A 72,089-nucleotide genomic window follows, 5' to 3' on the forward strand; every position below is an offset into this window, starting at 1 on the left:
AGAATGATTTTGGCTCCAAGATATTAATTGAGAAGCAACAGATGCAATTTCATGAAAATATTTGTTCGATGTAACATGCAAAGATGAGAAACTTAAAGTTATCTCATAGAATATTCTCAAAAAGTCAAATAAATAATCTAGCATGTTGCCAATCAAGTGGTGTTGGTGGACCAACTTTCTTTTTTCCCCCATTGTCCTCTCCAAACCATCTAAGAAAATCAGGTTCTTGATCATAAAGTCTATCAAAAGCTTTTTCAAATTTCTCGGCATGTTCCAACATTAGATAGGTAGAATTCCACCTAGTTGGAACATTCAAACACACAAGACCTTTAGATTCAATTAACTCATCCTCAATGCAATCTTTAAATTTTTTAGTCCTTTGAGGAGAAAATCTAACATACCTGACAGCATTTCTAATGCTTTCAATTGAAGTTTGTTACTCTTTAATTCCTTCGTTCACTATCAAATTAAGAACATAAGCACAGCATCTCACTTGCATATACTTTCCTACACACCAACCCACCTCTTGCACCTAATTTCCTTTGAAGATAAGTAATAGCTCCATCATTCGAACTTGCATTATCTACTATGATTGTGAAAACTTTTTCAATTCCCCACTCTCTCAAGCATTTCTCGATTTCTCTTCCTACCGTATCACCTTTGTGGTTCTCAATTTGACAGAAATTTATAATCCTCTTTTGTAACTTCCATTCGTCATCAACAAAATGTACAATCAAGCTCATATAATTATAATGTTGAGTTGATATCCAGCAATCAGTTGTCAAACAAACCCGAGCACATGACTTTGCCAACCATTCTTTTAGTTTTTTCTTCTCATCTAAATACAGTTGAAAGCAATCTCTTGAGACTGTCCACCTATATGGTACCGTAAATCTTGGTTCAAAACAATTTAACATCTTGTGAAACCCAATCCCCTCAACAACTTTAAATGGCATTTCATCTAGTACAACAAACTCAGCTACAGACTTCTTACAATCTTCTAAGTTATAACCCTTAAAGGCTTTGCATAAATCCTCTTCTTCCTCAATTTTGGGCATATAGCCATGAAGTGTCCCCTTCTTCCCCGCTTTAGTAAATATCCACTTATGAGCACTCTTTAAGTGCTTATTTAGAGAATTTGTTCCATGTTTAGTAGGATGACAACCGTATTTTTTCTGACAATGATTACATTTGGCCTGGTGCTGTCCCTTTTGTCTCAGTCAACAGAAGTTCAGTAAAATGCTGCCAAACATACAATTTCTTTCCCCTACAAGAAGCTTCTGGATTCTCAATGTTTGTATCCTTATCTTCTTCATTAACTTGTGGTTCAGCAGGAGTCGTGGCGGCATCAATAGCAGAAGCAGCAGGATTTTCAGCAGAAGCAGTAGGATTTTCAGCAGAAGCAACAGAATTTTGAGCTTCAATTTCCATTCTTGTATTCTCCTCAATCATAAAGATAGAAACCTTATAATAATTCATGAAGAACAAAACAATAATCAACTAAACAGTACACTGAACAAAACAATAATCAACTAAACAAATTAGCAAAAAAATCAGTAAACACCAAACGCATCAACATTTTAACATCTCTAAATTCACAATAATCAAAGTTCACAATAATAAAGAATCAACACCCACAACCTTAATCAGAATTCTAATAATCAAAATCAACACAACCACATCCCTAAATTCACAAATTTTTATAATCAAATTATCAAAATTCCTAATCCCTAATCAGAATATTAATTACATAACAAAATTAATTGTTTACCTGAGAAGAAGACCGGAGAAGAGAGCGGAGCAGAAGGAGAAGGACTAGCAGAGAAGCAGGAAAGAAGACGACCGGGCCAAGCACAGATGCGACATGTCACGAGAAGCAGGGCAGCACCGTCGTCAGTCGAGCGAACGGCTTCGCCAGAGACTCAAGACTGGGGTAGTGGGGTGAGACTGCCTGGTGCGTGCTTGCTGGGAAGACGAGGACGGAGTAGCAGGCGACTGCGTGATGCGTGCTTGCTGCTGCTGGGAGTGCGTCGTCCGTGGCTGCTTGCTGGGAGACTGAGAGTGGGCCGTGCCGCCGTGGGGAGAGAAGATGAGGTCAGGGGTCACTGGGTCAGCGTTGGCCGTGGAAAGTAGCGGAGTGGAGACTGCCAAATTGGGGAGTGGGGAGTAGGGACTGAGGACTGGGCGAGTGAGGTTGAATGGCTAAGGGAGTGAGGTTGAATTTCTCAGATCTGAATACGTTAATGCCCTAGCCCCTTTTCCCCCTGATTCAAATTGTATAAGGCTATAAGCGCATAATTGAGTTACCGGGCCGCCGGGCCGGGTCCGTTGACCCGAGCCATGGCCCGGTCCCAATTTCACTAAGTTCCAAGGTTTCATTTTTTTTCTCGGGTCATCCCCGGGTCTCTTCGGGTCCGGGTCTTCATGACCCAAATTTCATTGGTCCGGGCCGGACCGGGCCGTGCTCACCCCTAGTCTGTCCTTAGTATTGACCCTCCCCACCAACACAAACCAAGAGAATAACTCGATCCTTGGTGGAATGAACCCCTTCCAAATTGCACTTGTGAAGCTATTGCTTATTATTTCCTCCGGGAGAACCACTTCCTGCAACACCTGCACAAATGAGTTAGTCGAATAAATACTAGATCTATCAAATTTCCAGACCACTCTGTCCTCCCTCTCAGATGTTAGCTGAACAGACTGTAAAACCTGATGGAGTTGGTTTACTAGTGCCAACTCCCACTGAAAAAGCTCTCTCCTCCATTGAAAATTTCATATCCACTCTAGCCCATTCCAAAACCCGCAATCTCCAATAACAGAACCTTTGAGGTTTGAGACCGAGAAAAGCCTTGAAAACAACTCTTTAAGAACACCGTGAGGTAACCAGATATCCTCCCAGAACCGTACTGTTCTGCCATTCCCTACATCCATATACAAACCCCTGATCATTTTTTCTCTCACATGTGGCTCACTGATTTGTAACTGGCAAATATCCTTCCAAGGACCCCCTTGTAGGTACAGGCTGACCACACAGCATCTCATTCGGATTTAAGTTATTACAGGAGCAGACGACTTTCTTTCATAGGGGACAATCCTCTTTCGAGAACCTCCACCACCACTTAAAGAGCAAAGTTGTATTCCGAATTACTGCGTCTCCAATTCCCAGACCACCTGCCTTTTTTGGAGCCATCACCACTTCCCATTTTACTAGTGGTATCCCATTTCTCCCATTCTCTTTACTTCACAAGAAGCGCCTTTGGAGTGAGATCAACTTCTCCGCTACCACCTTCGACATCTTGTATAGGCTAAGATAGTAGATAGGCAAACTATTCAGAACAGACTTAATAAGAACCAGCTTACCCGCTTTATTTAGGGTATTTTCTTTCCACAGACCTAACTTGTCTTCCACTTTATCAATTACCAGTTTCCAAGTCTTCACAAGCCTCGGGTTTGCTCCAAGAAAAATGCCAAGATATCGGACTGGTAAAGACTCCGGCTTGCAACCCAGCAATTGACACATCTTACGCGCCCAATGCCGATTACTGTTAACTGGAATGAAGCTAGACTTCTCAAAATTGATACTCAACCCCGACATCAGCTCGAAGCAACGTAACAATCACTTGTAGTTCCTGATAGTCTCTTCCTCAGTAGGACAGAATAGAATGGTATCATCTGCAAACTGTAAGTGCGACAGCTCAATGTTATCCCTTCCAACCAAAAGTGGATAGATATGGCCATTCCTCACTGCCTCCCTGATCATCCTATGTAGCACATCAACAACTAGCACAAACAGAAACGGAGATAAAGGGTCTCCTTGTCGTAGTTTCCTTTCCATCTTGCTATAATTTCTTCAAAAAATTTACCATTTTTTTGTATTTCTATTGCTGTCTCTCTTCTCCTTTCTTCAACACCCTCAGTTAAATTGCCTCCATCCTCTCTACTGCGGTTATAAATTGTCTTTTTCTTCGATTTACTTATTCTATCTATATTTTCAGTCGTTCCTCTATTTTTTTAATTTATTTCTAATTTTTCAAATAGAAAAATAGCACTATGTCTTTTTCTCTTGTCAATTTGATTTAGCAAAAAAAAAAAACAATTTCTTTATATCTATATGTATTTTTAATTTATTTTTTAGCATGTTTGTATTTAACTATCTATCAATGATAGAATGAAAAAGTTTCATAAATATTTTTTTAAACTGCTTTGTATGGGATTTTTTTAATTTTTAAAATTATTGATTATATAGAGTATTGTATTTAAAATTTGAGTAAATAAATACTTACTTTTAAATTAAACTAAAATAAATAAATCATATTACAAAAAGGTTTATTAATTTTGTCTTTTATAATATTATTTGTTTAGCATATTAACTAATTTAATTGGCATATAAAGCATGTAAAAAAATTCACACCTATCAAATGTTCCTTAAAAATATTAGTATGCTAATTTTCTAAACTATTAATTGTTTACTTATTTAGAATACTAAATTTGATATTTAATTATTTAGAGCACTAGATTTGTCATTTATAATTTTTTAAAGTATATTGCAAAAATTTAAAAATAAATTAATTTAATATTATTCATTTGGCACATAGTAATCTATCTATAATCTATAATCTATAATCTATAAATAATATATAATGTCAATATATGAGTTTGGTGTCCAAAATTCTTTTCCAATTTTGTCCTTCCTACTACTCTATCCCATTATATGTCAGTTATTCCATATTAAAAAACTTTCACTACCTCATCTACTTATCTCTTATCACATACATTCACGTTCTCTCTTACCTCATTAATTCACAATTACGAAACTTTTATAATTATCTATTTCCTCTCTTCTTCTCTATCATCTCAGATTACTGTTACTGCATAATAGAATTTTTTTCTTTTCTTATTCATCTTCTCTTATATCCTTCTCACTTCATTTAAATATAACATAAAATCTAATATAAGGATAATTGGTATCTAAATTTAAGTTTCAATATTGCTCCTAAAAAAAGATTTATTATTAAAAGATTCTTTCATCAGTTAGATTAAATAAAAAATTTTCTATCCATTTTTTCACAGTAATTTCATTAAGATTTTTGTATTAGATGTAAATTATTATTGAAAATTTCTGTTTAGCCGCTTTTCTATTGGATTAAAATAATATTTTTATATTTTTATTTCTAAAATTATAAATTTAATATCAATAATTAAAAAATAAATTATAAAAAAATAAAATATTTTATGTTATTTAATATATATATATATATATTAAAAGTATAAAATAAATAAATTTAAATTAAAAAAAATTATCTATAACAATATATAATGCGAGTATATAGAGTTAATGTTCAATTTTCTTTTCTATTTTAATCCTAACAACATAATATAAAATTAACTTTGCAGATATGAATTTTACTAACTGTTACAAAAAAATTTCACCCATAACTTTTGGTAGAGTCCTTCACTCAAATAATTTTTTTATATTTTTTCTCTATTTCTCTAATTTTATTTATTTCTCTTATTCGATTCTAATGTTTTCAGCCTTTGAATAACTTCTTAAATAGCTTTTTAAAATAGAAGATGACTATGCCAAATGTTGGTTTTCGAGTCATATACAAAAAAAAAAAAATAATTATGATAAAAAGAAGTGTTCAATCATCGTGAGTAGTGATAAATAATTTTTGGTAGATCTTATTATATTTTAAGATATTCATTTGTTTAGTTTTATGTTAATTTTAGTTTGTACTGTTTTGTTATGAGTACATTGCACTCTGATCAGCAATTTGGTTTCATTTTAATTATTCCATTAGAGTTTTTGTTATAATTTTTTTTAAAAATTTATCATTTTTGTATTTCTATTGCTGTCTCTCTTCTCCTTTCTTTAACACCCTCAGTTAAATTGCCTCCATCCTCTCCTGTGTTACAAATTTACTTACTCGATCTATATTTTTAGTGGTTTCTCTATTTTTTTAATTTATTTCCAATTTTTCACTTAGAAAAATAGCACTATGTCTTTTTCTTTGGACAATTTGATTTAGCAAAAAAAATAATTTCTTTATATCTGATATGTATTTTTAATTTTTTTGACATATCTGTATTTAACTATCCATCAATAATGGGATGAAGAAGTTTCATACAAAATAGTTAAAACTATTTTGTATAGATAATTTTTATCTATACAAAACAATTTAAACTGTTTTGTATAGATAATTTTTTTTATTTTTTAAATTATTGATTATGTAGAGTATTGTATTTGAAATTTGAGTACATAAATACTTACTTTTAAATTAAACTAAAATAAATAAATCATATTACAAAAAGGTTTATTAATTTTGTCTTTTACAATATTATTTGTTTAGCATATTGACTAATTTAATTGGCATATAAAGCATGCAAGAAAATTCATACCTATCAAATGTTCCTCAGAATATTAGTATGCTAATTTTCTAAACTATTAATTATTTACTTATTTAGAATACTGAATTTGATATTTAATTATATAGAGCACTAAATTTGTCATTTATAATTTTCTAAAGTATATTGCAAAAATTTAAAAATAAATTAATTTAATATTATTTATTTGACACATAGTAAAAGATTATTTGATTGACATACAAAGGACACAAAAAATATGCACAGATAGAGTGAACAAACTCCATATAACATTAAAATGTGACTAGATAAAAATTTTGTTAATAAATTTTAATTTTTTAAATAATCTGATTCTAAAAGTTAAATAATTTAAAAAAATATTTTTGTTTCTAAATGTTTTATTCTTAATGTTTATATTATTTTATTAAAATTATAATTTTAAAAATAAAAATAAAAAATTAATCTCTTAACAATAATAAAAAAGCGGCTAAACAGGCACGATAATTTCTGTTGAGTAGTTGATAATAAATATACATGTGAAAAGCATATTTTCGTGAGTAAACTTAAAAATAATAAAATAAAATAAAATAAAATAAAATCTATAGTCATTTTGTTTTATATTCATTTGGTGTGGTTTAAAATAATATAATTTTATATTTTTAATTAAAAATACTAAACAATATTATATATATGGTTAAGATTTTACATTTTACATGAGTAAATTTGTTCATATAAAGATAAATTTGTAATTTCTTTTTTCATATTTTCTCTCTCTATAACTACTTAAGAGAGATACAGGGCCTTCTTAAAGATCAGAAATAAATTAATTTAAAAAATAAATAACTTTTGGTTTTAATAATAAAATTTAATTTTAATGTATTGAGAATGTAAAACGTTTTACACAATCGTTCAATTATATTCGTCCATATGAATAACTATTCCTGCAGTCAATGTAAATAGTTGTTATTTTTTCTAACATAGTACTATATAATTAGATGGTGAAGTCTCTGGTACCTTGGTTAGTGGTGGCTAAGGATGGCTAGGTATTGACCTGCCAATAATAAAATGACACTTGTCATATTCTAAAGATAGTTAGATTTGTAATTATAAAGTTAATCATCATCATTAATGCAAGATAGGTAACTAAAATATTTTTACCAGAAATAATTTTAAATATTTATTAATGACCAAAGGTTAAAAAGGTAATTGTAGTTGTCCCTTTATCACCTTTCATAGCCAATCCTCCCGTGGCCATTGCCACCAATTTGCATCGTCGCCTTCATCTTGGATAGCCTTTTTGTTTTCTTTTGGGCAAGTCCAACCCCAAGCCAAAGAAGCAATGCACCAAATTTAGCTGTTATAGAGTACTAGAAATTTAATCTAACTTAAGTTAACAAGGGGTCTTTTCATAAAGTCTTCATCCTTCTCTAACAAACCAACAAACTCTATGTCTTCGAACTTCACTTTGAATGAGGTTGAGACTCTGATCTCTGGACCTGAGAAATGAAAAGGACATGATAGTTATAGTTTGAGAGTCTACGCTGAACAGTGCCCTGAAGGGATTAAACGATATGGTTCTGTCTTCAGCTAAGACTTGAGGAGGAGGATGCGAGCACTTCGGCAATGATCCACTCCTTAGTTGGGAGGAAGAGATTGAAGAAGATAATAGGTTGGGTTTGTCTGGACTTTAATTTTTTGAGTTCAGTGTGGATTTTAAACCTTCTAACAGATTAGTTTATTCCGAAAATATATAATATTAAAACAACGGGTATGCCCCGAAACTAGCACTGGCCGGCCATAGAAGGACCACAACGGGTGAGAAACGTGTGCCAATTCATACGATCTTGTAGCAGCACAGCAACAGTCAGGGACAGGCGGCGTCGTAGAAGAGCTTCGTGCAAGGACAGGCGGCAGCGCAGAACTCCATGCAGGACCGCAATGTGATGGAACCTTGAGGAGGAAGATGAAGAACGTTGAAGACGAAGAGAGTTGCCAATCTGGACTTGGGTGGGGAACAAGTTATAGATCCAAGTCCGGCTCGGATTGGGCTGCCCAGTCTAAACATTGTCCAAGAAAAAAATCATCGGCTAGTAATTAACTCCTCCTAACTAATTCACCGTGCTTTATTAGAAAATTTACCGTGTCTTTAACCATGTCAAATCCTTAGTCAGCTGCAATTCTATCTTTTACCTGTCACGTTTTGATTGGTCTCTGGCTTTTAGCCAGCATAGCCACTGAACATAAAGGGCCACCAGAGATGGCACCTAATTAGATACACCTATAAAATTGCTTGACACAAACAATACATTAAAATTAAAAATCTTAAAAATAATACTTCTTTTATCCTGAAAAATAAAAATACAAACAATGGCCATAGGTATTTTTTTGGTGATATGACGGGCCTTAGCCCAAATAATGGCTATAGTTAATTCAATAAAAACATTATTTTAATTTGGGCTTCTTAATTTGGGCCCAACTCCTGACCCACTTTTGCACTCCGTATTTTCCTTTCTCTCTCTCTCTCTTCCCGTTTTCATTTTTAACTCCGTTTTTGGTTTTTATGCTTAGGAGAAAAAGAGTGAGCCCCCTGCTTCTTCCACGCACCTATTTCTCTCTGCTCTGTTCTACACGCTAACAAGTAAGCTTTTGCGTTAACCTCCTTTCCTCCAACCTTGTTTTTTTCATGTTAAATTATGGAAAAACAGAACTTTATGGAAAATCCAATTTTGCGGAGGAAAAATATTTGACTAAATTCTGAGGATAGTTTGATTATTCTCGCTTTGTCATGCCTGGTCTTTTGTGTTTTCGTAATTTGGGTTTAGAACAGTGTCTATTTGTTAAGGATTTTTGGACTTTGTAATGAATGGGTTATGTCTTCTTGTGGTTTCATGTTACAGATAGGTCCAATTTAGTTAGGATTATTAGAAAATTTAGGATTTTATTGGGCTCTTGTTGTGGTTTCACCATGAACTTTCGACGGTAAAGTGAGAATTTTTAATCATTAATGAGAAAATCAGTGATTTGAATATCAGATGTTTATGCTTTGTCATGCTAGTATTTATATGCTGTTGAAGTCTTGAACCATTGATTTTCTCATTATTGATGTTGCAATTGTGTGAATTACTTTCAAGTTGGCTCCATATAGTAGTTAGAGGAAAAATATATATATTTTTATATGCAAGATTTTTGTGTTGATAAGTTCAAGAGGGAATATGTTATTTGAATAACGAATTGCTTATTGTTATCTGGTTAGTGGAGTTGGAAGCTGAACTGGTAACTGCTAACGAAAGTTCTGCTGAAAAAACAGTAGGACCATGTGTGGGAGCTTCAATTTTGGAACCATATATTGGTATGGAATTTGATTCTGAAGCTGATGCCAAGAACTTTTATGATGAATATGCAAGACAGGAAGGGTTTATTGTGCGCATTGATAAATGTCATCGTTCTGAAATTGACAACAGAATTATTTCTCGTCGTCTTACTTGCAATAAGGAAGGTTTTCATGTGAGAGGGAAAAATGATAAAGTCAACCCTTATCGGAAACCACGGGTTAGCATAAGAGAAGGCTGCGAGGCAATGATGATGGTCAAAGTTAATAAATGTGGGAAGTGGGTTGTTACTAAATTCGTAAAAGAACATAGTCATCCACTGATGGGTTCTGGTGTTCGTTCTTATCGTACAACAGTAAGTTTCCCTTTCTTCAATTCCTCACATTGAGTAGATTATTCTCTATCTGTTGATTATATTTATAATGTTAGAAATTGAATGCCATTGAGTCATATTTTTTCTTAAATCCGTTGTAAATCATGATTGCAGGTATTACTTCAGGGAGATATTCTTGTCGTTGTTAAAAATTAAAATTGTGTTTCAACTCGGGGTTGTACAGTTTTACTAGTTTTGGGTGCTAGAACAATTCACATGTCAGCTTTTGGAATACTTAGCGTGATGCTGACACTATACCAGTATACTTAGTGTGTTTTTACCCCAGTCAATGTCACCTTCATGTGAAATTATGTTCCCTAACCAGTGGTATAATATACTTCTATGAGCACCAGGAGATAAAACTGTTTTGTGACAACCCATAGGTGTGTATCTGAATTTCGAAATATTGCTGAATGAGTGTTGTGACCTGGTCTATAGCTGCTGCAATTTGCTACTTCTTTTTTATCCTTTAACCCTTTTGCTTTCCTTTTATTTTGTCTTATTTTTCTAGGGTAAAGTATTATTTTGGTTTCCAACGTTTGGACCAAATTCTAATTTGGTCCTAACTCCTGACGGAATTTGGTCCTAACTCCTGACGTTTCAAATGTCCTATTTCTGTTTCAAAAAGTTTCAAATGAGTTCAATGTTAGTTAAATGTACACGAATAGTTAACGGAATGAGTGACGTGAGCGTTAACACCACTATTGTTAAGTTATATCTTCTTTTTTGTGTTAGAGAAATATAACCAAAACCTTTTTGTAACACTTCCTCTTTTCAATCTCCTTGTAAAAAAAAAATCCCAAATCCTATCAATCATCAATGCTCCAGAATCAAAGGAAAAGCTTTTACGTTGGTAGGTCGATTTTACTAAAACGTTATTAGCTCTTAAATATGCTAATTGTTTGTGTCAAATTTAACAATAGGACAATATTAAATCTGTTTGAAACTTTTTGGGACTTAAATAGGACGTTTGAAATGTTAGGGATTGAATTAGAACTTGGCCCAAACGTTGGGTACCAAAATAATATCCAAACCAAGCAGAAGTGTGTTCAGTTGCCCTTGTTGAAGATTGTCAGTTGTTTGATAGCTTAGTCTATATCAACTGGGTTGAATATCTCTGCTTCATTCTATATGATACAATAAAAATTGGCATGTTCTATCACCGAGTCTTGGTACGCATGTAGAAGCCTGAAACAGCCCTAGTGAAAAGAGTTGATCTAGTCTGGATTTCGTTGCATCTTATGCATATTGTTATAAATTATAATTATTCTTCCTGTCCTACTTTGTTACATTTATCCATTGTCTGATGCTATACTTTTGATAGATATTCTAGGATTTCTCCTGCAATCTTGAGGTGCATTTTGAAATTGATGACTGATATGGAACTTATCTTTCTTAGGAAACAAGCTTGAGTTGTTGTGGAAATATAATTTCTGAGAGCGCACCATAGGCATGAATCTAAATTGATATTTGCATGATTTTGTGTTGCCATCTTTTGTCCTACTGCTTCCTTACACATTTTGAATTTGTGAGCTTATGAAATCTAAAAATAATATGTTTTGCTTTACTATTAGGAATCGAAGGATAAGAGAATTCGACAACTCACAAAGGAACTCGAGCGTCGAGATCAGCAATGTCAGCAATATCGCAAGCTGATACTTTCCCTTCTGGAAACTGTTGAGGAGCAAAATAAATTCTTATCAACGAAAGTTGAACAGGTTGTCAAGTGTGTGAAACAACTTGAGAATGATGTGCAAAAACCTTTGGACACTAGCTAGCACTCATCATGGTTTCATTAGATTTTGATTTCTTGGTTGACTTAGTTCAAGTGTAAAGAATTCAATAACCAATATAGAGGAGGTTGGGGGGTGCTTTGCCAAAAAAATTGGGCTTCACCCAAATTCATGAGTAGTTAAAAGTTATTGGTAAATCAGCTATAAAGTAAATGTGCTTTTGTTGATAGCACTTGACTTTTTGGTGATTTTGTTTTTAATATAAATTAGAACAAAAATTGTAAATAACTTCTTTGAACTTTGACACGAGTAATTTTGATCCTATTCTGTCAGTACTGTGATTTAACCCCTTAAAGTTGTCAAAGGTACAAAAGAAACACTTTTGTTAAACAAGTTTCCTAAAATAAAATTACCTTTCTTCCCTTAAGAGATGATTTGTAAATAAAATAAAGTTTAATTATACTGTTGATATTTAGCTAGGTCTATACAAGTTAAGAGGTTTATTATTAAGTCCTTATATTTGATAAAATAATGTTAATAGGTCATTGTTAATTTTCTTGTGTTAAAAAATGTGAAATGTTTTTGAAATATTCGATTGTGTTTGATATAGGAAGAATTGGGAAATATTGTAGTCATCTTATGACATATTTCTTCGCACGAAAGTTCATCACATTGGCCTAACAGCTGAAAAGTTCGTCATGCCCTCACCCTGCATTGCGTCTTCTCCTCGCCATTGCATTCATTTGTTTTGAATTGAATAGTTTTTTGGAATTTAGGGATATTAACATTTTGAGTTGTAGTTGTTAAGAGGGATGAAGATAGAGATGTAACGAGGGAGAAGGGCGAGTGTTTCTTGTTTTGGTGATGGTGGTGGGTGTTGATAGAGGTTGTTGGGATTGAGTGGGGATGGTTTGATTTTCATGAAGATGCAAGGAAGAAGGAAGAAAGAAAGAGAAAGGGGAGAAGGGCCTCTTTGTTGATCATGATTGTTGGGATTGTGTAGGTGTGGTGATGGCAATGTGATGGTGGTGGTGATGGGAAGTAGAAGGCTGTAATATAATGTGAAGAATGGAAGGGCCTATTTTAGTCTCAAAAAAGCAAACTATTTTGTTTTAATGTGTATTTCAGTTTCTAACCATTTTGTTAACATGCCACGTCAACTATTAAACGGGTTCCATGGACTAAATTGTCTAACATATTTGATGATTAAGACCCAATTTGGCATTTTTGGATCGCTGAGGAATATTTAATTGAATAAAGGACAAATATGTCTGATCTTTTTTTCGGACATTTTCGTCTCCGAAAAATGGAAAATATATTCATGTTCTTGACATCTTGGAGATGTGGACATATTTATCCATCCGCTAAAATTACTTCGTTGGGTCTGACGGAAAATGCTGACGTGGCTCCCGTGGTGCTGACCTGGCCGTTACGGGCTGACACGTGGAATGGGCTTTTGAAAAGAGGACGGATTAATCTCTAGGAACCAAAACGTCGCTGTTTCTCCCCCACCCCTCGAAACACACCTTAATTCACATAAGCAATACCCATAACACCCATGTATGAGTTTCTGAATTACTGAAAACACTAAGAAGGCAAACGTTTAGACTCCTTCCTCCCTGTTTCTCCCTCCAAAAATTGCACTACGTAGAACGGTAGAAGAGCAATCGGTGTGGGGTGAAGTTGTGGTTGGAGGCAAGAAAGAAGGTTATTGTTGAGGTCATCGCTGCCGTCTTCGTGAGAAAGTAAGATCGCCTTGCTTAGCGATGAAGTTTCTGTTATTGATGTATGTACTAAGGGTGAAGTTATCATGTGTGCATGTTGACAGTGTGTGTAACAGTGGTGCAATGTGGTGTAAAAATTATTTTTAGAACGTCGTGTGTAGGACTAGTAGGAGGGATTGTGTTAGGGCAGCGGGGTTTCATTCATAAATTTTAAATCTATCCTAATAATGACACATAGTTGTTCGTTGGTCAATTTCAGATGGTTGATATTTTTGTGGTGCCGGTTTTTCACCATAGAGGCAACTTCGTGAGAGGAAGTGATGGTGCACTGGTTTATCAAAATGGTAAGGAAGAGGGATTCCCTGAGATAGACCTAGACTTTGTGAACTTCGGAGACCTTGTAACGTTATTTAAGAGTTTGGGATACCAGTCATACAAGGCAATATACTAGTATGATCAATGCAGTCTAGAGAACTTATTGAAGAAACAACAGTTTCTTGAGTTCCACATATACTTTAATCACCCCGGTGATGCTCTAGAGGTTGTAGATGATGCTGGCAAGAGTGGTGATGGCGAAGTGGATGTGGATGAAATTTCAGAGGAACTAAAGACTTCCTCTTCATCGGATGACGAGTACGAGAGCACAGAAGATGTCTTATATAAACCTCCCCCAAGAAGCCGATTGCAAAGAGGCAAGGGTTGAAGGAAAAATCTAAGATGCGAAAAAAGAAGCTGCAATATGGTGCGAAGGGGAATGCAAGAGGAGAAAATAGTGAGCACGCTAAAACAGGGGCAGGTGGTGATGGTAGGTTGCAAGGGGCTGATGGGCCAAATGATCAAGAATGTGGTGGCAATAGGCCTGAAGTGGTGCCAGATAATGCAGTGGTAGAGGAATTTTATGTCAGTGAAGCCCCAACAGAGCTTGAGGAAATCATGTTTGAGTACGTGTCTGAGAATTTGCATACACCCATATCATCCGAGGATGAAGATAACAACCACAAATTTCCTGAGTTTGATGATCACTATGCTCACGATAAGGGCAGATTTGAGTTAGGACGAAGTTTGCAACTGTTGAAAGGTTTAAAGATGTGGTAAATGACTCATTCATTGCCGAGGGGAGGGAGTTGAAGTGGATCAAGAATGATAGAGAGATGGTCAAAGTGGGCTGTAAGGATAATGAGTGTTCGTTCTTGGTTCATTTGTCATACAACAAAACCCTGCAGTATTACCAAGTTAAGACGTACTAGCCAGAACAACCCAACCACACATGAACACAAGGGAGGCAACTAAATTCCTAAGAGTGGAATTTTCATTATCTCCCCATCCTAAGATGGTGTATAGAGCAGTAGTGGAGGCCAGGGATAAGATAATGGGAAACGAGAAGGAACAATACAAGAGAACGAGGGACTATTGTGAGCAGATTCTAAGTAGTAATCCAGGATCATCCGCAAGGCTGGAGCTCATGCCAATTCCAGAAGCCCCCTGTGTTCAACAAATTATACGTATGCTTAGATACTTGTAAGAGAGGGTTCAAAGATGGGTGCAGGCCTTTGCTGCACCTGGATGGTTGTTTTCTAAAAACGCATTACATGGGCTAGCTTCTAGCAACAGTTGCGCAAGACGCAAACAACCAATTTTATGTTGTTGCATACGGGGTAGTCAGAGCTGAGACCAAGGATGCCTGGAAGTGGTTCCTGACTAATCTTCAAGAAGACATAGGAGATGATGCAAATCATGGCTGGAACTTCATATCGGACCAACAGAAGGTAAGATGTACTCATGGTATAGTCATGTACACTTCAGATATTATATTTCTTAACTGCATTGCTATTCCATTATGAAAATGTTTCCTGCCACCATTCAATGCAGGGTTTATTCCCTGCCATAAAGGAGGTCATACCACATGCAAAGCTACGCAACTGCGTCATGCACATGTGAAAAAATTTCATAAACCGATTCAAGGACTTGTACATAAGAGAGGTTGTATGGGAGTGTGCCAGATGCACTACAGTTGCGAAATTCAAAGAATGTATGGAAAGGCTGAAGGCAGTGAACCAGGGTGCTTGAGATTGCCTCAATAAGTTTGAGCCAAAAACATACGTAAAGGCTTACTTCTCGCATGGGCCAAAAAATCAGGGACGTATTTGTCTTTTACTCTATTTAATCCTTCAAAAAATCTCTTATAATAAGTGCATCCGAGTTCGAGACTTGACTAATATTAAATGAGCGCCCTTAATATTGGGTGTGTGAATGTATAGTGTGTTTACTAGCTAATTTGGTGTGCCTTTTTGTTAAAACATCACGAAAAAGCTTAGTTGTCGGAGTAATTCTTTAACGCACCATTATATTAGAAGCTTACACTTCACACTTGATGTCATGTTTCTTAATAATTATGTGTTCAAGAAATGAGATATAAATACAGATCAGAAGGAGTATGATTATTATAACTGAATAAGAAATCCAAGTTTAGCATTCCCTACATACATGAGCACTTTTCCTCAATGTGTAGACATGGCACGCAGTTATACACCGTCTGTCCCAGGATTTGGGGTTATGCCTTGGAAAATAATAAAAATTTAAATTCGCATAGCAATAGCAATATCAAAGTAAATGACACGAATATTACAATTCTAACCTACAAGTAATATTTCCATTCCAAGAACAGAATCAACAGCATTCTCATTTGTATCAATTATTATTTATTAAAACTGTTGCTTTTGACAAGTAACGAAGTATGGTTAGAACTTAGAAGTTTCACATAACATTTTGTTCCAATGAACTGAAATGTATCTGATATAAGATGAAAATAAACTTGGAGACAACAATGTACCTCAATGAATTCTTTACTGCAAAAAAACGTGGGTTCAAGCTCAATGAAATAGGTTCTGATTTTCTAGGTTCTGATTTTCTGGGCAGCATCTTGAGAGCAAGAGCTTCACAAGAAGCAGATCCTAATCCAGATATTCATGTCTCCCAACACCTAAGTGTTTGATCCTTGGTGGAGCCGTGGAGGGACAAAACTGGCAATGCATATGAGTTTCGAAAATTCTACATAATACAAGGTACATAAAGACCAATATAAAGGAAACAGGTAAACATGCAAGCAGAATGATTGAACCAATCAAGCAGCTAGTTCATACTTACGAAAGTTGGTTGATAGAAAAAGAGCGCGAATGATGCGAAGACTCCATGTTGAGCTCAACATTCACTTCCAATTGACTAGAACAATGCCGGAAAAACATGGAAGGTATGCTGGCGCTATAACAACAATATTGACATGATAATAAATTGGAAGCAATAATGTTGACCTTCTTCAGATTAGAGCAACTAGATAACACCAAATCCTTGAATTGAGCACTTGAAATATTAATCCTCTAAGGCATAAAGCAATTATTCAATTACAAACTCTCAAGGAACTACAACATTACTTTTCAAACATGATACAATCAACGATCTCAAATTTCTACAACTATCAAAATTCAACTTGCAAGGCATATAGCACAATAATATAGTTTCACAAGATTTGGAGAATCAATGTAAAACCTCATCTATTGCTTCTATGTTAACTCCCTTGAGATCATGCAGACCATACATCCTTAATGATTTCAAAAAGGGTATGCACAACATCGACTTCAAATGGACAGTTTTAGCATATGAACTCTGAGTCAAGAAAAACGTGGATTTGGTAGAGCCAAAATCCTTGGGAAACACATTGTGGCTAGCCATCAGAAAACTCAAACTAATTCTAAACTCGGTACATGTAAGGAATTTCAGAGTGACTGATTAGTCCTTTTCAAGCCTTGCAATGTACTTGTCATAGAATTGACCTGCCCTTTCAAGATCTCCAAGCTCAGTGTAACAATCAGCAATTGCTCCAAAAGCTTCTGTGTTCCCAGAGTCCTCTCCTTCTCTTTCAGAGATGGCCAGAACCATCGAATGATACTTTACAGCATCCCTATATTTTCCCTGTCTTTGAAGTGAAGCACCTGAAATACGCATGTAATATTTACATTGTGTTCATGGAGCTGGTTGTAAAATCATTCACTCAATAATGCACATAAAAGTTTAAAACACATACACATGAACACACAGAGGGAAAGCCAAAGACAGAACATTTATGAGCAAAACAGGAACGATAACAAACCTAGACCTCTAGCAGCTTTTTTCTCCTCAATAGGATCGTTCAGATTTTGGGCAAGTTCAAGTGCAATCTTAAACTCAGTAAATGCTTTATCTGGCTGCTGATTCCTTAGATAGTTCTTTCCATTTTTCAACTTAGAAATTAGTTCCTGCTTCTTCGGGTCAACAATAACCTCATTATCAGGTATCCTACCACCAACAGGAGCATAGCTCAAGCTAGGGGCGTAGGACTCAATTTTAGCCTGCTTCCTTAAAGCTTGATTGATCTGGAGCAACTGCTCATTCACCTTCTGTAATTCTGCCTTCCTTTGCCGGGCAAGCAACCCTGCCATAAGATATATGGTTTCAAGAAAAGCAAAATACAACAATTATGAATGAGTATACATTAAATGCATCTACTGTAGTTTAGCAAAAGCACTAGTTAGTATAATTTGTGATGTACAGAAATAACATATCAAAGGATAAAAGCTACTGTTACTTTTTCCTATCAAATTATTTTTATTTATGTTTTCTTCTATTTCCTATTTTCTTTCCCCTTAGCTTCATTAGGGTGTCTTCTCTTAACACAAATCCCATTTATTTCCCAGTGATTCCCTCCCCCTTCCTTTTTTGGTCTACAGCAGAACCTCTCAACTAACAAGGTGATGTCTTCCAGAGTCCCACCTCCCAAACCCCAACAATAGGCAATCCCTTGAGAATCTCTAAGGAATCTGGTGTTCATGGAGGCGTGTATAATAATAGCACACTCTGGTGCACAAGCATCCCTCGTTAAGGTACGGTTCGGGAAGTTCCGGACCCAACGGGTGTAATGTAGTCCATCTACCCTAATAAAACAAACACTTGAGAATTTCTGGATTCGACACAGGTTTGCAAATTTCATGCTTCATATAGATTACTCCTAAACATACTCTTGTATTTGTGTATCTTAAACAAAGACAAAACGATAGCAGATGAACTAAACCAACAAATAAAAACCAACATTTGAAACACAACAAAGTTGTACTCTATAAGTCCTTGTAGATCAAAACATAAATGTTTGGAAGGGAGACCGACAGAAACTCAATTAAGTCTTTATATTGTATTTGATGTAAAATATACTGGACTGGATTATGTCTCAATATCATAGTTGATTTAAGATAAATATGGAGACTGAAGATAAATTTGGAATTTAAAAAGTTAAATAAAAGTATTTCTGGAAAGAAATATTATAAAAATTCAATCTCCGTCCCTAAATTTCAGTCTTCTATCCCACTTTTTGAAGGTATTAAAAGTACTAAATTTCTGCGAACTGAAATTTTAGTTTCAATCTCTGATCACCAAACACTGTACTCAGTTCCAGTCTCCCAGTCTCAGTCCCAAGAAAGAAACGCAGCCAAACATACTTGGAAGCTCATACAACCTTACCTCCTACAGTAGCTCCAATGAGGGCTACTGCTAGCAGTATCGGCATATTGAATAGAGAATTATCAGCCTCACATGTTTCGGCCAACGCTTTGGAAGGAACAGAGTACATCAAAACATTGGTGGCCACAAACATGAGAGATGGGAACCTTTGTTGTATGTGTTCCTGAAGAGGCATGGCAATTAGGCAAACAATTCCAATCAATTTGCAAACAGAACTCACAAACATTACAATACACTCAATCACTAACCATCGGAATTCGAACTCCACAAGAAGCATCATCACAAGTAACTTTAAGGCAAGGAACAAGTTTGAAAGAAAGGCAAACGAATTTTCCTGATTCATGGAGAAATAAGAGTTATCACTGTCTTACAAATCTGCAACACACTAAGCTTAGGTGAATTAAGGAAAGATTTGCAAGTAAGATAGAGAGAAGAGAAACTGACGAGTAAAGTGGGGCTTGTTGTGGTCGGAGAAATGAGGTTGAGGGCGAGGGCGGGAGAGGAAGGTGGGGCAACGGAGGACCACCGCCATGAGCGACGGCGAAGTGGCGTTGCAAGTTGCAAGTTGGAAATGGAGTGAAAGGATAAACGCTTCCTGTCTGTGTGCTGCTCTGCTGGGTGATGACTGATGCTGTCTCGTTCAAAAGTTTAGCGACTGCATCATTGGGTCCCTCTCATCTTTCTGTATTTTTCGGTAAATATCCAAATTACCTTATTATTTTAATTTTCTTTTCAGAAAAAATGAATTAGATAATTTTAAATTCTAAGCATTCTATCGTCATAATATTCACACATACTATACATCCAACATTAAGACCTTGTTTGGGAGAAAATAGAAACTGAAAAATTAAAATTAAATTAAGTCTTTTTTATTATATTTAATTTAAAATAAATTTAAAATTTAAAAAATTAAATAATAATATTTTTAAAAAAATAATATTAAAATTTTAATTTTTATCATCAAAATTTTAATTTTTAAGAGATTTTAAGGATTAGTTTAAATAAATAATTTAATTAAATTTAAAATATAAAAATTTAATTAAAAATAATTTATAAATAAATTACTTTATGTTTGAAAAATTATCATAAAAGTATTTATTTTAAAATGATATAAAAAATAAGAGTGATAAATAATTTTTGAGAAGAAGAGAAGTAAAATTTTTTAATTTTCTCAAAAATTCTTCAAAAATTTTTTAAAAAGTTAAAAATATATCTAAAAGAATTATATCAAACACCCTTAATATAACTTTCTATAACTCAAAAGTATTAAAAAAAATAGCTTTTGAAACTCTTAAAATGGGCCCTAATTCTCGAATTCGGATCTACTTATTGTAATGCAAAGATCGTTAGTACTAGGCCAAGGCTTTTTGTGCTGGGAAGGCCTTTGTTTTCGTATACTAAGTAGGCCTTCTTGACCATATTCCAGGTGAGGCTTTCAACAAGGAATTATCAATGTAACATTGGGCCTTAATATAGACTTAATCGGAAGCTCCTATATTATGCCAAAAGATACATGAACGAAAATAAAAACTTAGGCCCATCAATTTGGAAGTGGAGAATCCAAAAGCTCTAGCTGAGACTTGAGAGTTGAGTTGAGAGTGTTTTGGTCAATACTTTGATACTTCATGACCAAAAAGCAAAAAAACAAACCACTCTGTCCATTGGTTTGTATATGAAATTACGAACAAATTGTAGCTTTCATTCCGCTGACGCACTTTATATAATGTGCACACACGCATACATACATAATGTATATATGTATGCACATTGTACGTATAAATATGCTACTTGTATATTAAAATCAGTCACCAAATTCAGTTACTAATATAAAATACATATTAGAATATAAATATACATTAAAATTTAATTAAATTATACAAATATTTATACACAAATACATTAATGACTAATTTTGATGTATAAATAATATTTTTGTTGTACATATACACCATTGGTCTATTTTACAAACTGTTGTAAAGAATCTATGATTTTAGTATGTGTATTGACCTGAAAAATAAAGGAAAAAGGTACAGTCTTCTGCTAGTTATTTCTAACTTGGTTCATGGAGAGAGGTATATTAGTTTATCAGATAAATGAAATTGGGACAATTTATTAAAGAAATTCATCTATTTTAATAACCACAAGTTTTAAGCTAGATTAATCTGTGTTTAGTTAGGAATTTCTCAACCAAAACTGAAACTAGCAAAAGTTAAAAAGTAAAATTCTACCTTGCCTGCCACCCCAATGGTAGACATTAATACCTGAAAAAATGGATATTTTCCAATAGCTAGAACAGCACTTCAAGGCAAGCAAAGTATCAGATACCAAGTTATTAACACAAGGTAATAATTCTTTCAAGCACACTATTAATTTATTATTACTTGATTTGGCCCTAGAAACACTCATAACATAAAAGAATAAAAGAAAGTAAAAGAAGCTAAGCCACAATTATAGAAGCATGAAATGGAAGGCCTAAAAAGGGTTTCTAGCATGAGGAGGTGCTCCAATGTTGTTAAAACCAAAATTGTCAACAACTTGAATCCAATTTGCCATGCTGGTCAACAATTGACACTCAAGGGCAAGTTCTTCATTACTCTCACTCAGGATCAAAGAAAATCAATACCTGGAAAATTCATTTCTGTTCAGATTTACAGTGGCACAGAAGTAGATCCAAGTAAGTACATGTTCTTTACATTAGTGTATGTTAATCAGAAATTTTAAGTTAGTTTAATAACTTTTTGATAATCAGAAATTTTAAGTTATGTTTTAAAAAATTGTTGTGTTTGCATTGAAATTTGAACAGTAACAGGGAAAGGGAAGCTAAGTGAGAAGGCAGTTCTGAAACATGATGGGACAAAAAAACATGACAATGGGGATGCAAAAACCATGATATATAAAATTAGAATAAATGTTTATTCACATTTTGGAACACCAAGAGCTTTTTTGATACAGAACCGATACAAGAAGAGATTCTTCCTTCAATCTGCATCAATTGAAACTTGCAACAATCATATCATTCACTTTGATTGCAATTCTTGGGTGTATCCAATCAAGAAGACCAAATCCGATAGACTCTTCTTCTCAAATGCTGTAAGATATTCAACCTTATAATAGCATTTTTTATTCGAGTTTTTTGAATAAATAACTATTTTGCATGCCAAAAAATTACAATTTTGGCAAAATAATTTTTAAGAGATGTAAATAACAAAATGTATGGCCTGTAAAAATATGTTTTATTTGACAAAATATACTAATAAATTGATTAAATGTTTGATTTAGCCTATGAAACAAAATATATTTTTAAAATATAATTATTTATATTTTTTAGATTTGTTTTTGTTAAAATCATAATTTTTTATAATATCAGACATTTTTACATATTGATAATATAAAATAATTTTATACTGTTATTCAATATAATTTTGTTTAGACAATGAATTAGGATGCTAATGAGTTATAACTCAAATGACATAGTTTTCTTATACTTATTTAGAGGTCACAGGTTTAAGTTTCACTCCTAACTTTAGAAAAAAAAAAGAATCAGGGTGGAATTTTTAACTTTTACAGTTTGCTTTGTTGCATGATTTAGTTTCTAAGTTGTTGATGAGTACATGCAGTGCTATATTCCAAGTGAAACGCCAAGGGCACTAATGGAATTAAGAAAGGAAGAGCTTGAAAGATTGAGGGGCGAGAGTGATGTAAATAGTGAAAGTGAAGAAAGGAAGGAATGGGGAAGAATATATGAATATGATTGCTATAATGACCTTAGTGACCCTGAGAAAGGTGCTGAATATCTTAGACCTATATTGGGTGCTTCTTGGTTATATCCATATCCTCGTAGACTAAGAACAGCTCGCAAGCCTAGTGCCTCAGGTAATTCTATTTAATACCAAATACTTGGTTATATCACATTGATTTTCATTAATAATTTTGTTGAATTTTTCGATGGAAAATCTCAGGTCCAGCAAATGAGAGCCGGCCAAGGAATTTTGAGATATATGTTCCTTCAGATGAGAGATTTAGTCCAAATAAAATGAAGGAACTGAAATCAAATTCTATACATGCTCTTGCACATTTCTTGTCACCCAAGGCAGCAGAACCATTACTTCATCAACAATGCTCCAAAAGCTTTGAATCATTTGAAGATATTCTTGACTTGTTCTCTGCCTCTAGGAACCAAAGAATTGAAGGGTGGGTCAGAGATAACTTAAACAAAATGTTACCAATTCAGAACTTAGAGGAAATTATTCGTCTAATCAAGAATAAACCATTACAACTTCCTATACCTGAAATATTATCTGGTAAGAGAGATAATGTACTGATGATTAAGTGGAGCAAAATAAATGTTATTATTAGATGTCATTAATTATTTGTATTTCAGAAAATGCATGGGTTTGGAAAGATGACATTGAGTTTGGAAGACAAATGCTGGCTGGAACCCACCCTATCAAAATCCAATGTTTGAAGGTACTTCCGTGCTTTAAACATCATTTTGTTTGTCATGAATAATCTTATATATGATGCTCTGCTGAACTCCAAGAAAAATAAAAAAGCTTTAATGCATGCCCAAGAGACTATATATTCGTGACAAAAGACTAAAAGAGGAGAATAGGAACAAATAGTGTGTAATGGAGTGGGATAATAAAGATTTTCTAAATATTTTTTAAATAATAAAATTTGTAAATATGCTACATGTACATAAAAAACTAACTATTTATATAAAATATATAATGAAAATTATTAAAGAGTTATTAAAATTTATTATTTTTTACCATCACTTTTAATTATCAACCTAATTTTTTTAGTCTAGTAATTTAATAATATATTTTAATCTATACTTTTAAATATTAATAATTAACTAATAACTAAAAATAATAAAATTTGATAATTTTTAAATATTCTTCATATAAAATATATATTATAAAATATATATTATAAATAAATTATATAAATATATAATAACTAATTTATTAATTATTTTTTTATATGTATCTAATATTTTTTTATATTATTTAATATTGTTAGTAAAACCTTTTTTACCTCTTTCTTTGGTTACTATGGTATTTTCTCTCTCTTCTGGGTGGTGTGTATAAAGACATGTTTTTGTGGTATCCGATGTTGCACCGTTCTATAATTATTTGTATAGAACCTGCTTTGTTTATTCACATATAATAAAAAGTTGAACTCTAATTCATTCTTATGAATATTCGTTCCGTTTTTGTTTAATACTTATTTTTATAATTATTAAAATTTAATAAATAAAATTAAATTTTAAAATTTATATAACTAACATTATATACATAACATAAATTAAAATAAAAATTTTAAATATAATATAATATTATTAATTATTTTATTAATTATTTAACGTATATTATATATTAAAATTATATATATTTATATATATTATATATATATCGGAGCAGGTAGAAACGGATATTACCTAAATTCGACTCCTCTTTTCACTTTATCCAAAATTTTATTCTGCTAAAAATTCATTCCAATAAAAATTTATTTGGGTCGAACAGATAAGGAAGGAGTGGATATCCTCCAATTTAAATAATGTTGTCATCCTATTTGTGATTACATGTGCTAACATAATTGATAATACATATATTAAGAAATTTAAGTTTTGAAAATGAGATAATTGTTAAATTGACAAAACAAAAATTAATTATGATTGAATTTATAATTTTTATTATGTATATAAGTTTACTTTTTTTAGAAATGGATTTTTTCAATTAATTGTTTAGTAAAGTATAATTTCTCATTTTATATTTTTTAAGTAAGACTAAGACAAAATAAATAAAAAAAGATATTAAATAATAAAAGATCGTACTTTACTAAATAATTTAAAAAAAATTTACATCCAAATAATTTATTTAATCAAATTCAACCCAAATTGTTACAATATATTTCTTGTTTATGCGCTTTTTCTTCTCATACATTAATGTTGCTATTGCCTCTTCTTATTCTCCTTCTTTTTTCTCATTGTTCTTTTTTGTTATTATCCTTGTCCTCACTACCACCACCTCCTCCTTCCTTTCTCATTTGAATTTATTTTTCTCTTTCCTTTTTCTCCTTCTCCTCATTTATTTCTCATTTAAATTTATTCTTCTCTTTTCTTTTCTTCTTCCTCTGTAATCATCGTCGTCGTCAATGTCGTTTCTTCTTATAGGTGAATTACAATATTTTTTTTCTTTTTTATTCTCTTTCAAATTTTTGCATATGTAAGATTTCAATCCGATAAGTGTGCATTTAAATTTAATTGAAAAACAATGCTCTTAAAAAAAGTAAGAGCAACAGAAAAAAAAAGAAGAATAAGAAAAAAAATACAACATTAAAAAAGAAATTTCTGTATTTTTGTAGCAACATTTTGATGTCAAAATTAAAAAATTTCGGTATTTTTTATTTTTGGCAAGAATTCAATTCAATAAGTGTGAACTTACACTTATTCAATTAATTAAGATTCTAATATAGTACAAATATATTCATTCAAGTAATTTCGGTATTATGTTGTAATTTTTAGTATGCAATTTATTTTTTACATTCATTCAATTAAATAAGATTGTAATATATGTTTATCTAATATGATAAGTAATATTCCTAAAAATAAGAAATTAAGAATAACAATTCAAAACTATTATTCCTCGTCCTCCTCATCATCATTATCATCGCCATCATCATAATAAGCCAAAAAAAAAACATTAAAGTTGTGTTCTTGTAGTTAAATTTGGGTGTTAAAATTTAAGCAGTTTTAGTATTATTATTAAGATATTTTGGTGTTATTGTTTAATAAATTTTGTATAATTCAAAACTTTTCATCCTCTTCTTTTTCATTATTATCGTCTTTTTTTTTCTTGTCTCACATTCTCACAATTTTTCTTGTTTTACTCTCTTAACAAGAATAAAAAAAACAACAAAGTATTGTCCTCTGTCATGTATCATGTCTACAGAGACCGTTTATATGTAAATCTCGTTTGACCACCTCATAGATGGTCTTCTTAGGTCTTCCTCTGCCTTTCACCCTTGTCCATCTTCCATCTCATCCACCTGTCGGTCTTCTTCTCACAGTCCAAACCACTTGGGACGCAATTCAACCATTTTTTTCACAATGGGTGCTACTCCAACTCTCTCCTTTATATCTTGGTTCTTTATTTTATCCAATCACGTATTATTACTCATCCATCTCAAAATCTTCATCTCTGCCACACTCAACTTATATAATGCTGCAAAAAAATCAAATAAAAAAAAGACATATATAATGTTGCAAAAAATCACCAAAGAGATAAAAAGAAAAAAAAAAAAGAAAAATGCAATAACTACACGAGACGAAGAAAGAATGCAAAACAAAAAGAAGAGAAAACGTGTGATGCCTCTAGAAGTTGGAACGTGTCTACATGTTAGTGTTGCAAGTGTGAGGAGTGTTGAAATTAGTCCCACATCAAAGAAAGTAAGGGAGAATGAGGAGTTTATAAGATGAAAGACCCTTTAACTTTACACGTTAAAATTTTGAGTTAGATATATGTTATCTCACTTGATACTTCTTCGAAATTTCTCCGTCCAGAGACTGATTTTTGTTAGATTTAAACCAACTTAACTGTCAAAAAAATTTAAATATATACATTAGAAAAAATTAAAAAAATCTACTTCCAATCTTTTTAGTTTAAAAATAATTAATTTTTTATTTTATTATTTTACTTACTTTTTATTTTAAAAGAGTTTGATCCAGCTATATCTTCATCGGGACTCTTCTCCTCCATGTAAAACGCATTGTCCTAGAAAATAGTTTACTAATTTATTACTATTCTCGAAAGTCGAAACTATATATAGTTATTTTCCCAGTAACTATAACTCTATAACTACTACTATTCTGTCCAAAAAAAAAAAAAAATACTAGTCTATATATTTACTCCGTTAAACTATTAAACTGAAGCTTTCAGCCACACTTCTCATTTGTCGTCAGTGATTGAACACCAAAGTAACCGAAGATGGCATCCTCACCCTCCAATAACAATGAGGAAACACATACCCATCCCATTGGAAACCCGGAATACGATCGCATCATGGAGCTGGAAGGTTACCATGGTAATTTTCGTCATCGTAGACACTGCAAAAACCCCTTCGTTTACGTTCACCTCATAACAGAAAATATCTTCAACGGTTCTTACCACACACTAAACACCGTCCTCAAGAACCTTCTCCGCGCTAAAAAAAACGGTTACTTCAGCGAAGAGAAAATTGTAACTCTAGCACACCAAAATGCCACTCATCTCGCCAATGGAGTCATGCTATCAACCTATCTCAAGGTGCGAAAATGCAACTATATGAACCAAGAAAGCCTCCATCTCGCGCCAATGCCGAGGGTGACCGATCCCATTCGGATCCCGATGGCCTTCGAGCTCGCGATCTCAAAGCTTGGCAACTTCCGCGTCAGCAGTACCGTCGAACGGAAAACGGTTATACCTACCGCGAACGCTGACCGCGCGAGCCGTTTCTTCATGCAAGAAGGTTATGTTTGGAGCGACTCTGTTTATGCTGAAGCCGTTGATTTTGCTGAGAAGTTAGGTTTGATATTCCAGGCGGTGGATCTGATGGTAAACGTTGGAACGGGATGGTGGCTACTTCGTCCTCGCTGGAATGGTGATTATTTCTTTGAGCTTCTTTGCGCGCTTCCATCTGATAACTTCACTTGCGAGGGGGCAATTTTGTATAGTCTTTTCATGTGTAATGGAAATGGAGAGCCAGAGTACTCGATTTCCGATACGTCTGTTCTTGGAGATCGTATTTATGGATCCATTCTGCGAGCGCCGCCTCCTCGCTTCAATGTTGATTCCTTCAATGCCGTTGAAGTAGTCAAACCGACTCTTTGATATTTCATATGTCTCCGAAAAATTTGAAATTAGTAGATCTTTGATTTTTCATACATGTCCGTGTTTATTGCTTGGAGCTTTGTTTTTGTTGTTCACTCTTTTGCTACATTTTGAGTGAAATGATTCTGATGTCAAATGATGAATGAGTGAGATTATTTTTCCTCTGTTGTGTTGATGAATGTCAATCTGTTCAGAAAGTTTTGTGCGTATTATTATTATAGTAGTTCTGAAATTGAGTTAATTTGATTCTGGCCTTCATTAATTTCTTGGGACGGAACTTAGTTGAGATAAAAGAGATTATGACGTTCCAAATTTTTTATAAAATAATTAGTAATATTTTTTAAAAGAATAAAAAATAGGTTGATTCGAATATTTTACTACTTAAAAGTTAAAACATCTAAATATAAAAATAAAAAAAATCATCTAACAAAATAAAAGATAAAGATTATAAAAACACATTGGCCGTTTTTCTATTTGTATTTTGCATGTTTTTATTCAACCAACAACACTTTTTTTTCTTTATCTTTAACTTCAAATACAAAAAATTATGTATTTTTTATTTATTTAATTTAATATTACTTTATATTTTACTGTTTAATTAATTTAATTTTTATATAATAAAAAATATTAGAATTATTAATATTATTGTATTTGTATAATATTATAAAAAAATTCAATAAATATTATAAATTACTAAAAAATTTAATTCTAATGTAATTATTGAAGATTTTAAATCATTAAAAATTTAAAAAATATCATTATAAATTATTTTATATTTTTTATTTGTAAAATTATTTATTTATTATTTTATTAAAAACAAACTTAAAAAATAATTATATTTATAAATTTTAATTTAATATAAATATTATTATTAAATTTTTATGTTAAATTTTGTGTCCTTCCAAAATTTTGTTTTATGCTCAGCCGCTGTCAATTACTATGTTTAAAACCTTGGATTATAGTGGATGCAAGTTTTCAGGTTATAATACTCTGCTTCAAAATTATTTTTCCCAAGAATAATGCTACTATTTCATCAACACAGTGCATGCAGAGTTGTATTGTTTGTTCAATAAGAGTTGTATAATCAAAACTGCTGGCTGAATCGTTGCTGTTTTCAATTCACCTTTCAGACACTCCCAACTCAGAGTTCAATAAAACCATCATTCATAGAACAGAGGCTTGAAGGATGGACAATTGCTCAGGTTAGTAACAACAGTCTAGATTATCTCATCTTAGTTATTGCTTTTCTGTTTCCTTTCTTTTTCTCATTCCCCAAGTGATGACAGGCACTGAAGCATGGAAGATTATTCATGCTTGATCACCATGACTACCTGTATCCATTTCTGAACAGAATAAACATAAATGGGGTATGTGCCTATGCATCAAGGACATTCCTATTCTTAAGGAGTGATGGGATGCTTAAGCCTATGGCTATAGAACTTAGCTTGCCAGGCTCATCTATAAGCAAGGGAATCAGCAGAGTGTTTTTCCCAGCCAAACAGGGAATAGAAGCAGCTCTTTGGCAGCTTGCTAAGGCTCATGTTCAAGCTAACGACACAGTTTATCATCAACTTATTAGCCATTGGTGAGTTATTTAACATCTTATTATTTGAACACCGAATACCTCATGGTGGAGGTAGAGTTCAAAGTAAAGGTTCAACTAAAATTGGAGCTGAATTGGATATAATAAAATAACAAAAATATTATTAATACACCAAAATCAATCACTAATATATTTGTGTATAAATACATGTGTAATTTAATTTATTTTTAATGTGTATTTATATTCTAGCATGCATTTTATACGGATGATTGACTTTAGTGGCAGATTTTGGTGTACACTTAGCATAATCCATAAAATAATATACGAAAATATTTGATAACAAAAACAATTTAGTCAAAATCAGTATTTATTTTATTTAGCATTTATTAATTGCTGCATTTATTAATTGTTGCATCAATTAATGAATTATTTTTTTTAAATATATTTATATATGAAGTATATATTTCTTTTATGATTTGTTATTTTAAATTTATTTATCACTAAAAAATTGCACCAGTTTAACTTTAATCAATTTCTTTAATTTTTTACCAATTTACGGTCAAATGATTTTTATCTTCAACCGGACTAATTTGATAGTCAATTCCCAATTATAATTGAATTAATTGATTCGGTTCGGTTTTTATAATTATATTTTATTTATTAAAATTATGGATAAACTACCAAAATCAACCTCAATTTTTTAACATGTTAACAAAGATATCCTCTATTTTTGTTGACGTAAAAAATGTTTATCATCAGCTTATTAGCCATTGGTGAGTTATTTGACATCTTATTAGCCACACAACATTTACTTTTCCTGCATTTAATTTTAAATATCTCGTGAAAATTTTCAGGTTACACACCCATGCAGTTGTTGAACCATTTATCATTGCCACCAAAAGAAGGCTAAGTGTGATGCACCCAATTCATAGGTTATTGAATCCTCATTTCAAAGACACAATGCATATAAATGCCTTAGCAAGAATTATCCTTATAAATTCAGGAGGAGTTCTTGAGAGAACACTATCATCTGGTGAAATCTCCATGCAATTATCTTCTGAGCTCTATAAAGAGTGGAGATTTGATGAACAAGGACTTCCTGCTGATCTAATCAAAAGGTATGTTATATTATTATTACAAACTTATTCATGTTAATTACTTTGTTTTATGGTGAATTTTATACATGTCAATATATGAAAAGTTAGGTTTTTACTCAATCTAATTTTTTTTATTTCTCTAATTTACCCTTATCCTTTAATCAAATCCTTACATTGTAAAGAATTTGTAGTCAAGTCCCTAGAGAAATTTACTATTGCAAATGTTTTTGTTGATAAATATATTTATATTTTTGACCTTGCAAAACTAAATAGTAATAAGAATTCAAGGTAATTGAAATACATGAATTGGTCATATTAAGCTCTTTTAAGAACGTTTAAAATGCATTTTTTAAAGATGTTTTTTAATAATTAAAATTTAGTATATATAATCGATTAAACCGTGTTATTTTTGTCGAATTAGGGACAAATTAATTTGATCGAAAAGATAGTGAATCAAATTTTGAACCGGTCTAAATTTTTTTTTTTATAAAAATGATTATAATATCTTTTTATAGAAAATAAATTTTAAAAACTCTAAATCCTAATCCTATGATGGCAATAGAATTTAGGATTTTCAAAATTAATATACATAATAGGAGCATTTTAGTTATTTTTTATAATAAAGATATTGTAGTCATTTTCTATAAAAAAAATATTAATTTAGATTAGTTCAAGATTTGATTCACCATTTTTTCGATCAAATTAATTTGTTTAACCTAATTTTGACAAAAATAACACGATTTAATTGATTATATGTGTTAAATTTTAATTACTAAAAAATATCTTTAAAAAAAGACGTTTTAGACGTCTTTATCTAAATACTCCTTTTAAAATTTATTGAATTTATGTAAACTATATACATCTAATTAAAAATCTAGTCAAACTATAATTAAGAATATAACATATAATTAAAGCATAAAAATAACCGAATTAATTTTGCAGGGGAATGGCTATAAAAGATGAAAACAACCCAAGTGGGGTTCAACTTCTCTTGCAAGATTATCCCTATGCAACAGATGGGCTTGAAATTTGGGTAGCCATAAAGAAATGGGTGAAGGATTTGTGTTCATTCTACTACAAAGATGATGAGTCAATTAGGTCAGATGTTGAACTTCAATCTTGGTGGTCAGAGATCCGAACCATTGGACATGGTGACAAGCACAATGAGACATGGTGGTACCAAATTGACACAACCTCAAGTCTTGTTGAGTCACTAACAACCCTAATTTGGGTAGCTTCTGCCCAGCATGCTGCCATAAACTTTGGACAATATGCATACAATGGATACCCTCCAAATAGGCCTACATTGTGTAAGAAATTTGTCCCAATGGAAGGTATTTTGGTCTACATAATTTCATATAAAGCTACTTGATTCTATTTTCTATTTACATGCATCTTTATTTTTATGGTCCTATTTGGTGAGTGTTTATTAAAAAACTAAGCCAAGAATTTTGTTGTGTCTTACTATCTGATCTCCCTTGCTTGCTTCTCTAATTTGATTCATACTTGATATATTCAGGTACAATCCAGTTTGGTGAGTTTCTGAAGGACCCAGACAAATACTTCCTAAAGATGTTGCCAAATAGGTTTGAGATGAGCCTTGTTGTAGCATTGTTTGATGTGCTCTCAAGGCACACCTCTGATGAGGTCTACTTGGGCTGCCAGCTGTCACCTGGTTGGATAGACAGTGAATCTATTCAAAATAGGTTTGCAGAGTTTAAGGAAGAATTGAAAGAGATTCAGGCAAGGATCTTGGAAAGAAATAGAGATCCTAAGCTTAAGAACAGGCGTGGACCAGCAAAGATTGATTACACTCTCTTATATCCTGACACCTCTAGTTCTTGGTCTAGAACAGGACTCACTTGCAGAGGGATTCCTAATAGCATTTCAATTTAACTTGTATATAACCTTTTATGCATGGTATTTTTGCATTGTATTTGTAGGAGTAACATTCATTTCCAAAATTTATTGATATTATATTTAAATATAGAATGGTGATAAATTCTTATTAATATTATATTTTATGTTGCTGAATGTTTGTTAAGAAAAATTATTTTCTTACAAAAGCAAAAAATTAAAATTTAATTAAAAAAGAAATATTAAAACATCAAATCAATCAAGTAATTATCTAAACTTAATTGTAGACATATTTAATACATAAAATAAATATTTTTACATATTTTAACTCTACATAATTGACGTATTACATTATTTCCATTTAATTTGAAAAATAATTATATAATTCTAAAACATATTTAAAATATGTTTTAAGAAATATTTATTATATTTTAGTATACTTTAAATCAATTAAATATACAATTATTTCTTGTTTTAAAGATATGAAAAAATGAATCTATTATACAGAGGGAGTGGATAGTGGGGCAATTCACTTGTTAGTCAACTATTCTAGTATTATGTAAGAAAGAACTAAAGAAATGATATTGTCACATGTCACGAGGGGTGACAATGGGGTATCACTTGCCACTAGAGGTAACAAATGGATGCTGGAGTATAGGGTTCAAGTTTTATTCTAATTACATCTCGACTCGAATTTTACTATTATAAATCTTTGACTTGAGTTTTAAAGTGATTTTTAAAACTATATTTGAAGTTTAAAGTGGTTTTTAAAATTAATAGTTATTTAAATTTACTTTCGAAATTATACTTTAGGACTCATAAGAACTCATAGTAGTCTTTTGGACAATTTCTGTTTATCACTGGACATAAAAAAATTGAGATGAACTGATTCTTATTATACTGACATGCCAACTGCTAACGTTACAAATGAAACTTTGGTCTCTCCCTTATTAAAATTCTAATTTCCAATCTTTGTTCTTAAATTCTCTTTCTCATTCTCTTCTTCTTTAATTCCATTCTCTATTTTTACTTTTTCAAATCTAATCATCAATACAACAACAATGTAGAACAATAGTAGTTATTTATCAACAAAAACATAATAAATCACATAATATTGTAGAATAAATAAATATAAAATATAATATAAAATAAAACGTAAATAGAAGACTCTAATTTTAATATTTACTAATATATTTATCTCATTATATTAATAGAAATAACTTATATATTTACTACTATTATATATTAGCAACGTATGAAAAAAAAGAAAAAAAAATTTGTATATAGACAATATATAGAGAGAAGATTATTGTTATTGATGTGTATTATTTCATACGTTCACTTCCTCTATTTATACATATAAAAGGTATTCCTTTTCAACCATCATTAAATTTATTCTCTCTTGATATCTTTCAACATTGTAAATATGAACCACCCATATTAAATTATGGTCATCTACCTCATTTGATCTTATCACAACACTCCCCCTTGGATGACCATTTAGGATTATGCCTCATTAAAATCTTACTAAAGAAAAATCCAGTGGGAAAAAACCTTAGTGAAGGAAAAAGAGTACAAAATTCTTTAGTGATGGGGACTGCCTCATTAAAAACCTTGTCAAGAAAAATCCAATGGAAAAAAACCTGACCAGAGAAAAAAGAGTATAGTCTCCCCCTCTTGTCGACATCATTTAATGTCTCAAAATCGGCGCATCCCAATCTCATGTACCAATCTTTCAAAGGAGGGTTTTGGGAGTGACTTTGTAAATAAATCTATCAGATTGTCACTTGAGCGGATCTGTTGGACATCAATTGTCCCTTGATTTTGAAGATCATGAGCGAAGAAGAATTTGAGAGAAATATGCTTTGTTCTATCACATTTGATATATCCGCCTTTAAGTTGAGCAATACATGGTGTATTATCTTCAAACAGGACAGTTGGAGCTATCTTCTGATCAATCAGTTTACATGATGACAAAATATCACACTCCTCAGCCAAAAACACTCGCGACTAGCTTCATGTATCGCTAGTATTTCAGCATGATTAGAAGATGTTGCTGCAATCGTCTGTTTCGTGGACCTCCATGGTATAGCTGTACCACCATATGTGAATAGGTATCCTGTTTGAGATCTCCCTTTATGTGGATCAGATAAATATCCAGCATCTGTATAGCCAACTAATTGTGACTTGGATTCATAGAGATAAAATAATCCCATATCAACCGTTCTATGAAGATATCGAAAGATCTGTTTGATTCCACTCCAATACCTTCTTGTTGGAGAGGAACTATATCTTGCTAGTAAATTTACGGCAAATGATATATCAGGTTGTGTATTATTAGCAAGATACACTAGTGCGCCAATAGCACTAAGATATGCTACTTCAGGACCAAGGATATCTTCATTCTCTTTCTTAGGACGAAATTGATCATTTTCCACATCCAAAGATCTTACGATCATTGGGGTACTCAAGGGATGTGACTTATCCATATAAAATCTTTTCAAGATCTTATCTGTGTATGTTGTTTGATGAATAAAGATCCCATTTTTTATATGCTCGATCTGCAGGTCGAGACAAAATTTAGTTCTTCCAAGATCTTTCATCTCAAACTCTTCTTTTAGAGTTTTTATAATTGTTGGAATCTTTCCAGGAGTTCCAATAATATTTAAATCATCAACGTACACAGCAATTATAATGAATCCAAATGCAGTTTTCTTTATGAAAACACAGGGGTAGATATCATCATTCTTGAATTCGTTTTTGGCCAGATATTCAGTAAGACGATTATACCACATTCGTCCAAATTGCTTTAGACCATATAAAGATCTTTTCAATTTGACTGAGTATAACCCTTGCGAATATTCATTGGGTGGTTTAGATATCTTTAATCCTTCAGGGACTTTCATATAGATATCACGATCTAATGAGTCGTACAAATAGGCTGTTACCACATCCATTAAATGCATATGCAGTTTATGATATGCAGATAAACTGACCAAATAACGCAATGTTATTGCATCCACTACATAGGAGTACGTTTCTTCATAATCTATACCAGCCCTTTGTGAAAAACCTTGTGCCACAAATCGGGCTTTGTAGTGCACAACTTCATTTTTCTCATTTCGTTTTCTCACAAATACCCACCGGTATCCAACTGGTTTTACATCTTCTGGTGTACAGATTACAGGTCCAAAGACTTACGTTTTGCAAGTGAGTCTAACTCAACCTTCATGGCTTCTTTCCATTTTGGCCAATCATTCTTTTGTCGACAATATTCAACTAATCTTGGCTCAAGATCCTTACTTACATACATGATATTCAATACCACATTATATGCAAATATTTCATTGACAATTGTCTTATTTCGGTCCCATTTTTCTCCTGTAAAGATATAATTTATTGAGATCTCGTCATTTTCACAATTTTCAAGTACCTAAACGTCTTATGGGGTTAAAGCTATATCAGAATTTTGGACAACTGCAGGTGTCTCTACTATGTCTTTTTCAATAGGAATATTATTTACCTCTTTTCTCTTTCGATGATTTTTGTCTTTGGAACCGACAGGCCTGCCACGCTTCTGGCATGTATTTGCTTCGGTGGCAATTTGTCCAACTGGGACATCAATTCGAATTGGGACATTTTTCGCTGGTATATACGACTTGGTTATCCTCTTTGTATCGAAAAATGCATCAGGTAGTTCATTTGCTATTCTTTGCAAATGTATAATCTTTTGAGCTTCTAGTTCACATTGCCCTGATCGAGGATCTAAATGCATCAAGGATGATGCATTCCAATTAAGTTCCTTTTTTGGAAGGTTATTCTCTCCCCATAATGTTGGGAATTTTGATTCATCAAAATAACAATCCGCAAACCGGGCTTTAAATACATCTCCAGTTTGTATCTCAAGATACCTCACTATAGAGGGAGAATCATATCCAACATATATCTCCAATTTTCTTTGGGATCCCATTTTGGTGCGATTGGGTGGTGCAATGGGAACATATATCGCACACCCAAATATTCTTAAATGGGAAATATTTGGCTGCTGGCCAAAAGCTAATTGCATAGGAGAGAACTGATGGTAACTCGTTGGCCTCAAACGAATAAGTGCTGCAGCATGTAAAACAGCATGCCCCCAAACCGAGGTTGGGAGATTTGTTCTCATAAGCAAGGGTCTAGCAATTAATTGGAAGCGCTTAATAAGTGATTCTGCTAACCCATTTTGTGTGTGAACATAAGCTACTGGATGTTCAACACTTATTCCATTAGCCATACAATAAGCATCAAAAGCTTGAAAAGTAAATTCACCAGCATTATCAAGACGAATTGCTTTGATTGGATTTTCTGAAAATTCTGCTTTTAATTGAATAATTTGAGCCAGTAATCTTGCAAACGCCAGGTTGCGAGAAGATAATAAGCACACATGTGACCATCTCGAAGATGCACCTATCAGGACCATAAAATATCTAAAAGATCCACATGGTGGATGAATAGGTCCACATATATCACCTTGAACCCTTTCTAGGAATTCAGGTGACTCAAATCTAATCTTTACTGGTGATGGCCTTAAAATTAACTTCCCTTGAGAACATGCAGCACAACAAAATTTACTAGATTTAAGAATCTTTTAGTTCTTTAGTGAATGTCCATGAGAGTTTTCAATAATTCTTCTCATCATGGTTGTTCTCGGATGACCCAATCTATCATGTCAAGTTATGAATTCATTTGGGCTAGTAAACTTCTGGTTTACAATGGCATGTGATTTAATTGCACTAATCTTGGTATAATACAATCCAGATAAAAGTGAGGGTAACTTTTCTAATATAACCTTTTTATTTAAATCATGAGTTGTGATACATAAGTACTCATGATTTTCCTCATTCATTGTTTCAATATGATATCCATTTCAGCGAATATCTTTGAAGCTCAACAAGTTTCTTAGAGACTTCATAGACAATAGTGCATTATTTATTATGAATTTTGTTCCTCCAGGAAACAAAATTATAGCTCTTCCGGAGCCTTGTATTACATTGTCTGAATCAATAATAGTATTAACATATTCTTTTTTGGCACAAGATAGGTAAAATATATATTACTTTTAAGAATAGTGTGCGAACTTGCACTATCCGCAAGGCAAATATCTTCAAAATATGTCCTTGCCATTTTTCTTCAAAAACAAATGATAATAATAATAAAATGAGTAGAAGTACATGCACAGTAAAATTATTCACATGAATACTTAACAAACACATACATATATCAAACTATTCCATCATTGATCAAATAGTCAATATTTTCTTCAAAATCCTTAAAGAAATTAGATACATCATAATGAGTGGTGGAATTTTTATCATTTAAAACAAAATTTGTTTCCTTTCCTTTGTCATCCTTTTTTAAAGATGCTTGATAAAGATCAACTAGGTGCCTTGGGGTACGACAGATACGTGACCAATGATCCTTTTCACCACAACGGAAGCATTTATCCTCAATTGATATACTTTGCCCATTGTTTCTTTCTTTAACCTACTTTTGGTGAGATCTTTTCTTGTGAACATAATTTATTTTTCTTCCATAATTTTTCTTGTTATCAAAATCTTGCCATTTACCTCTTTTGGGGTTATAATTTGCCACATTTACTTCAGGAAATGGGGCGGCGCCAATTGGGCGTGCTTCATGATTTCTTAAGAGCAACTCATTGTTGCATTCAGCAACAAGAAAGCAAGAAATTAGATAAAAAAAATTTTAAATTCTTTTTCTCGATATTGCTGCTGCAGAAGCACATTCGAGGCATGGAAGGTTGAGAAAGTTTTCTCTAATATATCGAGTTTGAGGAAGTATCACCGTCTTTTGATGATTGTACCTTTCTTCAAGGTCTTTCCACAGATCTGCAGGATCTTTTAATGTGGGATATTCATTTTTCAATCATACGTCAAGATGACGATGAAGGAAAATCATAGCTTTGGCTTTATCCTTCTGGGATGTATTATTTACAGCCTCAATGGTATCTCCAAGATCCATTGAATCAAGATGGATTTTAGCATCTAGTATCCATGATAAATAATTATTTTCAGATATATCAAAAGCATTATATTCAAGATGAAAGAGATTTGACATAATAAAAATTTATTACCTGAAGTCTTCCTAAAATTTCGTTAGAGTTTCGTGCTGATACCGTGTTGTAGAATAAATAAATAAAAGATATAATATAAAATAAAATGTAAATAGAAGACTCTAGTTTTGATATTTACTAATATATTTATCTCATTATATTAATAGAAATAACTTATATATTTACTACTATTATATATTAGCAACGTATGAAAAGAGAGAAGAAAAATTTTGTATATAGACAATATACAGAGAGAGAATATTATTGTTATTGATGTGTATTATTTCATACGTTTACTTCCTCTATTTATACATACAAAAGTATTCCTTTTCAACCATCATTAAATTCATTCTCCCTTGATATCTTCAACTTTCAACATTGTAAATATGAACCACCCATATTAAATGATGGTCATCCATCTCATTTAATCTTATCACAACACATAATAAATTTTTCAATTGTTACCTGCGCCAAAAGTAAGAAAAAAAATTATCATTTCATAACTAAGACGAAGTGAAATTCAATAAATTTTGTATAATTCTCTAATTAATTTATCACACACACTATTCCAATGATACAGTAAAAACAAAACACCATTCATCGCATGAAAAAGATAATTCTCCGGCCTACTAAAGATTGAGAGGTCCATTTTTATTGTTTAGTTTTTGCAAACTTACATCATTCCTTCATCAAATTAAAAATAGGAAGATAATTCAGCATATGAATCCCACGAAATATCCATGTTCACATCTACACACATATTAACATTGCAGGAAAGCTAAGAAGAGACCGTTTGTGGAAGGACAGGGGATGGTGGGGACTCTCCGGGTGAAGGAAGAGAAGAAGACATCGAGATCAGCGTCGGGGAAATTAGCTTTGAGGTATCGCTCAACAGAAAGCTTGCTGGCGAAGATGTGCTGCTACTCTGCTAGACGTTCCGACAAATTCAGGTAGTGATCCTAAAAGTATACCAAAGGCATGATACTCTTGAATGGTTTCTCTCATATTTATTCATAGTCCTACTATATAAAATAAATGGTGGAAAATCACACTTTACTTTCTAAAGTAAAATTCAAACTTTAGAGAATTCAAATCCCAAAAAAATATTAAATATCATCAGATTTAGTATTGAACGTTAGCGGCGAATTTTTCATCGAATTTACCGTCAAATTTGGCAATAAATTCGTAATCTTAAAATATTATGGTCAGAATTGATGTTTAGACGGTAATATTTGAAGGAAAAAAAAATTTTGACGCACAAACTACCGTCAGGCGGTAGATCCGACGGCAACGTTATTTAGTGAAACGTTGCGTTTTGAGCACACGGAAAATGTTACCGTCGGATTAATCTCACAGTAAATTTAGAGCTAAATTCAAATGCAAAGCTCTTTCGCCCCCTCACTTGTCCGACATGATTCTCTCTCTTTTCTCTCTCTCTTTCCTCATCTGCTCACACCTCCAAGGGCAACAGTCACTGTGGCCACCATCGGAGCTTGTCGCCGACGTCGACACTACGCCTGAAGCATTCGCTGTCACCGCAGCTGCACGTGCTCGTCGAAGTTGCTACTGTCCCCATCACATCATCTTCCGTCGCGGTTGCTGTTCACATTGCCGCACCGCTGGACGACAGCCACTATCATCTGATTAGTTTGTTAGTATGGTTATTATATTTTTCATATTATTTTGTGAGCTTATCATTTTATTAGGGTTGTTGATAAATCGGTGTTTAAATTGCCTAATGAAATATGTTATTAGGAATTGTTGTGTTAATTTAATGTAAGTAAAAATTAAATTTGTTATTCCTATTGTTAGTTTGGTTGAATTAGGAATTAGTTTTAATTAATTAGAATAATGAGTTTTACCTATTTTGTTAAATTAGTTTTCGAATTAGTTTCAACTTATGAATTTAATAAGTAATCATTTTTATTAGAATGGTGCTAGTTTTTCTGAATTCAATTGGAGTTTCCTTCTTTTATTGTTTTAGGTTATTTTTCTATCTCTAAATATAATGAATTGTTTAAATTTTATGTTAAAGACTTATTTTTCTTATAATAGAATTTTAGGACAGAAGTGAGAGGAGGTATTGTAATAACACTTTCTCGAAATTCTTGTTTGTTGAAAAATTATGGAATTTTAAGAAATTATGCATTAAAACGATTAGATTTTGATATTTTTATTGAATATTTATATATTAATGATTTATGTCTGCAGTTATTTTTTATGTGAAACTATTGTCTTTATTTGATGGATGTCGCTGAATTAAGGATAATGTCTATCAATTATTATTTAAATTGTTTATTATGTACTTGGTTTGTCAGAAACTAATAATTATATTTAGCAAAAGATTCCATTATAGGGATACTTTGTCGAATTTTTTAATTGTTTGGAAAATAATCAACTCTTTGTCCACTTTTGAAACTATGACGTTTGGTAATGGTCATTGGTAGTTTTGTGTCCATTTTCCTTTTCCGTTTTGTTTAGCCAATTGTTAACGAAAACTGCTATCATATTAATAGAAAGACAGACACAACTAATTTTTTAAATTTTCCGGACCATATAAGTTACCATGGAAAGTGAGGGGACCCAAAGAAGTTACCATGGAAAGTGAGGGGGAGGACCAAAAATGAAAAGTCTCATATAAGCTCTTCACATTGCTACCACACCGTTCCATTATTTGTTGCAGTTACCATGGAGAGTGAGACCCAAGGCCACCCTATAACATGCAAAGGTAATTACTCAACTCATCAAAATGCTCTTCTCCTTTGGACTTTCATTTCTCTAATACCTCTTTTTTGTTTACTTTAGCGGCGGTTGCTAGAAGACCCGGGGAGCCATTGGTTATTGAGGACATCGTTGTGGCGCCGCCAAGCCCCAGTGAAGTTCGAATTCGTGTTATATGCGCCTCTCTCTGCGGCAGCGATGCTACTTTCTTGAAGCTCCAGGTGTTTTTTATTTTTTATTTTTTTTAAATGAGTAACAATGCTATTTGTTCATATAAGTTACTGGTTATAAATTAAGCTTCCAAAATTGAAACACAATCTGAATGTACAAATAGCATTATTCTCGATTGATTTAAAAGAAACGGAAATGTTTGGTGAAAAAAAAATAACAAAAATTAACCAAAATTTGTCTTATTTAGTATTTATTAATTGTTGCTAGAATTAATAAGCTGTTTTTTTTTTTTTTTTTTGTCTCCCTTGTATTGCTGTAAAAGAAATTGGTAAATCTTTTTGGGATGACTGATGAGTGATGACTCTTTAACATGCTTTATTATATCTTGAAGGGAGGTCCTCCTGGATATTTTCCAAGAATTCTGGGTCATGAAGGAGTTGGGTAAGTTCCTTCATGTTAGTTGTTTCTTCATTTATAACTTCTCTAATTATCCACACACACACACAACAAAGGGGGGAAAAAAATTTAGTTGTGAACAACTTCCATTAGCTGCTAAAGTGATTATATATTTAAATCTCATAATTTTCTTGTTCATTTGTGTCTGGTAAGTCAGCATTCTTCTTCTTGTTTTTTTTTTTTTTAATATCCTCCTTGTAGCATAATAGTTTCAAAGTACCCTCACTCCAATGGTTTGGAAGAGAATTTAGGATGTGTTTAGGTCAAATATTTTTGGATTGGGTTTGATTTGATTTGATTTGATTGAAATGGACTGAAATGAATTAACTTAGAAGTGAATTATTGTGGTTGGAATTGACCATGTAAAATAGAATTTTATTTGATTTAAAAATTGAGATTTTATATTTTTTTTCTTTATTTACCACACAAATTTTCATCATTACCAATAATTACTCCCAGACCGCCCCAAACCTGCACCGGACCAACACTGCTACTTCTTCCCTTCTCTAAACGCTTCTCTTTTGTATTAATACCTAAAGGGGAAAAATGACTTTTTATATTTTAATATACCAAATTATTTCAATCCAAACCCAATTTTATAAAAAATGAAGGGACTTGAGTATAGTTATAATGTAAATTCATGGAATTTTGAAATCAAATCAATTCCAATTCCATTGTGTTACTAAAACACCCTTAGTGAGAGTTTGTTGTAGTTAGTTCTTACATATATGTATGTACAATTCTGTTAGTTTCACACCTTCCTTGTATATAAAGTCAGTTCAATGATCATACTGAAGGATACACAGCTGGTTTCATTGATTTCTTTCAGTGCCAACACTCTAATCCTTAATGGTATCTGCGAGCATTTTGATGATTCAATTTAACAAACTATATTGTGACAATTTATCTATGATATAAATCTATGGCTTCATGGTTCTTCATTTGTTTCACCTTATGCTAGTTGTAAATGATTGTGTTTCTGTATTGTTCATATGTGAATGGTGTGTTTAAACAATTTTGAATGTAATACAGGATTGTGGAAAGTGTAGGAAAAGATGTAGCTGAAGTTACAAAAGGAGATGTGGTTATTCCAATTTTTCTTCCAGATTGTGGAGAGTGTACAGATTGCAAATCAACAAAGAGCAATCGTTGTACTAATTTCCCTTTCCGGGTATCCCCATGGATGCCTCGAGATGGCACATCGAGATTCACCGATCTAAATGGAGATATCATATACCATTTCATGTTTATTTCAAGTTTCAGTGAGTACACTGTCGTTGATGTTGCCAATCTAATAAAGATTGGCCCAGAAACCCCCCGGGACAGGGCATGCCTGCTCGGTTGTGGCGTATCAACTGGTAAATTCCATAATAGAAAATCCTAAAAGTTATAGTCAAATTAACTGGTGATGACTGATGAAGAATACCAGGTTTCTCTCTATGATTATTGATATAAACTATGCACAAATACTTCATGTTATTCACCTATGGGTGCTCTATAAGTATCTGCATAAAATACTCTATACTTTTATTAGTGCAACATAGATATTAAGTGTTGATTAGAACTTCCATTTTTAGGGGTAGGTGCTGCTTGGAGAACAGCAAATGTGGAGCCTGGGTCTTCAGTGGCTATTTTTGGGCTGGGATCTGTTGGAATTGCGGTATGAACTCTTAGAACATGGCTTTTGTTTTCTTTTGATCTTATGTAGGCTGAAGTTTTCGCCGCAATTGATTGGTTTCTTAGGTTGCTGAGGGAGCTAGACTTTGTGGAGCTACTAGGATTATAGGTGTGGATGTCAACCCAGAAAAATATGAAATTGGTAAATGCTAGCTTCATAAAACCATATATACCGTTCAAGTAAAATAATATACAATTTCTATTCATTTGTTTATGAATTTAATTTTGATGTACTGTCAGCATAAAACAATTTACACGTGCATCTAATCACGTAATGTCACATCAGCAAAACTAACTACTTTTTTTTATTGATTACATGAATTATCGTCCAAAAGAACGGATGTGATTAAACGTCTTCGTAAAATACACTGTCAGTCATCAAAATTAAACTCTTGTTCTATTGTTATTGATATTTTGTTTTCGTGGTATGTGCATATTCTTGAATCAGGGAAAAAGTTTGGACTCACAGACTTCATCAATCCTAAAGAATGTGGGAACAAACCAGTGAGCCAGGTCTACCCTCTTAATCCAAATTATATGTCTTAGGTCTTGAAATGGAGATTATAACCAGATTTGCAAATATCATACCATTGATTTTTTTTTCTTTGCTGATAATCTGCCAAATCTTATATAACTGAAGTTGTGGAGCAGGTTATCATAGAGAAAACTGGCGGCGGAGCAGATTATTGCTTTGAGTGTGTTGGTATGGCATCATTGGTGCATGAAGCTTTTGCTTCTTGTAGAATGGTAAATCTCTGCAAAAGTTCCAAAACTTGCTCTTGGTTTTCATTGTCATGTCCAGGCATACATAAATAATGTGATTAAAGCTATAAGGCCGTGTTTGGTAGTTAGAATACAAATACAGAGACAGCGAAACATAAAAAATGTGTTCGCCAACACAAATTTCTAGTACTTTTGTCCTATTTTTGCTACCAAACACAGCCTACCAACCAGTAACAACTCTTAACTTCTGCTAAATAAATTGAAACCCCATCTCTTTGTGAGAATTTATTATTATGTTTAGATAGAGAACCAGGCTAGATGTTGAGAGTGCCTTAAGTATGAACTAAGCAAATCAATAATTGCCAAGAGCAATGAGTGGAAAGTTGATTTTTTCAATCAGGGTTGGGGAAAAACAATTGTTGTAGGAGTGGACAAGCCAGGAGCCATGTTGAGCCTCAGTTCATATGAGGTACTTCATGATGGGAAGACCCTCATGGGATCCTTATTCGGAGGACTCAAACCTAAGACTCATGTCCCCATTCTCCTCAAAAAATACATGGACAAGGTACTGTATACAATTCTGCAGTGATTATGCTATAAAAGTATAAATAGTAGTGCTAACATGGTTGACTCATAGCTTAGTGTTTTTAACTGCATGTTTCATTTGAATCTGAAGTTTTGTGTTTGATATCTTTGCCATAAAAATATTGATGGTGAAAAGTAGTAATTGAACTTGTTTGGTTCATCTTTTGTTAGTTTAAAATTTTCCGAATATATTAAATTCACAGGAACTGCAATTGGATGGGTTTGTCACTCATGAAGTGGAGTTTAAGGACATCAATAAAGCTTTTGATTTATTGTATAAAGGAGAGAGTCTCCGATGTGTGATTTGGATGCACAGATGAGTACATTAGATTCTCATGTAATCCTAGCCCCATGAATAACCATGAGATGCAAACATGAAACATTGTTGTGCAGTCCTCTTTTCGTTATTTATGTAAGAACTTATCTATTTCACAGAAGTGATATTATTCTACTTCACTGCAAATGCATGTGATGTGCCGGTAAAGTAACTGATTCGGGAGGTGCCGGAGGTCTTTGATGCTCCGAAGTGCCTTAGTCTGTATACTCCAGAAATAGCATGATTTGGTATTTCCCATTCTATGGTGGCTAAGCCATGCAAGGAACTATTGTCTAATTTCCACTTGAAAAACAAGCTTAGATCATCATCATCATGAATGGTAAGCCACTTTTTCCCTTGAAGCATCTCCACCGTGGAAAATGTACCTTCTGTTAGAAGGTCATGTCTTGGGTTGGCGCTCCAGAACGTGGCGCTCGGCCTATCTCCCTTGGAGAAGTAGCCTCTTTTTGGAAGGGCTATGTCTTGTTTTGTGTCACCGAACTTGATGCCTTTTGGAGGTGACTCCTCAAAAGGACCAAGTAAGAGGCTTAGTTGTTGCGATGAAAGATCCGGTGGCGAAGGGCCTTTTGCGGCGATTTTCTCCCCTTTAGCCATTGCTCGCGCTAGCTTATTGAATTCTTGGATATATGCAGATAATGTGTGAGGACCATAGAGAGTTGAAGCAGCCTGCTCAATTTAACACTGTTTCAGGTAAATTTTTTTGAGTTTATAACTATATAACTTTGAGGTTTCCACTAGGTTTACTCATACACCCTAAAGTTCTAGTAGTCCATTAGTACTAGGCTCACTAAGATTTCTTAGGATGTAAGATTTAGAATGTTTGTTTGTAATCTCTTTCGTTAAGTAAATGCTGATGTGACACGTTAAATGTGAGATGGTGTAGCTTTAACCATGATATGTCTTATTTTGCCACATCAATGATTAGCTTGTCGGATTAGCAATTAACTCGAAGATATTATGTCACATTGGTAACAGGTGGAAACTCACATGCAGTCGTCTACATGTTAGTGTTAATAGAAACCGTTAGATAATAATTTAGTCAAACATGTCAAATCATCTAACGGTTCTTAATTAACAAGTTGTTCTTACCTCGTATCGTTGTTGATGGTATTCTTCAAAAGTTGCAATGTATTGCGAGTAAGTATTGGTTAGTCCTGCAATAACAACGTGTGTGTCCTGGTCGAATTCTCCATTTCCATTAGATATTAATGTCTCCTTCACTGCCTCCCTTAGCCTTCTTCCAGACATTGTTGTGAACTCTGCAATCCTCAAAGGATAATAATTTGTTAGGGCATGTATTTGTTGTTCATTTTATGAGTTGTCAAACTTGCAAATCATAATCAATCTTTCAAGAACTACTAATCTATATAAACAGCACAAGTCTCTTTTCCTTTATGTTTTAATGCTTGTGCAATTTGAAACATACCTCCTGGTACTGAAAGAATAATCAATTTCCCCAACCTCAATATCTGGATTGGAAGAATTGCTGGCTGTATGAATAACATATTCAAATTACAAGAGATTAGTAAGTTGTTACTTTTAATAGTTTTTTTATAGGATAATTTATATATATTTAACACTTTTTAAAATTGACAGCACTATCCGTGCATAAAATTTAAAGGTTAAATTATTTTGTTAGTCCGTAAAGTTCTAAATTTGTAATTAAGATCATAATTTAAAAGTTCTTAATTGGATCTATACATCAATTTAAAATTTGTAATCACATTTTTGTCGTTTAAAAAATGTCTTAAAAATCTTAAGACATATTCGTTAATCATTAGCAGTGTGAGATGAATAAAAATATTTTTATAACGTTTATTATTTAAAATGATCTAAATTGCAAATTTAAAACTGGTGTACTAAAAACTTTTAAAATATAACGACCTAATTATAAATTTAAAAAGATTATAAAAATTAACAGAGTAATTTAATCAAAATTAAATGATAATTTTTTTCTCCTACCGCCCAAGGATACGGATCAAACATTTCTCCGGTGCTTAACAAAACAGGCTTTGGGCTTTGGCATCTCACTTGATGCTTACTTGGTTTTTTCAACAAATCCCTCAAATGCTTCCAGAAAGGATTAATCTGCATAAATGAATCTCCTAGCAGTCAAGTCAGATTAGTCAAATTTTGGATAACAGAAACGCTAGGGGCAGCAGTGTTTAGTAACTTAGCCATCATTTGGTCAACACAAATACTAAATTATTTTTAATAAATAAATTTTATTAATTTACATGTACAAATTCTTAAAAATATAGGCATAAACTATTACTGACTAAAAATAATAATATTTGCTGGTCCACATAACATTGTAGTTTCTAATAATAAGATCCGGCAACTCGGCTTACCATAATAGATTAAATGGTAATATGAGAATTAGTTAGTTACCTTTGTATCACCTTGTTGAAAGCCAAAAGCACCAGGTCCATCAGTAGTGCCTGCAGCAAAACCAGGACCAAGGGCTGCAGGGCAAGTTTTAACTACCTTGTTGTTTTCCAATTTAACTTGAATGTTTGTGAAGTTGACATAAACATGGCGATAATCAATCTTTCCTCTTAATTCTTCTGAAGCAGACTCAAACAACTTCCAAGCAGTTATGAATTGTCTCTCACCTATCATCTTTGTGCTTAATATTTCATCTGGGTATCTGCTCCATGCAAAATTCCATATTATTTTTTTATATATGTATATAACCTTGCTTCCAAAAATATCAATTTAGTCCCTAAAATTATATTACTAATTACGTGGACGTTTATTTTAAGATTTGCAAATTTATGCTGCTGAAAGCATAATGACTTCAGAATAACATATTTGATCTTTCTATGTTTCAAGAGATAAAGATTATTTCTGAATATTTTATATATAGTTAAGTATGTTAGAAAAATTTTAATAATTACCACACATACTTTCAAGAATATACAAGAATTACTAAAAGTTTCTAAAACTGCAATTTCTAGCCTTGAAACAAATGTCCAGTAAGTTAATGACGATTATTCACGTCCAAATATTTTCATGTTAAATTAATAGATTAAGTATTAAGTAATTCAGTTAAACATATCAAATTATCTAACGGTCTTACCCGGGTCCTCGGCCCACACATAGCTGGTCGTTGCCATTGCAAGAAGAGTGGTTGAAGTCACAAGGTTTTCCAGTGTCAATGCAAAACGCTCCAACAACATTTGGAGTGACGTCTCCAACATTTGATTGGCAAAACGCCGCCACGAACAACGAGCCATCGTTCTTCCTCACCTTCGCTTCTTCGCTTCTTTCTTTGCTGCATTCATGCCCTCCGCTCGCTTTTATTCCTCTTGCTTTCTTCACTAGCTGTTCAATGTCTGCCCTCATTAACCAATCAACTTTTCATTACATACATATGATTTTTTTTTTGTAACGAATAGGATTATGTAACATTAATTAATCATGTTATATGTATACAAAAAATCAATTATTAAATTAGTTATTGATATAAAATACAAGTTATATATAATAAAAATGAATTAAATAATATATGTATTTATACCGTGACTGATTTCTTATGTGCACGTAATATTTTTGAATTAATAGAGGGGCAAATTTAACAAACCTGGTGGAAGAGTGGAAGTGATGGTAGAGGGTGAAGAAAAGAAATCTTCGAAGAGTCTAGCAGCAACACCCTTGTTATCTCCACTAATAAGCTTGTTGTCTCTGCTCATTGAGGTTCCATGAGTTGCATACCAATTAAATGTTCCAACACTTTTGCCACTTGCTTCATCCACAAACTTCAAAAGGGTCATTTCTCTGTCTACATTGGAATCGTATCTTGCTCTCTCTTCTGCAGGGTTTTCCAGATATGCACTTGGACTTCTGTTTATACCACCTCCTTTTACCTCTCCTACAATAAATAATTAAATTTAATTTTGATGGAGTAGTTTATATGTGTATCTAATTACGGAATGTAACCTTATAAAAAATAACTATTATTTTTATTGATCGCATAAATAGTCATCCAAAAAAATAAATGTAATTACGTGTAAAATATTTTACATTATCAACATACTAAAATTAAACTAAAAAATTGATGAATTAATTAATATTAATTAAAATATTGGTCACATAGTGACCAAGTAAAATATTTTGATAACCAAAACAAAATATATATAATATGATAAGAAAATAATTTTTATAATAATTTAATATAGCAAGATCAATCTAATTTAATAATATACTAAAGGGCAAATTATGCATGAATTTATAGGGTAATTTATACTACTAAATTAAATGAGATTTAAAATTACGCAGATGTCTTAAATTAATTTTTATTACATGTCTATCTTAAAACATTTTAAAATAGATTCGATTCGATTTACGCTATTTACATATAAATCGAATCAACTTAATTCAATTATATCACATGTAACCAAAAATTCAACACTAATTAACCACCATATACAGAAATATGTATTTAGTGTTTTATAAAAAGATTATTATGATTTTGGTAGTTGATATGATTTAGCTAAATAAATATGTAATATATATATATAATAATAATAATAATAATAATAAATTTAGTATCCGATTTTTAGTGTACATAATTTTTTTTTAAAATATGTTGGTATCAAAAAATGATCTCAGGTTTACTTGTAGCGAAATTGAAAGCAAAATAATGAGTGTGTTATTGACCTGTGTTGATAAAAATGGAAGCAGGTTTGAGATTGTTGTGAGCTTGAATAATGGTTTGTAGAATTGCATTAGCGATGGCATCAAAGGATTGTTTGACAAAACCCAGAGAAGTGACAGAGTAAATCACATACTGTAGATAGCCACCAGGTCCAGCATGTGTATGTGTTCCACTTATTGCTACATTTTCTTCATTGTACAAATTTCCATACCTTCAACAACAATAAATAAATAATTAAAATTTTCTGATAATTGAAGTGAAATAATATGATAAACATACACCAATACTTAATAATTAATTTTTTTTATAATAAAATATTTTTTCTACAAAATATATATTCTAATATCATTTTCTCTCCGTCACACATAGGATAAATTATTATTTTGGTTTCCAATGTTTGGATTGAATTTTAATTTTATCCCTAATTTTTTAGACATCCGATTTCAGTCTCAAATACTTTTAAATATCCTATTTCAATCCCAAAAAAGTCTTAATTAAGCGGGTTTAATATTGTCCAACTATTAAATTTGATACAAACAATTCATATATTGTCCAACTATTTCAATAACATTCGATTTTAGTATATAAGTAAAATCGATCCACTAACTATTACTAATATAACAGTTTTTCTTTTGATTTTAAAGCGTTAATATTGATTGTTAGGATTGAGTTTTGTACAAAAAAAATCAAAGAAAAAAAATATTATAAAATGATTTTAGTTATGTTTTTCTAATGGAAAAGTATGAGTAACCAATGCTCTTATTATACAATGCATACAATGGGGTTTAATTGAAATTAAAATTAGATTTTGGATACCGGTGTTTAATTGAAATTAATACTGAATTATAATCATTAATTATGAAGATTTGTTAATTTGAATGGTTCAAAAAATTAGGATTTAGTAAAACCAAAATACAAACCATGACCTATTCTCTATGAACGGCGCCGCCAACACAACCAACAACGCAACCCCTCTCACCGACGCTACTATCTCTTTTTCTCACTGGCTCGTGTTCACCGGAAGTCGCTCCCAGAGACGTCGAGATCCTCATTGGTGAACGCCCTTCTCCCAGCGTGTGGCTCCTTCCAGCGGCACCGCATCATAAGGTGAGAATGGTTCCATTGAAACCACCGGAAGAAGCTCCCAAACATTTTGTTGCCGACGGTCAGCAGCCTAATAAGGTGAGAATGGTTCGATAAATTGTTCACCATGGATGCTTATTTATATAAGAGTTAGATGTTTAAAGTGAACATCCAAAATACTATTAAAGTGACCATCCAAGATACTGTTAAAGTAACCATCCAAGGATTAACAAGACTTAGACGGCGCCGTTATTGATACAAATTGTGAGGGTTGATGGGTTGATGGGTGACCTTCCTTGGTTGCAACAGGAATTCTGTGTGAGCAAGGATTGAGAGGGTTTGGATTTTGTCACGTTACTGCAATGTTCAGAAATAGCAAGAGTTTGGGTGGAGGAGGAGGGAAAACGGCAAAACAAAGGGGTTGATTGATTTGGGGAAAAACTGTGAATATAAGAAATTAGGTGGTATGTTAAACTAAACAGTTAAAATAGGATTAGGGTTATTAATTGATTAATTCTTTCTATTAATATTAATTGGGCCTAATAAACATCCCATTGTATACATTGTATACATATCTCATTGTCTCCCTAGCGGTGCTCTTTTCTAATATATGAAAAAAGATATGATTTAACTTGTAATATTATTAACGTCCACGTCACTCGTTCCGTTAACTATTAGAGTCAAATTTAACAATAAAACAACATTAAATCAATTTAAAATTTTTTGAGACAAAAATAAAATATTTCAAACATTAAGTACCAAATTAAAACTTATTCCAAAAGTAAGTGACCAAAATTATATTTTATCCTCACACATATTTTGATGTCTAATAAACACTCTACAAAATCACATGATCAAATTTCTACACAAAATAAAATTTGAATACCATATGTATTTCACAACAAGAAACATTATATGTTAACAAAATTTGGATGATTACCTTGAATGGAGGGCCTGAAGAACCTTAATAGTAAGAAGCTGAGAAGCCATTCCAGCATCAAGATTGACAAACACAAACCTGTTATTATTATTAGAGGCATCAGCCACAATGAAAGTTCTTGCTCTTAGCCTGAAATGAATTCCAGAAGTTTTTTGTTCCAAATTTGCATAACCCATCATGTTCACATCAGCAGCAGGACCAGTCATGTCATAACTCCCAACTCCAATTAAGTACTCACTCCCATTTCTGCAATACACTAACAAAATCAATGCACTAAAATAAATAACTCCTACTAAATGGTTCATTATTATTCTCATCTGCTATAGTCCTACTAAGTAGTTAAATTCGGTATATATACTATGTATTTATATGCACATAGCTTCTACTAGCTCAAGAGTGAAATGATTTCTTGGATTCTGGTTCAGTAATTTTAGTTATGTACTCTATCTATCTCTTTTAATTTATCTGTTAACCTTTTTCTTACTGTCAGATGCTTTAAAATGTTTTTTTATTTGTAGTTTTTTTTGTTTCAAAATATGAATGCAGAAGAAGTTTTATAGTGTATTTAATTATGACTATAAGTTATAACAATGGTCATTCAAAAAAGAATTGATATGATTAAAAAATTTATACTTAGTTCATCAAAATTAAACACTTAAAATATATATTTAGAAATATATATATAAAAAAATAAATTTGGTAATAAAATTATATAAATGGACAAGATTAATCCTATATTCCTATATAAGTAAATTCACTTGCTTAGAAATTAATATTTTTTATTTGAGGCACTCTACTGTACAGATGTAAATGGTATAGAGAGAAAATATAATTCCTTTTATAGTTATTTTTTATTATTTTATATTATTCAAAATATGGATCCTACCTTTATTAATCTCTTTTTCATTCTATTAAAAGAAAAATCTGTAAACTTACATCTTTACTATATAATTCACCTTCTTATAATTAATGTTCTTTTTTTTGGTGTCTTAATGCTCTTTAATTTGTTTTTCATCACATGTATTTCACTACACACTTATTTTTTGGCTACACTCTCTTAAGTCTAAACATTTTATATACTCATTTAGCTGTATATAATTATATTTAGTGCATTGTCCCTATACTTAAAATATTACAACGTAACATTTGTTATTTTCATATTTTAAAAGTTAATTAATATCACTATTCACTACTCTAATTTAAAGTTTTTTTATATTGTATGGTATATAAGGTCATTCTAATATGCTATGTTATGGTGGTTATGATGTTTTAAAAAATATTGCTAAAATTAAAGTAATATTTTTTTTTTCATTATTTATCAACGGTTTTTAAAAGATATTACTAAAAAAATATTACCAAACTATAAAAAAAATATGACTTTAAGTTTAGCAACACTTATATAATCATCGATCTATCATAAATATTTGTAGTAACGTCCAAAAAGTAGAATTGTCGTAAATGAATAAAAATACACAAAGATTAGGTTAAAATTAAAAAAGACAAAAGGAAGTAATATATCTTAATGGTATCTAATAATTGTATAACAATTACAATCTAAATAAATAATTCAATAAAAAAAATCAATAAACTCACCAGAAAGCTCTAATATGTATTTAGTTGTTACTTAATCTTTATTCTGTATCTAGAAAAGAGACTGAAATAGAAATTAAGAGACTAAGACTAAATTAAATTTTTATATTATATTTAGTATAAAATATATTAAATTGATTAACATCATATTTAATTTAAGATAAATATAAAATTTAAGAGATAAATTTAGAATTTAAAAAGGTTAAATAACAATATTTTTTTTAAAAAAATATTATAAGATTTTACTCTCTACCCTTAAAAATTTCAATTCCGTATGTTCATATTTTTTAAAAATATTGAAGAGACGAATTACTAAACACAATATTCCGTCGCAGTTGCAGAAAACACAAACGCAACCTATAAACTCTTTTGGTGCCTTCTTAATCCTCATAATTAAACTGAAGTAATTATTGACGCCAATAGTTAATACTACTTTGATATTAGAAAAGTATAGATTTAAAATGAGATAAATATGTTTAAACTTTAAATAGAGAGAGCATTAAGTAGCCTTAATTTTTCTTTCTTTTAATTGTACCCTTAATATCTTAAATGAATAAAATGTGGGACATTTGTTGATTTAATATATTGAAAATGGAAAAGAATAATAGGTGTATTACTAGTATTATTAATATGTATATATTTATGTTTATACAGGATCAACTTTCTCTATCATTTTTATACCATTAATTAATATTTTTTGTTGTAATTTATTTGTTTTTTATAGATAAATTAAAAAATAAATCGGAAGATACAGAATATTTCCTTTCTGAATATGCTAAGCAATTATTTTGGCAGCAATTAGTACATAGGTAACGAGGAGTGTGAAAATGATTTCCAAGGTATTGGTTTGGCCTCTAATGTGTGATTTACACGAATTCATGCCGACTCAAAAATAATTTCTCCAGCGAGGATTTCTATAAATTACAAAGATGAAGATATGCCAATATTGAATTTATAATTTTTATTATGTATAAGTTATATAGTGTTTATTTGGGTATTATTAAATTAATAAAAAAAATTATAATTTTTTTAACGTATATAATAAATTTTTAATAATAAAAATAAAAATACTAAAAAAATTAAAAAAATATTTTTTTAAAAAGTTATCATTAATTATTTTTGTGTGAACTTCTAAAAAAAATATTTTTTTGAGTTGTCTTTTATAAAAAGATTTTATACAAAATAGAAGTAATTTTATATTTGGATATCTCATATAAAAAGATTCTTTTATTTATTAATTATGTTTGAGTATAACAATATAAAAGTATTTTTATTGGTTTATTTATTACGTGAAAATATATTTTTTTAAGAAAAAAGATTTTAAAAAAAATATAAATTATATCTTCTCAAAAAAGATATTTTTTTCTAGTACTTTAACTTTTAATACTAGAAATTTATCAAACATATTTTTCATTAAAAAAATATTTTTTTATTAACTTAATAACACCCAAATAAATACCATTTACATTTTTTTAATTTTTTTAAAAAAATTCTCACATAATAAATAAATAAATAATATTTTTATATTATTATATTTAAATATAATTAATAAATAAAAAAATTTTTTGGCATGAAATACTTAAATATAAATTATTTTTATTTTTCTATACGATTTTTTAAATAAAGATAAGTAGATAACTCCAAAAAATAAAATCTTTTTATAAACTCATCCAATTGGATCAATACAATATGCGATCGAATTTGTTCAATTTAATTTTATTATTTAATCTAATTTAATTTGATCAAAAAATTTGATATATCATAAATAAAAATTTAATTAAAAATTTAATTATTTTTCAATTAATATTAACTAAGATTTTAAAATTATTATTTTATTTTATATCAATTATTTTCTTAAATTTTAAACTGTAGATCTAGTTTTAAGTCTTAATTCTTCTAAAAGAAAATAGGATTGAAAAGATAACTTTAACGATAAAAAATATTAATTATATTAACTAATTAAAAATTAAATATCTATACATATATTATAAAAAATATTAAGTTTGATAATAAAATAATAGAATTAATATATAGTATGATAATAAAATGACAGAGCATAAAATAATTTTATGGTGTATGGTTGAAAAGTTATTATATATATTTTATTAATTAAATTTGATTATTTTTAAAATTAATTTTCAAAATATAAAAATACTTAAAAATGAAATTTAATCATATGATTGGAACAAAGGTAGCAGTGTGCGCGTGTGTGTAGAAATATTATTAAATAATAAAAAAATATGACATGAATTTTAGATACATTATTTAAATATTGTAGAAACTTCATAATCATCAATCATCATAACCATTATATGGAAGGATACGCAACAGGCAACAAATTAGGATTGGATTAGTTTTAAAATTTGTTGAAAATTTAGACGAATCAACTTCACCTAAAGTTAATAATTGAGAATTATTAGATAAAAATTTAATCAAATTAATTAAATTATTTAACAATTTTTAACTATTAACTTCACATAAAATTCATCTGAATTTTTATCTTAAAATTTAGATACGAAATTAAAATTTAATCCAATAATCTGATCCCTCAAAGTTTTAAAAACGAGATCTAATATTGTTTAACATATATCTATATTTTTAATATATATTTTATTTAAATAATTTTTAGTGTATATTTAGCATAATTAATTAATAAAATCAAGATTTATGTTTAACAAATTAAAAAATCAATTAATAAAATTAAAAAATATTTTATTTAGTTAATAAACTTGTGAGTGTTATCCAATGATCAAATCTGAAAATTGATTTAAAATTGCAAAAATCTAAATCAAATCACAGGGATTATATTTTATTTAAATTTAAACACCCTCTTAAGCCGAAAACCCCAGTCTCTTGGCGCCTACTCCATCGCCCTCTTCAGACGCAGTGTCTCTTTCAATCTTCGCAGTCTTCATCTCTTCAGTGACTCAAATCAGCGTTTCAGGTTCGGCTCTAAGTTCTAACACTGTAACCCTGTGGATCAGTTTCCTGTGATTGTAACCCTAATTTGAATCTTCATATCTTTAACTTCTTGTTCCTGGAGACATTGCTGATTAGTCTGTTTCTTCTTTCTAACACTGAATGGATCAGTATATATATTATAGAGAGAGAGAGAGAGAGAGAGATTTTACTAATTATATTTATTGGCAGTTATGCAAAAATCTTTAGACTTTGCTTTAGCTCAAATCTTTAGAGTTTCCATCCTTGATCTTATTTGTTCTGTATGTGTTTTTTTGCATCCAAATTAGCAGTGTTTGTGCAGATGGTGATCAATAATGATTCTTGTGGGTTCTGCTTTGTTAATTAGTGTTGCAAAACAAAGGGAAGAAAACAAATTTTGTAAATTATTTTTTTAGAGAAAAAATCTCTATATGATGACCATTTAAGATATATCTACATTGACAGTATTTAGTTCTTGTTCTGTTTGATAACTCCACCAGGAAAAAAATGAGCCATATTCATTAACATGAAAAGTGGTATTTTTTACTACCATCATTTAAGATGTTTGAGTTATTCTTTTTCTGATATTCTTCTACTTGCTTTGAAGGACACAACTATGGATGAAAAAATGGACCAGATATCCGGTTTACCAGAAACCATACTTCATGACATTCTCTCAAGACTGCCAAAGAAAGATGCTATCAAGACTAGTGTTTTGTCTAAGACATGGAGAGAAATATTCTATACCTTCCCCATTTTGTCTATTTGTGACCGAGAATCTATTAGGAGGTCTTCCAAGCGGAAGAAAGATCAACAAATTAAGACATTCCTTGATTATGGCAAGCAAAGATTGCTGAGGTTCAGTGAACAAGGCCTAGCAATCAAAGAATTCAAGGTCAAGCTTAGTTTAACCTGCTATGACCTTCAGCTTATATACCCTGATGTTGATCAGTGGCTTAAATTAGCTAGTGAATGTGATGTCCAGACACTAAAGCTTTGCCTGCCTACTTTAAAAAAGGATGATCCATGCCTATGTTATATCTTGCATCCAGGTGTCATTGAAGCAAGATCACTTAATAAGTTAGTGCTGAAGGGGAGAATCAGATTTGACAAAGAATTCCTGAATCCTTCAGTCAAGTTTTCCTCACTGTGTGTATTATCCTTGAGCTATGTCCTCTTTGATGACGAAGGTGCTATCGAGCATGTTATTTCTCATTGTCCTTTAATTGAGCATATAACCTTGAAGTGGTGTTATGTATACAACCCCCAAGGTGCCGGAGATATGCAAATTTCTCTTATGAAATCAGTAAGCATGCATGGTCTACAAAAGCTCAAGGGAGTTGATATTCAGGGAGTACAAAATGTTTATATTGATGCTCCAAATATTGAGAAAATATATTATGGTGCTGACAGTTATGAGTCCTCCAAGATGAATTTTGATAGTTGTGGAAATTTGAGAGCTTTGACCTTAATGAATATGAAGATTGATTTTCTTTTTACAGATATATGGTTTCTTCATCTATCTTCCAAATTTCCTTTCCTTGAGAGTTTGGAATTGGTTGAATGCTCCATGTTTGAGAACATTAATATTTCAAGTTCTCAACTCAAGGCTTTGGTGTTATCTAATTGCTCTACCATGGATAAGCTTGAAATTGACACTCCAAATCTATTATCATTTCGATACTATTATGCTGGTGATGACTTACCTTCCATATCTTTTCTAAGCTGTTCTAATCGACTGGAAGTAGATGTTCGTTTCAATATGATTCATCCACGTCTTTACCAGTTGGGGAAATTTGTTGAACAGTTTAAACCACAAAAGTTATTGACATCACTCTCCCTCTCCATCCGTCCCTGCATGAGATTTTATGATGATCATTATCTTGTAAGTATAAATTGCTACTTATATTCTGTTCGTTTACCTATTTTCTTAATATGGTATTTATATGCCTTGGATTATGCAGTATTGGGAAGACCCATATTCATTGCCACCTACATTGCCTGTGCCAAGCATCAAACACTTGGTCATACGCTCTGTTCGGGAAGATAAATCTGAGTATTCACTTATTATGAATCGCTTGTTCTATGGTTGGTGCCCAGAAACTATTTCATTGAGCTTGAACCCGTCTCATTGCACCAAAGCATTCATTGAGGTACGACATTGTCTCCCAAGTTTCTATTTATTTCCTCCCTGTGCTTTTCATCAGTTTAAAGTGTTATCTGTGGAGCTTCTAACTCTTATTTGTTTAAACAACAACAGTTTTTCTACTGGTGGCTACTCGAAACCAAAAAGGCAAAGGGCAAGTTTTGCTCCTATTGTTATCACAAGTCTAAGTGTTGGTTGCATGGCTTGAAGGATGTCAAGGTCACAAGCTCAGTCAAGAATGATGTGAATGTTGTTGATTTTGTTCATCTCAAATCTCTCTTATGTGGATTGTCAAGTTCTGATAATGCAAATATTAGTTTTAGATTAAAGTAGTAATTATCTTTTTGTTAGTTAGTAACTCATTTACATTGCTTTCTTTAATGTTTTATCTTCCATAGAGGAGGAAGTTTTGAATGTGTGAAGGTTTCTATAATAACAAACTCAATTTCGTTTTTAAATATAATTTTCCTTTTCTTATATTTTGCTATTATGTGCTTACTTACTTGATATTCATACAGAGCATTAAAAAGCAGTTGCCCAATGGAGAAAATAATCATTTCTCATGAGTTTTAAGTTCTCTTGTATGAGTAAAAAGTTACGAACGGCTTGCTGCATTCATACTCATAATAATAAATGTAAAATTTACTATGTTCATCATTTTCACTTCTAACTCGAAAAGTGAGACTGAAAATGTATGGAATAATACAACAGGACGAGGAGGATTGGAATCATTTGTAAGGATCATTAGGGAAGGTGGCGGATAAAAGGGATTATGGGATAAATAAACATGAAGGATAATCCCTATCAAATTCTTTAGTATAAAATTCATGAAAGTTCATGTCAAAAGTTAAGTTTATTTGGGCATTGCTTATTTGACATTGAATTGGTTCATGCATGTTGCCGTTTCCTCTCAACTTCGTGTAAGAATCTTAAGATGATCGAAAAAAAAATGTAGTTATGTAAAAAGGAAAAAAAAAACATTAGAAAGGTGTGAATCTCACTGGTCCGCGAGAGATGAGAGGAGTGAGACAGAGGGTGAAAAACACCTGGTGGGTTAGAACTAGAGATATGCAAAAAAATTTAGGATTTGAAATTGAGAAGAGTACCAACGTTGAAAAATGAGTCTTTTTTTTTTTATCTTTGTTGATAATTTTCCTGAAGACATTTCAAAGAATATATTATTCCATCTATTTAATTGGTCTGGACGCATTAATGACATCTATTTATCACGAAAACAAAAGGTAGTAATATGTATGTTTTTGCGTTCATCCGATACATAATGAAAGGTGGAGCTCTAAAGGCTATAGTAAAAATGAATCATATGAGGTTGAGAGGGAAGACTGTGTACGTGGGAGAAGCGAAGTATAGACGAACAACTGAGTCAAAGGTTCGAAAGACAGTACAGGAAGGAGGTGATAGTCGGAACAAGACACATTCTCAACTTCAGGGAGAAGATAACCAAAAGCAGGTAGAGAAACTAACAAGGCACCAAAAAGAACCAGATCCACATGGAAATGGGTGGACGAAGAAAGTGAAAATATTGGTGGTGAAAGAGAATCTGAATTGGCTACAGAGAAGTCTGTTCGGCGGTACGACGAAGGCAATCGATTTTAGTTCTTTGAAAAAGATGATTACAAAAAACCTACTTCAAGTTGTCCAAGTACGGAGACCGGGAGCGTATAAAGCTGCTCTTTTGACTTTTGATTCTATATTGAATGTGGAAGAAGCATATACGTTTAAAATGCATAGTCTCTTGCAATTTTTTCATAGTATATGGAGATGGGATGAGACGGAGCGATGTGAAACTCGAAGAGTGTGGTTAGAATGCTACGGGGTTCCGTTACATGAATGATTTAGTATGTTAGAAGGCCAATGGGGGGGGGGGGGGAAGTAGTCAGTTGTGGTAAAGTGACAGAATCGTGCATGTCTTTTAGTGTTGGACAAGTACAAATTGATACTTGTATCATGGATGTGATTAATGAATGGGTCCATATCACAATAGGCACCCGTGGATTTGATGTGCTAGTGAAAGAAGTGGGACGGGAGGCTTTTGGATTGAATTGTTATGAAGAAGCTAATGGATAAAGTGACTATAGTTGAGAACAACGAAGACAGTTGCGAAAAGGGAGTGTGCGAATACGAGCTTAAGGAGTGCACAAACTATAAAATAGGCAATTTTCAATGACCAGACAGCCGATGTGGTGATGGGGAACTGAGGGAAGACGGAGAAGATAAGGACAGATTGGTAATTCCTGAATTATTTTGAATGAGTGGATTAATGATCATTCAAAACAAAATAAGGTGAAAACGGTAACATATCAACCAATTTATGAAGGAATTGAAGGGAGAGCGAATCATGTGGGATGTCATTATATTAATTATGAAACTGATTCCTAAAACAGTTATATGCGTTTATGAAGGTAACTTTAATGGGTTGGAAAGGAGGGTTAAAAGAAATAAGAAAAAGAAGGTTTTTTTTAGGCTTGGTGTTAGGCCCAACTATTCAAAGATGTCCAAAAAAGATAGGAAAGGATCCTTGAATCCGGTTTCTTCAATCAACCAGTTCCGTGATGTTAGGTTGGGTTTAGAATTCGGGTCAGGCTTGATGAAAATGGAGCACGATTTTCCCAATAGAAATGGACACGCTAGGGAAGGGTCTACGACAAGTGTGCAGGAAGCTGCATTTGCGAAACTTGCGCTGGAGATCAGCGCAGAGATGACCGAGAGAAATCGAATTGGTGTTGAAGGAGAAAAGTTAAAGGTTGGCCACGGAAGAAGCGGCTCAACGTGGCAAGAGAGATGCGCAACCCTAGCGCCACCTATGTTAGGTCGTGAGATCGAGAAAGAGTTGGTGGCGGAGAACCAAGTTGTTACTCTCTTGGCGGTGACATTGAATGGAGAGAGTGGTGGGTTGGGTGTGTATGTTGATGATGATGGTGCAGAAGACATTGATGAAAGAACGGGTGATAAGGATGACATTGTGAATGATAATGGCATGAGTTCTAGCACAAAGGGAACAACATTGACATAGAGACAAAGGGAGCTATCGGAACACGATGAAGAAGTAGTTGGGAAGAGGGTTGTTGATGATGGTGGTTTGGACAAGAATGAAGGAAGTAAGGAAGACAGAGATACTATTTTGGAGGAGAAGATGCTTGAAAATAGAAAAAGTTGGGACCTCGCATTGGAATCAAGTGCAATTTAATACAATAAAAAAGATGATATTATAGCTATTCTCCAAGCATAAAATAAAAAAAATACTCAAAAAAGAAGATTGACAAAACAAAAAGAGAAAGCAAGACGCTGCAGGCCCAAAAATTAAAAAAAATGTGTAATAATTTTTTAAATAATTATGTTCTTGGAATGTTAGGAGGTTAATAGGTGATGAAAAATTGAGTATGGTCAAAAACTTTAAGATAAAATTTAAATCAATATGTTAGGCTTGTTTGAGACTAAGTGGTAGGTAATGACGAAGTTTGATGTAATAAGAATTCAGGGAGTGATGTTGCGGGATGAGAATATGTTGAGTTGGAGGGTGTCTCAAGTGGTTTACTGTTAATTTGGGATGAAATAATGTTTAAAATGAGTCGCTATCATAAAGGAGAGCTTTGGTTGTGCGTTGAAGGGGTCTTTTGAAAAATAATTTCAATTATGTTTTTTTGGTGTATGGGGCTCATACAAGAGAAGAGAAATTTAGTGTGTGGGAGAAATTGAGTTATATTGCAGGGTTATATTAGTCTTTATAGGAGATTTTAACGAGATTGTACAGATAGAAGGTATAAAAGATGTTGTCAGATTAACAGAGTTTTAGTAAGAATTGAATACAAGAAAATATGTGACTGGTTGACTTTCGGTTAGCGATCATGTAATCGGATTAACAGAATTTTAGTAAGATTGGAGTGGTTGAAAATATTTTCATGAATACAAAATCTGGAGTACACTATAGAAAAGAGGAGCCCAAAAAAAGTTGATAATTTTTTTTGCAATTTCTTTTTTTAACTTTTCTATTTGTTTATTGTTGTTCTTGTTTCACTTATTGTATTGAGCTTTCTTGTTAAAAAAAATTAAAACTCCCAAAAAGATTAAACAATGTTTAATAGTGATATGAATTTTGGGGAGTATAGCAATTTACTAATAAACTTGTGAGACAAATAATAGAATACAGATAATAACAACCCGTGTTAATTTACTCTTTTGGGGGCACATTGTCTTCATAAATAAAGCTCATAAACTCAATGAAAGTAGCATTAGTCCCTCTCATATTGGCAATTCACCCAGAAATTGTTTATGAAATTCAAAAGACTCTTGTGGTTTATATTCTGGAACTGTATGTGGTTGTGCTAATATAATCAATTAATATAAAAATTAAAAAAAGAAGTAATTTAATATATAATAAAGTGTTATTTTTTTAAATTTTTATTTTTTACTGTTGTAATTATTTTTTTATATATCTTCGATACATTAGATTTAAAAAGTATCCAGATATATCTTGTACAGAAAAGATTTGCATACAAGCGATTAGGGCTTGTAAGCATTACAAGTCAATTAACCACTAACTCCCAAAACGCGCTTCTAGTGTTACGTCCCTTACACGCGCTATATAACAAATCCCGCGTATATATAACTACCAAATTTAAAAGATTTGTTTTCTTCTCTTTCCCTGGTTTTTCGATCGTTCTTTTCCCCTCCTTTTCCACTGGTTTGTTCTGATTGTAAAAACCGGACCGGATCGGCCGATTCGACTGGAAAATCGGTGAACCGGATCATATACCGGTCCGGTCCAGTGGTTGAACCGATCAAGTGGTTTGACCGAACCGTTTGGGAGAAAATATTTCCAAAATACTTGAGGTAGGGTTCGAACCCCTGTCCTCAAGGAAACCAAAAGACTCCACAACCACCAGACCACTATGTTTTCTATTAACACTTATGCAAATTATAATAGATATAGATATTTTTCATCAAATAGTTTACTTTTATTTAATTTATTTTAATTTTAATTATAAACTCACTCATTCTTAAATTAATTATATTTTTGTTTAACAATAATTATAAATTCATTTATTTTTTTATAATTATATAATATCTATTAGTATTATTTTTTAATAAATACTTGTAGTATATAATAGTATAAAAGATATAAAATAATTAATAAATTATTAAAATTTAAAAATAATAGTTATTTTAATATAAAAACAAAATAAAAATATTGATGATAGAGTAAAAATAATAAAATATTTATTGTTCATGTTCAATATTGTTTTAAAATAACTTGATATTTTAAAATGTTAGTAAAAATATGTATTTTAAATTTTAATTTTAAACTTTTGACTCTTTTTTATTTTTTATTTACATAAGACCGAGTCAACCGGTTCAACCAGTAACGCAACGGTTGAACCAGTGACCCAGTGACCCAGTGACCTGACGGTTCGATCACCGGTTCGGTTCTGACAACTATGGTTATTTGTAAAGCATTCTGTAGCTAAATAATTTGTGAACATTGACTATGAAATTAACGCGTGAACATAAATCTGTGGATTGAATCTAATGTATTAGTTTTGATTAATTATCTGCAATTTATAGCAGACGCTCAGGTGTAGATCAGAATTTTTGGGTTTATTTTAGGGAAAAGTGTGGGTGTATTTACAGTTTATGGCTTTTTTTGTTATTTTAGTTGAGTTGTTATCATTCGGGTGTATTATATTAGACATGATTGAGTGTATTTTTAGTTTTTGACATGGTGTATTCTGCAGCCTCTCTCTATTGTTGATGACCAGTTTGTTCCCAAGGTTGGAATGACCTTTACCATCATTGAAGATGCTGGAAAATTTTACAGGATGCCAAGGCTGCAGGATTTTCTACAAGAGTTCGGAGCACAAATAGGAAGGAAAACGAGATTAAAAATCAATTGATTACATGTAGCAGGGAGGGAAAATGGAAATCTAAAATATCTCCGACTGAGAAGACGAATCCGATAGCCGGTTTAAACTGTCCTGCAAAAATTTATATACACACATTGAAGGATGTTGGTGCTTGGATTATTTCAAAGGTTGTGCTGGATCATTCACACCCTTACTGTCCAAGTAAAGCAGAGATGTTCAAACAGCACAGGGAACTAAGCATGTCCATTCGTCGTACAATAGAGAATAACGAAGAGGCTGGTATTAGACCAAGCAAAACTTACCAATCATTTGTTGCGGCTGCCGGGAGTCACCGCGAGTTAAAGTTTATTGAAAAGGATGTGAGGAATTACATTACGAGAGAAGTGCGGAATGTTTCTGAATAAGAATATGCAAAGAAATTCGGGAAATATTTGTTAAGAATGAAAGAGAAGAATCATAATTTCTTTTTTGAGCTTGAACTCGAGGAGGATAAATCGATTAAGCTGGCTTTTTGGGCCGATGCAAGAAGTAGAGCTGCCTTTGAGTATTTCGGAGATTCTATTTCATTTGACACCACCTACAATACAAACAGGTAACAAACTGTCCCTATTTATGATGCTAAATTAATGTATTTTTATGAATGCGTGGTAGAGGTGTATATTGGGTGTTTTTGGGTGTATACAAAGCATTTGTTAGGTGTACGTAATGATTTTTCATTCTACACTATGGTAATTTGTTTCAGGTATAATTTGGTTTGTGGTTCTTTTGTCGGGGTGAATCACCACGGTCAGTCAACACTTCTTGGATGCTCTTTGATGAAAAACGAAGAAATTGAATCATTCAAATAGTTATTTCAATGTTGGCTTCGTTGTATGAGAGGAAATGCTCCGAAAGAGTTTCTCACCGATCAATGTGCATCAATGAAAAGGGCTTTAGAGGCATGTATGCCAACAATAATTCACCGTTGGTGTATTTGGCACATCATGAAGAAGATTCCAAGCAAATTAAACGGGTACAAGGGACATGCAGAAATTGAACAAGAAATGAGCCAAGTTGTTTGGAACTCTCATAGTAAAGACTTATTTGATAGGAATTGGAATGATTTTCTGTTGAATTTTGGTCTTGTGGACAACAAGTGGCTTTCAGATAATGTTTGTTTAAAATCTGTAGTAGAGGTGTAATTTTAATTTCTTTCGGGTGTATTTATAGTCTGTTTTTGGGTGTATTCTGCAGATCTCTATGAAGACCGTCATATATGGGTTCCAATCTATCTGGATCACCACTTTTGGACAGGGATGAGAAGCACACAAAGGAGCAAGAGCATGCATTCATTTTTTAACAAGTTTATTACCCGGAACAGCTCGCTTATTCAATTTGTCAAACAATACGATAATTGCCTCGGAAGCAGGGAGCAAGCAGAAAGAGAATCAGATGATGTAGATTTTTCATACGGTGATACTGTGTGCAACCAAATCCTCAATTGAAGCTCAGTTTCAAGATGTGTACACTCATCAAAAGTTTAGGAAAGTCCAAGCACAATTCAGAGGAAAGGCAAATTGCATCACTAGATTAACAAATTCTGCTCTAGGCTATTCAGTATACAAAGTTGGAGAACAAGTTTCCAGCTCAATATTCAACAAGTTTGTGGTTACTTATGACTCAGTAGCAGCCAAGATAAAATGTCAATGCTTATTATTCGAGTCAAAAGGGATATTGTGTCGTCACGCACTAAGCGTGTTAAGCTTTGAACAAGTAAGCCAAGTGTCACTTAGATAAAAAGGCGACACACACACATCAAGAGCAGCCATGACGAGCCATTGTTGGAGCCAAGAAGCAAGAGGTTTGACGAATTGGTTTTTCGTTCACAAAATATTTGCGAATTTGTATCAGAATCGGAGGAGCTGACTGCAATTCTGCACCGTGCGTACGATACCGTCATGGTTGAGATGGAAGAATTGAAAGCCAAAAGGAAGGGGACATCTTCTTTATCTCACGAAGACGCCAACTTGGAATCTGTTAACGAGCTTCAAAGCCCTCCAAAGATTCGAACAAGAGGACATTCAAAAAATAGGTTAGGTTCAAAGTTGGACAAACAGATTGCAAATTCCTCAAAGAAGAAGAAAACGAAAGCTTTAAACGAGGTAAAAGTGATGTTTTTAAATATGTGGTTTAGGGTTTAGGATTTAGGGTTTTGGTTTTTAGGGTTTAGGGTATAGGTTTTTAGGGTTTAGGGTTTAGGGTTTAGGATTTTAGGGATAAAGCATTAGTGGATAGAAGTCTGGTGTATATTTAACTTTCCTTGGGTGTAAAATGAAATCTTATGGGTGTAAAATTTACTGATTTGGGTGTATAGTAGTTTGGTTGTTTTAGGGTTTAGGGTGTAGGGTTTAGGGTTTAGGGTTTTAGGATTTAGGGTTTTATGGTTTAGGGTTTAGGGTTTAGGGGTTAGATTTTTAGGGTTTAGGGTTTTAAGGGTAAAGCATTAGGGTATAGTAGTTTGGGTGTATATTCAACTCCCTTGGTTGTATATTCAACTTTCTTTGGGTGTAAAAGTTTATGTTTTGGTTTTATATCTCGTTATATGTTTTCCTTCATACTTTACCACCTGTAATACAGATCTTTTGAATACAGCACAGACAGTTTAACAACAGAGACAGTTTAACTATGAAAAATAATTTCATTCAATAGAAGTTGTTTATAAATGCAAATTTTTACAGCATGTGTTCTATTTACAAGTCTAAATATCATTAGAATCTATCTGGCAATATGGACTCAATAACAATGATGATGGCTTGGACAGTCTTATTGCATTACTTCCTCTAATGGCTTCAACTTTGTTTTGATTCATTTCATGGAATAGAATCCGGGAAGCATATTCTACTCTAAAGTGGTCCACCTCGTCCTACAGTTCAAAGGAATATTGTGTTTAATGAACCATGTTAGTTGAGTAAAGTAATACAGAGTTACTTAGTTTTAAACACATTTACCTGGGTCCAGTTGTCCCACTCATACTTCAACCTTTTAATGTTTTCGGGCTGAATTATCTCAAGCCACTTCATTACGTAAATAGCATAGTCATAGCTGAAAACCAAGAAAATAAATTACAAATTACATATAGAAAAGTTTAATTTTCAGAGTTAAAGATTTATACCTTGTCTTTTGGCCTGAGATGTTAAGGTATGGCGATTCAATTTCCTTGTCCTTGTCCCTTATCTTCAGAGGTGGCCCTCCAGCATATACTCTAATTCGTGAAATTACATATCCCTTAAAACACAAAACAAATTAGTAATACATGGATAAATTTAATAAAGGAAGACACCCAAAGAAGCACAAACTTAAACCTTATTTTGAACAGAAATACACCTAAATATTAAAATGCAAAACACAGAACCAACTTACAATGAATGTATTTAGGGCTGTTCTCTTATCGGACGGAGATTTCGTGTGATATGGGTCGACTATATAAAATTTTTGCTTTCTTGTATCAGCCAACCATAACCACCAATGGTTCGAATGGCAAACATGTGCAAAAATCTGAAATATGTTCAGATTGAACACTGTTTTAATTTATTTGGCACATAAGTAAAAAATGGTAATAAGAAGTTTTTGAAATGAAAACTTAAATAACGATGTGATGCCAATTTTTTAAGGTCCAAGAAGGGTATAAACATTGGGTAGTCTTCCACCCTGAATGGCCTATTGGTTTTAGCGTTTAAGAATACCCCTTCTGAATGATTTACAATGGCCATGTTCTGTAAAAATTGTGAACTACCAAATGAATACCAAAATACACCCAAACAAATGCAAAAAATAAACCCAAATGAATACACAACTTACACCCAATTGAACACAGAAAATACACCCAAATGAACACATAAAATACACCCAATATAAGGAAGAAAATACACCCTAAGGAATGCAGAAAATACACCCAAAATTCGTGTAACCAACCCTTACCACAATATCAGGAGGGAGACAGTATACTTCTTCTTGAAACCTTTTAATCTTTTGCTGGTTTAGGATGAGGCACATGGTAGAGACAATCTAGAAAAAGATGCCAAAATTAATTTACATCAATCAGCATTGCAGTTAATTTTGGTGATAAAAACATTTATGTTATTGTAATATTACCTCAGCTTCTATATGCATTTCAGCTGCGAGTGATGCAAGATGGAATTTTGACAAAATGTATTTATCTTGGGCTTGGAGTGTGCACACGGTGTCAAACTCATTAGTTAGTCCATTTGCGTATGTCTTCACTCGTATGGCCCATATGTAGCATTTCTCTTTCATGTCAGAAGTACCTTCATTCGTCCTCGCAGGAGTTTCAAACTTCTCGAAACTCTCTCCATTACTCTCCTTTCGAATCTGTGGGCTTTTTCCTTTTGTTTTCACTCTACCACTTGTAATTTTTTCTACCAGATCCTCTAATTGTTCTAGCAGTTTTGGGGTTTCAGGAGTTTTTGCCCTCTCTCCATCTTGCGTTGTTGGCCCCTCCTGCGTTGCTGCTTCTTCTTGGCTTGAATCAGTCAAGCCAAGGCTGAATGATGGCATTTGATCTATTTTAGGAACATACGATGCTGTCCGTGCCATCATCATCAGTGCATCAGCGTCTTCTGGGGCTGGATTACTGCGTGATCATATATAACGCATTATAAGAATAAGAATATACGGATGATAACCAAACATTGATTTTACTCTGATGAACTTACATTTTAGATGGAGCTGGGGGAAGCGTGGTGTGCTTTCTTCAAGTTGTTGGGGGGTTCAGGAGTGCTGCACGGTACATAAAATTAATCATGATGTAAAAAAACTAGTCCTGGATCAATCATGAAAATATACACCCCAATAGGAGCAATATACAGCTAAACTGTAACCAAATATACACCCAACACTATTTATTGCCTTTTTGTAGTTCCTTCAATTTGTAGCAGAAGGGTTGGTTCATTTTCTGTCTCAAGTGTTTGTTCATTTTTCGGCATAGTGGTTGTTTGGGACAGTGGTAGACAAACTTGAATCGGAACTCTAAACAAGAAGAAAAATAAAAGGTTAACAATGCCTTTGAAAATAAAAATGTTATAAGGTTGAAATATTTTTGAAAAACTCATATTGCAAGCCCTTCGGACGATGTCTCTTCCCTCACAACCATCATATTCTCTTTAGCCGGCTCACTGGCTGACTCTTCAAACAGACTCAACCTAAAATACACCCTAAGAAAGTCAAAAATACACCCAAACAATTCAAAAGAAAGACAGACTTTGTTTTTGAGAACTTACATACTTGCAGTTTTTGCTTTTTTTCTGCTTTTTTTCTCGAATAAAATAATAAAGGGCTTTTTTTCTAAAAAAATATATATACAGAATTAGAAGTAGAAGGTAATAAAAGAATAAAAGCAACGGTTATTTGAAAGAGAAATTACACGCTTTCTACCGGTTTGTTTAGCTACTTTGTTCTGTGTGTCCTTGAAAGGAAGAATCATCACTTTCCAAGTTTACGTCCGGTATTCTAATTATAATAGAGTACATGTTATTCACAAAAAATACCATACTGTTAAATCATGATAATAAGATTTTATCAAATAAAGCTTCTTACGTTTCAGATGAGACATAGTGACCTTCCGTCAATCGCAGGTCAGCTTCCTTCTCCCTGCAAAACAAGAAACAATTATTAGCAAAGTAAACACCCTAAAATCTGAAATATACACCCCAACAAGACATACCCCTCTGCAGCAGATTTTTCATTGTTTTCTCTTAAGAATTCATCTAAATCTTCAGTTCCAATTTCAGATCTGACAGTACATGCATAAAAGAACATGTTAACAAATATAATTTTGATGATAGACGGTAATATAGCTTACAAAGTACTGTACCCATGATAGGATTGAGCTTGCTCAAGAGATGAATCCTCAACAACGACCTTTTTCTTTTTGTATTGTGTCCTGGGGGAAAAAAATAAGTATGAATCAGAAATACAAAATTAATTTGATCACAAGATACTATCCAAAGAAGTGCTTACTTTTTTGGTGTTATCTGAATTTTTTTTTTGTTTTTTGTTTCTCCACTGTTGATGATTCTTCGCTTCTATAAGTTAATAAGAGACACTCTATTAATACATGAAATCTTGATAATAAATCCAAAGGAAAGGAGTAATAATTTCAGAACATTACTCATAAGTTGATTCAGATTCTGAATTAGAATCCTCCTGAATCTTCTTTCTTTTTTTGGACTCCATTTTGGAAGGCAAACAATCATTATTTAAAAATATTCTAAAAGGGATAAAATACACCCAAATGAATACACAAGATACACCCAAATGAATGTACAAAATACACCCAACTTGATAAACAAAATACACCCAAATGGATAAACAAAATACACCCAAGTATGTTACTTACTTTTTGGCTTTTCGGGTGGGTTGTTTTCTTGTTGAATCCTCTGAGTCTTCTTCAGTCTCAGACTCAGAGGTAGAATGGTCACTTTCAGTTGTTTCAGTCTCAGATGATGATGTTGAACTTGCCTTCCTTTTTTTATTTTTTTGGTTTCTTCTTTTTTTTTTTCTTTTTTCTTTATTTCTTTCATTTTTCCCTTTGTGTCGGCCATCTTTATAATCCTCTGAAACATTAGAAATTTTAGTTAGCAGTATTCAGGTAAGTAAAATACACCCAAGATATTTTTTTTAGTTACCATATGATCCTCCATTTCTGCTCTCATTCTTTCAACCAACTGCTCCTTAGTCCAGTTGGCAATCCAGGGTTCTGGAGGTCTTTTTGCCCTCTTCTTGTCTTTATTTTTTGACAGATGAAAGTAAATTATCATCAGGATAAACAGGCAGCCGTCAATTGCCTTTTTCTTTTTCAGATTGTAACATGTTATGCCCTTGATGATAAAATTCAAAACATGTGCTCCCCAGTTCCGCTCTGTTATTGTATCCATCTTGAAAATTGGGGCCAGGTGCACAGGTGAGATTTTATTTATTGTCATTGGTAACAGGAACGCCATCTGTATATAGAGGATGAAAATCCTCTTGAACATGAGGCGATCCTGTTCATTATCAACAACAATAGCCATCATCTCATCTGTCATATTTTTGAGGGTCTTACCCTGGAATCTTCTAAAAATTTGTTTGTCATCTTCAGAAAGATCCTTATAATTCACTTTCTGAGGAAATAGATCTCCTACAAAAAGAAAAACAACATAGTATGAAAATCAGTTCAAATACACCCAAGCATCAATTGAAATATAACTGAATATGGCTCATATACACCTATAATTTTTAGCGAGTTACCTGACGCGTTGATGCCAAGCGCAGCCCCTATTGTTTTTGGTCTTACTTTAAATGAACCGCAGCCGGTTTCCAGTCTGTTTTTCCCTAATTTGAAGGAGTTAGCCAACTCCCTTAATATTTGGTGATGCACCCTTAGCGGCGGGATATGCATCAGACTACCAAATCCCAAATTCCTAACAATTATTTTCTTCTCCTCACTCATGCTTCTGAATTTCTCACTTAACAAATGTGTTGCACACTTAAGGTCTTTGGTTTGTTGTAAACAAAGCAAAATTATAGTAAGATATATTTCTATTATATAAAACTGATTTCATCTAAGACATATATTTGTTCTTATATTTTTTCTAGCTTG

General features: G+C 32.3%; 5 protein-coding genes across 9 annotated transcripts; 3 read left to right on the forward strand and 2 right to left on the reverse strand.

Annotated features, from left to right (window-relative positions):
* Positions 1-8,899: 8,899 nt before the first annotated feature.
* On the forward strand, positions 8,900-12,160 carry LOC130933271 (protein FAR1-RELATED SEQUENCE 5-like). Of its 3 annotated transcripts, none has more exons than XM_057862835.1 (3): positions 8,900-9,001; positions 9,617-10,047; positions 11,640-12,159. In XM_057862835.1, coding segments are annotated over exons 1-3 (636 nt in total). In that variant the 5' UTR covers positions 8,900-9,000; the 3' UTR covers positions 11,844-12,159. The 3 variants fall into 3 exon arrangements, with proteins under 3 accessions (XP_057718818.1, XP_057718821.1, XP_057718820.1); XM_057862838.1 differs by lacking the exon at positions 11,640-12,159 and adding an exon at positions 10,180-11,618; XM_057862837.1 differs by having other exon boundaries at positions 8,929-9,001; positions 9,671-10,047; positions 11,640-12,160.
* Positions 12,161-16,872: 4,712 nt separating this feature from the next.
* On the reverse strand, positions 16,873-19,730 carry LOC130932740 (protein FLUORESCENT IN BLUE LIGHT, chloroplastic). The gene is made up of 5 exons (XM_057862148.1): positions 19,511-19,730; positions 19,315-19,400; positions 19,067-19,229; positions 17,667-17,987; positions 16,873-17,508 (listed from the first exon to the last, which is right to left on the reverse strand). The coding sequence occupies exons 1-5, from the start codon at positions 19,596-19,598 to the stop codon at positions 17,306-17,308; spliced, it is 861 nt and encodes a 286-aa protein (XP_057718131.1). The 5' UTR covers positions 19,599-19,730; the 3' UTR covers positions 16,873-17,305.
* Positions 19,731-21,529: 1,799 nt separating this feature from the next.
* LOC130933537 (linoleate 9S-lipoxygenase-like) lies at positions 21,530-32,475 on the forward strand. The gene is made up of 10 exons (XM_057863167.1): positions 21,530-21,740; positions 21,870-22,156; positions 22,684-22,939; positions 23,026-23,367; positions 23,448-23,533; positions 29,070-29,141; positions 29,226-29,524; positions 30,337-30,600; positions 31,522-31,913; positions 32,099-32,475. The coding sequence occupies exons 1-10, from the start codon at positions 21,530-21,532 to the stop codon at positions 32,473-32,475; spliced, it is 2,586 nt and encodes an 861-aa protein (XP_057719150.1).
* A 6,772-nt stretch (positions 32,476-39,247) lies between these two features.
* On the forward strand, positions 39,248-46,076 carry LOC130932595 (alcohol dehydrogenase-like 7). Of its 3 annotated transcripts, XM_057861945.1 has the most exons (11): positions 39,253-39,495; positions 41,107-41,273; positions 41,351-41,487; positions 41,829-41,878; positions 42,926-43,251; positions 43,471-43,553; positions 43,637-43,712; positions 44,019-44,083; positions 44,222-44,317; positions 44,694-44,858; positions 45,082-46,076. In XM_057861945.1, the coding sequence occupies exons 2-11, from the start codon at positions 41,234-41,236 to the stop codon at positions 45,196-45,198; spliced, it is 1,155 nt and encodes a 384-aa protein (XP_057717928.1). In that variant the 5' UTR covers positions 39,253-39,495; positions 41,107-41,233; the 3' UTR covers positions 45,199-46,076. The 3 variants fall into 3 exon arrangements, 2 of the variants coding, with proteins under 2 accessions (XP_057717928.1, XP_057717929.1); XR_009067491.1 differs by lacking the exon at positions 45,082-46,076 and having other exon boundaries at positions 39,248-39,495; positions 44,211-44,317; positions 44,694-44,842; XM_057861946.1 differs by lacking the exons at positions 39,253-39,495; positions 41,107-41,273; positions 41,351-41,487; positions 41,829-41,878 and adding an exon at positions 42,341-42,745 and having other exon boundaries at positions 42,943-43,251.
* LOC130932594 (neutral ceramidase 2-like) lies at positions 45,327-52,215 on the reverse strand. Its single transcript, XM_057861944.1, has 9 exons — positions 51,899-52,215; positions 49,878-50,086; positions 48,802-49,089; positions 48,298-48,553; positions 47,607-47,865; positions 47,178-47,303; positions 46,642-46,705; positions 46,305-46,474; positions 45,327-45,881 (listed from the first exon to the last, which is right to left on the reverse strand). The coding sequence occupies exons 1-9, from the start codon at positions 52,213-52,215 to the stop codon at positions 45,327-45,329; spliced, it is 2,244 nt and encodes a 747-aa protein (XP_057717927.1).
* Between the last annotated feature and the right edge of the window lie 19,874 nt (positions 52,216-72,089).

The sequence above is a fragment of the Arachis stenosperma genome, chromosome 6, assembly GCF_014773155.1.
Source record: "Arachis stenosperma cultivar V10309 chromosome 6, arast.V10309.gnm1.PFL2, whole genome shotgun sequence".
NCBI classification, from domain to species: Eukaryota; Viridiplantae; Streptophyta; class Magnoliopsida; order Fabales; family Fabaceae; genus Arachis; species Arachis stenosperma.

Coding starts and splice junctions, on each gene's coding strand:
- LOC130932740 (XM_057862148.1), bottom strand. CDS start 19,598: ATGGCGGTGGTCCTCCGTTGCCCCACCTTCCTCTCCCGCCCTCGCCCT. Junction 19,401..19,510: donor CAACAAGCCCCACTTTACTC/GTCAGTTTCTCT, acceptor TCCATGAATCAG/GAAAATTCGTTTGCCTTTCT. Junction 17,509..17,666: donor AAAAGCTGCTAGAGGTCTAG/GTTTGTTATCGT, acceptor TGCGTATTTCAG/GTGCTTCACTTCAAAGACAG.
- LOC130932594 (XM_057861944.1), bottom strand. CDS start 52,215: ATGAGAATAATAATGAACCATTTAGTAGGAGTTATTTATTTTAGTGCA. Junction 48,554..48,801: donor CACTTCCACTCTTCCACCAG/GTTTGTTAAATT, acceptor TAATGAGGGCAG/ACATTGAACAGCTAGTGAAG. Junction 46,475..46,641: donor TATTCTTTCAGTACCAGGAG/GTATGTTTCAAA, acceptor TGAGGATTGCAG/AGTTCACAACAATGTCTGGA.
- LOC130933271 (XM_057862835.1), top strand. Junction 10,048..11,639: donor TTCGTTCTTATCGTACAACA/GTAAGTTTCCCT, acceptor CTTTACTATTAG/GAATCGAAGGATAAGAGAAT.
- LOC130933537 (XM_057863167.1), top strand. CDS start 21,530: ATGGAAGGCCTAAAAAGGGTTTCTAGCATGAGGAGGTGCTCCAATGTT. Junction 22,157..22,683: donor GACTCTTCTTCTCAAATGCT/GTAAGATATTCA, acceptor GAGTACATGCAG/TGCTATATTCCAAGTGAAAC. Junction 29,142..29,225: donor AAGGATGGACAATTGCTCAG/GTTAGTAACAAC, acceptor AAGTGATGACAG/GCACTGAAGCATGGAAGATT.
- LOC130932595 (XM_057861945.1), top strand. CDS start 41,234: ATGGAGAGTGAGACCCAAGGCCACCCTATAACATGCAAAG. Junction 41,879..42,925: donor CTGGGTCATGAAGGAGTTGG/GTAAGTTCCTTC, acceptor AATGTAATACAG/GATTGTGGAAAGTGTAGGAA. Junction 44,859..45,081: donor TCAAAAAATACATGGACAAG/GTACTGTATACA, acceptor TTAAATTCACAG/GAACTGCAATTGGATGGGTT.